Source organism: Watersipora subatra, unplaced genomic scaffold (genome assembly GCF_963576615.1).
Source record: "Watersipora subatra unplaced genomic scaffold, tzWatSuba1.1 SCAFFOLD_90, whole genome shotgun sequence".
Lineage (NCBI taxonomy): Eukaryota > Metazoa > Bryozoa > Gymnolaemata > Cheilostomatida > Watersiporidae > Watersipora > Watersipora subatra.
In genome coordinates, this window is record NW_027045259.1 from 191,528 (window position 1) to 263,616 (window position 72,089).

General features: G+C 36.5%; 1 protein-coding gene across 1 annotated transcript; it reads right to left on the bottom strand.

The window, feature by feature from the left end:
• Nucleotides 1-40,868: 40,868 nt before the first annotated feature.
• LOC137410089 (protein FAM200C-like) lies at nucleotides 40,869-41,303 on the bottom strand. The gene has a single exon (XM_068095671.1). It carries the CDS (start codon nucleotides 41,301-41,303, stop codon nucleotides 40,869-40,871), a length of 435 nt encoding a protein of 144 aa, XP_067951772.1.
• Nucleotides 41,304-72,089: the final 30,786 nt, after the last annotated feature.

The window sequence follows — 72,089 nt, forward strand, 5'->3', positions numbered from 1 at the left end:
ACCCACAGTTGTAATTTTCATTGCAATTGAAGATGCAAGTACAATAGGTATGACATGACCCACAAATGTTACTTACATTGCAGTAGAAGCTAGAAGTACAATAGGTCTCACATGATCCACAGTTGCAGCTTTCATTCCAGTAGAAGCTACAAGTACAATATGTATGACATGACCCACAGTTGTAACTTTCATTGCAATAGAAACAAGGAGTACAATAGGTATGACATGACCAATGGTTGTAACTTTCATCACAAAGGAAGTTACAAAAACAATAGGTATGACATGATCCACAGTTGCAACTTTCAATGCAATGGAAGCTACAAGTACAATAGGTATGACATGACCCACAGTTGTTACTTACATTGCAGTAGAAGCTAGAGGTACATTATGTATGACATGGTCCACAGTTGCAGCTTTCATTGCAGTAGAAGTTACAAGTACAATATGTAGGACATGACCCACAGTTGTAAGTTTCATTGCAATAGAAGCAAGGAGTACAATAGGTATGACATAATCGTCAGTTGTAACTTTCCTTGCAGTGGAAGCTACAAGCACAATAGGTATGACACGACCCACAGTTCTAATTTTCTTGCAAAGGAAGCGACAAGTACAATAGGTATGACATGACCCACATTTGTAACTCTCATTGCAATGGAAGCTACGAGTACAATAGGTATGACATGATCTACAGTTGTAGCCTTCATTGCAATGGAAGCTACGAGTACATTGGGTATGACATGACCGACAGTTGTAGCTTTTTTCGCAATGGAAGCTCCACGTACAATAGGCATGACATGACCCACAGTTGTAGCTTTCATCGCAATGGAAGCTACAAGTAGAATAGGTATGACATAATCCACAGTTGCAGCTTTCATTGCAATGGAAACTACGAATACAATAGGTATGACATGACCTACAGTTGTAACTTTCATTGCAGTGCAAACTACAAGTACAATAGGTATGACATGACCCACAGTTGTAACTTTGATTGCAACGGAACCAACGAGTACAATAGGTATGACATAGTCCACAGTCTCGGAATTCATTGCAATGGAAGGTACTAGTACCATAGGTATGACATGATCTACGGTTATAGCTTTCATTGCGATTGAAGCTACGATTACATTAGGTGTGACACGACCCACAGTTGTAACTTTCATTGCGTTGGAAGCTACAAGTACAATAGGTATCACATGACCCATGGTTGTAACTTTCATCGCAATCGAATTTACAAATACAATAGGTATGACATGACCCACAGTTGTAACTTTCATTGCAGTGCAAACTACCAGTACAATAGGTATCACATGACCCACAGTTGTAACTTTCATTGCAGTGCAAACTACAAGTACAATAAATATCACATGACCCACAGTTGTAACTTTCATTGCAAGGGAACCTACAAGTACAATAGGTATGACATAATCCACAGTTGTAACTTTCATTGAAACGAAAACTACGAGTACAATAGATGCGACATGATCCACAATTGTAGCTTTCAATGAAATACAAACTACAAGTAGAATAGGTATGACATAATCCACAGTTGTAGCTTTCATTGCAATGGAAACTACGAGTACAATAAATATGACATGACCCACAGTTGTAACTTTCATTGCAATGCAAACTACAAGTACAATAGATATCACATGACCCACAGTTGTAACTTTCATTGCAAGGGAAGCTACAAGTACAATAGGTATGACATAATCCACAGTTGTAGAATTCATTGCAATGGAAGCTACAAGTACAATAGGTATGACATAATCCACAGTTGTAACTTTCATTGAAACGAAAACTACGAGTACAATAGATGCGACATGATCCACAATTGTAGCTTTCAATGAAATACAAACTACAAGTAGAATAGGTATGACATAATCCACAGTTGTAGCTTTCATTGCAATGGAAACTACGAGTACAATAAATATGACATGACCCACAGTTGTAACTTTCATTGCAATGCAAACTACAAGTACAATAGATATCACATGACCCACAGTTGTAACTTTCATTGCAAGGGAAGCTACAAGTACAATAGGTATGACATAATCCACAGTTGTAGAATTCATTGCAATGGAAGCTACAAGTACAATAGGTATGACATAATCCACAGTTGTAGCTTTCATCGCAATGGAAGCTACAAGTAGAATAGGTATGACATAATCCACAGTTGCAGCTTTCATTGCAATGGAAACTACGAATACAATAGGTATGACATGACCCACAGTTGTAACTTTCATTGCAGTGCAAACTACAAATACAATAGATATCACAGGACCCACAGTTGTAACTTTCATTGCAAGGGAAGCTACAAGTACAATAGGTATGACATAATCCACAGTTGTAGAATTCATTGCAATGGAAACTACGAATACAATAGGTATGACATGACCCACAGTTGTAACTTTCATTGCAGTGCAAACTACAAGTACAATAGGTATGACATGACCCACAGTTGTAACTTTGATTGCAACGGAACCAACGAGTACAATAGGTATGACATAGTCCACAGTCGTGGAATTCATTGCAATGGAAGGTACTAGTACCATAGGTATGACATGATCTACGGTTATAGCTTTCATTGCGATTGAAGCTACGATTACATTAGGTGTGACACGACCCACAGTTGTAACTTTCATTGCGTTGGAAGCTACAAGTACAATAGGTATCACATGACCCATGGTTGTAACTTTCATCGCAATCGAATTTACAAATACAATAGGTATGACATGACCCACAGTTATAACTTTCATTGCAGTGCAAACTACCAGTACAATAGGTATCACATGACCCACAGTTGTAACTTTCATTGCAGTGCAAACTACAAGTACAATAAATATCACATGACCCACAGTTGTAACTTTCATTGCAAGGGAACCTACAAGTACAATAGGTATGACATAATCCACAGTTGTAACTTTCATGGCAATGGAAGCTACAAGTACAATAGGTATGACATAATACACAGTTGTAACTTTCATTAAAACGAAAACTACGAGTACAATAGGTGCGACATGATCCACAATTGTAGCTTTCAATGAAATACAAACTACAAGTACAATAGGTATGACATGACCACAGTTGTTACTTACATTGCAGTAGAAGCTAGAGGTACATTATGTATGACATGGTCCACAGTTGCAGCTTTCATTGCAGTAGAAGTTACAAGTACAATATGTAGGACATGACCCACAGTTGTAACTTTCATTGCAATAGAAGCAAGGAGTACAATAGGTATGACATAATCGTCAGTTGTAACTTTCCTTGCAGTGGAAGCTACAAGCACAATAGGTATGACACGACCCACAGTTGTTAATTTTCATTGCAAAGGAAGCGACAAGTACAATAGGTATGACATTACCCACATTTGTAACTTTCATTGCAATGGAAGCTACGAGTACAATAGGTATGACATGATGTACAGTTGTAGCCTTCATTGCAATGGAAGCTACGAGTACATTGGGTATGACATGACCGACAGTTGTAGCTTTTTTCGCAATGGAAGCTCCACGTACAATAGGCATGACATGACCCACAGTTGTAGCTTTCATCGCAATGGAAGCTACAAGTAGAATAGGTATGACATAATCCACAGTTGTAGCTTTCATTGCAATGGAAACTACGAGTACAATAGGTATGACATGACCCATAGTTGTAGGATTCATCGCAACGGAAGCTACAAGTACAATAGGTATGACATGACCTACAGTTGTAATTTTCATTGCAATTGAAGCTGCAAGTACAATAGGTATGACATGACCCACAAATGTTACTTACATTGCAGTAGAAGCTAGAAGTACAATAGGTATCACATGATCCACAGTTGCAGCTTTCATTCCAGTAGAAGCTACAAGCACAATATGTATGACATGACCCACAGTTGTAACTTTCATTGCAATAGAAACAAGGAGTACAATAGGTATGACATGACCAATGGTTGTAACTTTCATCACAAAGGAAGTTACAAAAACAATAGGTATGACATAATCCACAGTTGTAGCTTTCATTGCAATGGAAACTTTGAGTACAATAGGTATGACATGACCAACAGTTGTTACTTACATTGCAGTAGAAGCTAGAGGTACATTATGTATGACATGGTCCACAGTTGCAGCTTTCATTGCAGTAGAAGTTACAAGTACAATATGTAGGACATGACCCATAGTTGTAAATTTTAATGCAATAGAAGCAAGGAGTACAATAGGTATGACATAATCGTCAGTTGTAACTTTCCTTGCAGTGGAAGCTACAAGCACAATAGGTATGACACGACCCACAGTTGTAACTTTCATTGCAAAGGAAGCGACAAGTACAATAGGTATGACATGACCCACATTTGTAACTTTCATTGCAATGGAAGCTACGAGTACAATAGGTATGACATGACCCATGGTTGTAACTTTCATCGCAATCGAATTTACAAATACAATAGGTATGACATGACCCACAGTTGTAACTTTCATTGCAGTAGAAGCTAGAAGTACAATAGGTATCACATGATCCACAGTTGCAGCTTTCATTCCAGTAGAAGCTACAAGTACAATATGTATGACATGACCCACAGTTGTAACTTTCATTGCAATAGAAACAAGGAGTACAATAGGTATGACAAGACCAATGGTTGTAACTTTCATCACAAAGGAAGTTACAAAAACAATAGGTATGACATAATCCACAGTTGTAGCTTTCATTGCAATGGAAACTTTGAGTACAATAGGTATGACATGACCCACAGTTGTAACTTTCATTGCAGTGCAAACTACCAGTACAATAGGTATCACATGACCCACAGTTGTAACTTTCATTGCAGTGCAAACTACAAGTACAATAGATATCACATGACCCACAGTTGTAACTTTCATTGCAAGGGAACCTACAAGTACAATAGGTATGACATAATCCACAGTTGTAACTTTCATGGCAATGGAAGCTACAAGTACAATAGGTATGACATAATCCACAGTTGTAACTTTCATTAAAACGAAAACTACGAGTACAATAGGTGCGACATGATCCACAATTGTAGCTTTCAATGAAATACAAACTACAAGTAGAATAGGTATGACATAATCCACAGTTGTAGCTTTCATTGCAATGGAAACTACGAGTACAATAAATATGACATGACCCACAGTTGTAACTTTCATTGCAAGGGAAGCTACAAGTACAATAGGTATGACATAATCCACAGTTGTAACTTTCATTGAAACGAAAACTACGAGTACAATAGGTGCGACATGATCCACAATTGTAGCTTTCAATGAAATACAAACTACAAGTAGAATAGGTATGACATAATCCACAGTTGTAGCTTTCATTGCAATGGAAACTACGAGTACAATAAATATGACAAGACCCACAGTTGTAACTTTCATTGCAGTGCAAACTACAAGTACAATAGATATCACATGACCCACAGTTGTAACTTTCATTGCAAGGGAAGCTACAAGTACAATAGGTATGACATAATCCACATTTGTAGAATTCATTGCAATGGAAGCTACAAGTACAATAGGTATGACATAATCCACAGTTGTAGCTTTCATTGAAACGAAAACTACGAGTACAATAGGTGCGACATGATCCACAGTTGTAGCTTTCAATCAAATGCAAACTACAAGTACAATAGGTATGACATAATCCACAGTTGTAGGATTCATCGCAACGGAAGCTACAAGTACAATAGGTATGACATGACCCACAGTTGTAATTTTCATTGCAATTGAAGCTGCAAATACAATAGGTATGACCTGACCCACAAATGTTACTTACATTGCAGTAGAAGCTAGAAGTACAATACGTCTAACATGATCCACAGTTGCAGCTTTCATTCCAGTAGAAGCTACAAGTACAATATGTATGACATGACCCACAGTTGTAACTTTCATTGCAATAGAAACAAGGAGTACAATAGGTATGACATGACCAATGGTTGTAACTTTCATCACAAAGGAAGTTACAAAAACAATAGGTATGACATGATCCACAGTTGTAACTTTCAATGCAATGGAAGCTACAAGTACAATAGGTATGACATGACCCACAGTTGTTACTTACATTGCAGTAGAAGCTAGAGGTACATTATGTATGACATGGTCCACAGTTGCAGCTTTCATTGCAGTAGAAGTTACAAGTACAATATGTAGGACATGACCCACAGTTGTAACTTTCATTGCAATAGAAGCAAGGAGTACAATAGGTATGACATAATCGTCAGTTGTAACTTTCCTTGCAGTCGAAGCAACAAGCACAATAGGTATGACACGACCCACAGTTCTAATTTTCATTGCAAAGGAAGCGACAAGTACAATAGGTATGACATGACCCACATTTGTAACTTTCATTGCAATGGAAGCTACGAGTACAATAGGTATGACATGATCTACAGTTGTAGCCTTCATTGCAATGAAAGCTACGAGTACATTGGGTATGACATGACCGACAGTTGTAGCTTTTTTCGCAATGGAAGCTCCACGTACAATAGGCATGACATGACCCACAGTTGTAGCTTTCATCGCAATGGAAGCTACAAGTAGAATAGGTATGACATAATCCACAGTTGTAGCTTTCATTGCAATGGAAACTACGAGTACAATAGGTATCACATGACCCACAGTTGTAACTTTCATTGCAGTGCAAACTACAAGTACAATAGGTATGACATGACCCACAGTTGTAACTTTGATTGCAACGGAACCAACGAGTACAATAGGTATGACATAGTCCACAGTCGTGGAATTCATTGCAATGGAAGGTACTAGTACCATAGGTATGACATGATCTACGGTTATAGCTTTCATTGCGATTGAAGCTACGATTACATTAGGTGTGACACGACCCACAGTTGTAACTTTCATTGCGTTGGAAGCTACAAGTACAATAGGTATCACATGACCCATGGTTGTAACTTTCATTGCAATCCAATTTACAAATACAATAGGTATGACATGACCCACAGTTGTAACTTTCATTGCAGTGCAAACTACCAGTACAATAGGTATCACATGACCCACAGTTGTAACTTTCATTGCAGTGCAAACTACAAGTACAATAAATATCACATGACCCACAGTTGTAACTTTCATTGCAAAGGAACCTACAAGTACAATAGGTATGACATAATCCACAGTTGTAACTTTCATGGCAATGGAAGCTACAAGTACAATAGGTGCGACATGATCCACAATTGTAGCTTTCAATGAAATACAAACTACAAGTAGAATAGGTATGACATAATCCACAGTTGTACCTTTCATTGCAATAGAAACTACGAGTACAATAAATATGACATGACCCACAGTTGTAACTTTCATTGCAAGGGAAGCTACAAGTACAATAGGTATGACATAATCCACAGTTGTAACTTTCATTGAAACGAAAACTACGAGTACAATAGGTGCGACATGATCCACAATTGTAGCTTTCAATGAAATACTAACTACAAGTACAATAGGTATGACATAATCCACAGTTGTAGCTTTAATTGCAATGGAAACTACGAGTACAATAAATATGACATGACCCACAGTTGTAACTTTCATTGCAGTGCAATCTACAAGTACAATAGATATCACATGACCCACAGTTGTAACATTCATTGCAAGGGAAGCTACAAGTACAATAGGTATGACATAATCCACAGTTGTAGAATTCATTGCAATGGAAGCTACAAATACAATAGGTATGACATAATCCACAGTTGTAGCTTTCATTGAAACGAAAACTACGAGTACAATAGGTGCGACATGATCCACAGTTGTAGCTTTCAATCAAATGCAAACTACAAGTACAATAGGTATGACATAATCCACAGTTGTAGGATTCATCGCAACGGAAGCTACAAGTACAATAGGTATGAAATGACCCACAGTTGTAATTTTCATTGCAATTGAAGCTGCAAGTACAATAGGTATGGCATGACCAACAGTTGTAACCTTCATTGCATTGAACGCCACGAGTATGATAGGTATGACAAGAACAACAGTTGTAACTTTCATTGCAATGGACGCCACGAGTACTATAGGTATGATATGACCCACAGTTGTTTCATTTTTTGCAATGGAAACTACAAGTACAATAGGTATGACATAATCCACAGTTGTAGCTTTCATTGAAACGAAAACTACGAATACAATAGGTGCGACATGATCCACAGTTGTAGCTTTCAATGAAATGCAAACTACAAGTACAATAGGTATGACATAATCCACAGTTGTAAGATTCATCGCAAAGGAAGCTACAAGTACAATAGGTATGACATGACCCACAGTTGTAATTTTCATTGCAATTGAAGATGCAAGTACAATAGGTATGACATGACCCACAAATGTTACTTACATTGCAGTAGAAGCTAGAAGTACAATAGGTCTCACATGATCCACAGTTGCAGCTTTCATTCCAGTAGAAGCTACAAGTACAATATGTATGACATGACCCACAGTTGTAACTTTCATTGCAATAGAAACAAGGAGTACAATAGGTATGACATGACCAATGGTTGTAACTTTCATCACAAAGGAAGTTACAAAAACAATAGGTATGACATGATCCACAGTTGCAACTTTCAATGCAATGGAAGCTACAAGTACAATAGGTATGACATAATCCACAGTTGTAACTTTCATTGAAACGAAAACTACGAGTACAATAGATGCGACATGAAACACAATTGTAGCTTTCAATGAAATACAAACTACAAGTAGAATAGGTATGACATAATCCACAGTTGTAACTTTCATTGCAATGGAAACTACGAGTACATTAAATATGACATGACCCACAGTTGTAACTTTCATTGCAAGGGAAGCTACAAGTACAATAGGTATGACATAATACACAGTTGTAACTTTCATTGAAACGAAAACTACGAGTACAATAGATGCGACATGAAACACAATTGTAGCTTTCAATGAAATACAAACTACAAGTAGAATAGGTATGACATAATCCAGAGTTGTAACTTTCATTGCAATGGAAACTACGAGTACAATAAATATGACATGACCAACAGTTGTAACTTTCATTGCAGTGCAAACTACAAGTACAATAGATATCACATGACCCACAGTTGTAACTTTCATTGCAAGGGAAGCTACAAGTACAATAGGTATGACATAATCCACAGTTGTAGAATTCATTGCAATGGAAGCTACAAGTACAATAGGTATGACATAATCCACAGTTGTAGCTTTCAATGAAACGAAAACTACGAGTACAATAGGTGCGACATGATCCACAGTTGTAGCTTTCAATCAAATGCAAACTACAAGTACAATAGGTATGACATAATCCACAGTTGTAGGATTCATCGCAACGGAAGCTACAAGTACAATAGGTATGACATGACCCACAGTTGTAATTTTCATTGCAATTGAAGCTGCAAGTACAATAGGTATGACATGACCCACAAATGTTACTTACATTGCAGTAGAAGCTAGAAGTACAATAGGTATCACATGATCCACAGTTGCAGCTTTCATTCCAGTAGAAGCTACAAGTACAATATGTATGACATGACCCACAGTTGTAACTTTCATTGCAATAGAAACAAGGAGTACAATAGGTATGACATGACCAATGGTTGTAACTATCATCACAAAGGAAGTTACAAAAACAATAGGTATGACATGATCCACAGTTGTAACTTTCAATGCAATGGAAGTTACAAGTACAATAGGTATGACATGACCACAGTTGTTACTTACATTGCAGTAGAAGCTAGAGGTACATTATGTATGACATGGTCCACAGTTGCAGCTTTCATTGCAGTAGAAGCTACAAGTACAATATATATGACATGACCCACAGTTGTAACTTTCATTGCAATAGAAACAAGGAGTACAATAGGTATGACATGACCAATGGTTGTAACTTTCATCACAAAGGAAGTTACAAAAACAATAGGTATGACATGAACCGCAGTTGTAACTTTCAATGCAATGGAAGCTACAAGTACAATAGGTATGACATGACCCACAGTTGTTACTTACATTGCAGTAGAAGCTAGAGGTACATTATGTATGACATGGTCCACAGTTGCAGCTTTCATTGCAGTAGAAGTTACAAGTACAATATGTAGGACATGACCCACAGTTGTAACTTTCATTGCAATAGAAGCAAGGAGTACAATAGGTATGACATAATCGTCAGTTGTTACTTTCCTTGCAGTGGAAGCTACAAGCACAATAGGTATGACACGACCCACAGTTGTAATTTTCATTGCAATGGAAGCTACGAGTACAATAGGTATGACATGATCTACAGTTGTAGCCTTCATTGCAATGGAAGCTACGAGTACATTGGGTATGACATGACCCACAGTTGTTGCTTTTTTCGCAATGGAAGCTCCACGTACAATAGGCATGACATGACCGACAGTTGTAGCTTTCATCGCAATGGAAGCTACAAGTAAAATAGGTATGACATGACCCACAGTTGTAACTTTTATTGCAATACAAGCAATGAGTACAATAGGTATGACGTAAATACCAGTTGTGACTTACATTGCAGTAGAAGCTAGAGGTACAATAGGTATGACATGGTCCACAGTTGCAGCTTTCATTGCAGTCGTAGTTACAAGTACAATATGTATGACATGACCCACAGTTGTAACTTTCATTGCAATAGAAGCAAGGAGTACAATAGGTATGACATAATCGTCAGTTGTAGCTTTCATTGCAATGGAAACTACGAGTACAATAGATATGACACGACACACAGTTGTAACCTTCATTGCAGTGCAAGCTACCAGTACAGTAGGTATGACACGATCCACAGTTGTAACTTTCATTGCAATTGAAGCTGCAAGTACAATAGGTATGACATGACCCACAAATGTAACTTACATTGCAGTGGAAGCTAGAAGTACAATAGGTATCACATGATCCACAGTTGCAGCTTTCGTTCAAGTAGAAGCTACAAGTACAATATGTAGGACATGACCAACAGTTGTAACTTTCATTGCAATAGAAGCAAGGAGTACAATAGGTATGACATAATCGTCAGTTGTAACTTTCCTTGCAATGGAAGCTACAAGCACAATAGGTATGACACGACCTACAGTTGTAATTTTCATTGCAAAGGAAGCGACAAGTACAATAGGTATGACATGACCCACATTTTTAACTTTCATTGCAATGGAAGCTACGAGTACCATAGGTATGACATGATCTACAGTTGTAGCCTTCATTGCAATGGAAGCTACGAGTACATTGGGTATGACATGACCCACAGTTGTAGCTTTTTTCGCAATGGAAGCTCCACGTACAATAGGCATGACATGACCCACAGTTGTAGCTTTCATCGCAATGGAAGCTACAAGTAGAATAGGTATGACATAATCCACAGTTGTAGCTTTCATTGCAATGGAAACTACGAGTACGACAGGTATGACATGACCCACAGTTGTAACTTTCATTGCATTGCAAACTACAAGTAAAATAGGTATGACATAATCCACAGTTGTAGAATTCATTGCAATGGAAGCTACAAGTACAATAGGTATGACATAATCCAAAGTTGTAAAATACATTGCAATGGAAGCTACAGGTACGAGTATGATAGGTATGACAAGAACAACAGTTGTAACTTTCATTGCAAGGGAGGCTACAAGTACAATAGGTATGACATAATCCACAGTTGTAGAATTCATTGCAATGGAAGCTACAAGTACAATAGGCATGACATGACCCACAGTTGTAGCTTTCATCGCAATGGAAGCTACAACTAGAATAGGTATGACATAATCCACAGTTGCAGCTTTCATTGCAATGGAAACTATGAATACAATAGGTATGACATGACCCACAGATGTAACTTTCATTGCAGTGCAAACTACAAGTACAATAGGTATGACATGACCCACAGTTGTAACTTTGATTGCAACGGAACCAACGAGTACAATAGGTATGACATAGTCCACAGTCGTGGAATTCATTGCAATGGAAGGTACTAGTACCATAGGTATGACATGATCTACGGTTATAGCTTTCAATGCGATTGAAGCTACGATTACATTAGGTGTGACACGACCCACAGTTGTAACTTTCATTGCGTTGGAAGCTACAAGTACAATAGGTATCACATGACCCATGGTTGTAACTTTCATCGCAATCGAATTTACAAATACAATAGGTATGACATGACCCACAGTTGTAACTTTCATTGCAGTGCAAACTACCAGTACAATAGGTATCACATGACCCACAGTTGTAACTTTCATTGCAGTGCAAACTACAAGTACAATAAATATCACATGACCCACAGTTGTAACTTTCATTGCAAGGGAACCTACAAGTACAATAGGTATGACATAATCCACAGTTGTAACTTTCATGGCAATGGAAGCTACAAGTACAGTAGGTATGACATAAGACACAGTTGTAACTTTCATTAAAACGAAAACTACGAGTACAATAGGTGCGACATGATCCACAATTGTAGCTTTCAATGAAATACAAACTACAAGTAGAATAGGTATGACATAATCCACAGTTGTAGCTTTCAATGCAATAGAAACTACGAGTACAATAAATATGACATGACCCACAGTTGTAACTTTCATTGCAAGGGAACCTACAAGTACAATAGGTATGACATAATCCACAGTTGTAACTTTCATTGAAACGAAAACTACGAGTACAATAGATGCGACATGATCCACAATTGTAGCTTTCAATAAAATACAAACTACAAGTAGAATAGGTATGACATAATCCACAGTTGTAGGATTCATCGCAACGGAAGCTACAAGTACAATAGGTATGACATGGCCCACAGTTGTAATTTTCATTGCAATTGAAGCTGCAAGTACAATAGGTATGACATGACCCACAAATGTTACTTACATTGCAGTAGAAGCTAGAAGTACAATAGGTATCACATGATCCACAGTTGCAGCTTTCATTCCAGTAGAAGCTACAAGTACAATATGTATGACATGACCCACAGTTGTAACTTTCATTGCAATAGAAACAAGGAGTACAATAGGTATGACATGACCATTGGTTGTAACTTTCATCACAAAGGAAGTTACAAAAACAATAGGTATGACATGGTCCACAGTTGTAACTTTCATTGCAGTGCAAACTACCAGTACAATAGGTATCACATGACCCACAGTTGTAACTTTCATTGCAGTGCAAACTACAAGTACAATAAATATCACATGACCCACAGTTGTAACTTTCATTGCAAAGGAACCTACAAGTACAATAGGTATGACATAATCCACAGTTGTAACTTTCATGGCAATGGAAGCTACAAGTACAATAGGTATGACATAATCCACAGTTGTAACTTTCATTAAAACGAAAACTACGAGTACAATAGGTGCGACATGATCCACAATTGTAGCTTTCAATGAAATACAAACTACAAGTAGAATAGGTATGACATAATCCACAGTTGTAGCTTTCATTGCAATAGAAACTACGAGTACAATAAATATGACATGACCCACAGTTGTAACTTTCATTGCAAGGGAAGCTACAAGTACAATAGGTATGACATAATCCACAGTTGTAACTTTCATTGAAACGAAAACTACGAGTACAATAGGTGCGACATGATCCACAATTGTAGCTTTCAAAGAAATACTAACTACAAGTAGAATAGGTAAGACATAATCCACAGTTGTAGCTTTAATTGCAATGGAAACTACGAGTACAATAAATATGACATGACCCACAGTTGTAACTTTCATTGCAGTGCAAACTACAAGTACAATAGATATCACATGACCTACAGTTGTAACTTTCATTGCAAGGGAAGCTACAAGTACAATAGGTATGACATAATCCACAGTTGTAGAATTCATTGCAATGGAAGCTACAAATACAATAGGTATGACATAATCCACAGTTGTAGCTTTCATTGAAACGAAAACTACGAGTACAATAGGTGCGACATGATCCACAGTTGTAGCTTTCAATCAAATGCAAACTACAAGTACAATAGGTATGACATAATCCACAGTTGTAGGATTCATCGCAACGGAAGCTACAAGTACAATAGGTATGAAATGACCCACAGTTGTAATTTTCATTGCAATTGAAGCTGCAAGTACCATAGGTATGGCATGACCAACAGTTGTAACCTTCATTGCATTGAACGCCACGAGTATGATAGGTATGACAAGAACAACAGTTGTAACTTTCATTGCAATGGACGCCACGAGTACTATAGGTATGATATGACCCACAGTTGTTTCATTTTTTGCAATGGAAACTACAAGTACAATAGGTGCGACATGATCCACAGTTGTAGCTTTCAATGAAATGCAAACTACAAGTACAATAGGCATGACATAATCCACAGGCATAACTTTCCTTGCAGTGGAAGCTACAAGCACAATACGTATGACATGACCCGCAGTTGTAACATTCATTGCAATGGAAGCAACAAGTACAATAGGTATGACATGACCCACAGTTGTAACTTTCATGGCAATGGAAGCTACGAGTACAATAGGTATGACATGACCCACAGTTGTAACTTTCATTGCAATGGAAGCTACAAGTACAATAGGTATGACATGACCCACGGTTGTAACTTTCATGGCAATGGAAGCTACGAGTACAATAGGCATGACATAATCCACAGTTGTAGCTTTCATTGCAATGGAAACTACGAGTATGATAGGTATGACATGACCCATAGTTGTAACTTTCATTGCAGTGCAAACTACCAGTACAATAGGTATCACATGACCCACAGTTGTAACTTTCATTGCAAGGGAAGCTACAAGTACAATAGGTATGACATAATCCACAGTTGTAACTTTCATTGAAACGAAAACTACGAGTACAATAGGTGCGACATGATCCACAATTGTAGCTTTCAATGAAATACAAACTACAAGTAGAATAGGTATGACATAATCCACAGTTGTAACTTTCATTGCAAGGGAACCTACAAGTACAATAGGTATGACATAATCCGCAGTTGTAACTTTCATGGCAATGGAAGCTCAAAGTACAATAGGTATGACATGAACCACAGTTGTTACTTACAATCAGTGGAGGCTAGAAGTACAATAGGTATGACATTATCCACGGTTGCAGATCTCGTTGCACTGGAAGCTACAAGTACAATAGGTATGGCATGACCAACAGTTGTAACCTTCATTGCATTGAACGCCACGAGTATGATAGGTATGACAAGAACAACAGTTGTAACTTTCATTGCAATGGACGCCACGAGTACTATAGGCATGATATGACCCACAGTTGTTTCTTTTTTTGCAATGGAAACTACAAGTACAATAGGTATGACATAATCCACAGTTGTAGCTTTCATTGCAATGGAAACTACGATTACAATAGATATGACATGACCCACAGTTGGAACTTTCATTGCAGTGCAAGCTACAAGTACAATAGATATCACATGACCCACAGTTGTAACTTTCATTGCAAGGGAAGCTACAAGTACAATAGGTATGACATAATCCACAGTTGTAACTTTAATTGAAACGAAAACTACGAGTACAATAGGTGCGACATGATCCACAATTGTAGCTTTCAATGAAATACAAACTACAAGTAGAATAGGTAAGACATAATCCACAGTTGTAGCTTTCATTGCAATGGAAACTACAAGTACAATAGGTATGACATAATCCACAGTTGTAGCTTTCATTGCAATGGAAACTACGAGTACAATAGATATGACACGACACACAGTTGTAACCTTCATTGCAGTGCAAGCTACCAGTACAGTAGGTATGACACGATCCACAGTTGTAACTTTCATTGCAATTGAAGCTGCAAGTACAATAGGTATGACATGACCCACAAATGTAACTTACATTGCAGTGGAAGCTAGAAGTACAATAGGTATCACATGATCCACAGTTGCAGCTTTCGTTCAAGTAGAAGCTACAAGTACAATATGTAGGACATGACCAACAGTTGTAACTTTCATTGCAATAGAAGCAAGGAGTACAATAGGTATGACATAATCGTCAGTTGTAACTTTCCTTGCAATGGAAGCTACAAGCACAATAGGTATGACACGACCTACAGTTGTAATTTTCATTGCAAAGGAAGCGACAAGTACAATAGGTATGACATGACCCACATTTTTAACTTTCATTGCAATGGAAGCTACGAGTACCATAGGTATGACATGATCTACAGTTGTAGCCTTCATTGCAATGGAAGCTACGAGTACATTGGGTATGACATGACCCACAGTTGTAGCTTTTTTCGCAATGGAAGCTCCACGTACAATAGGCATGACATGACCCACAGTTGTAGCTTTCATCGCAATGGAAGCTACAAGTAGAATAGGTATGACATAATCCACAGTTGTAGCTTTCATTGCAATGGAAACTACGAGTACGACAGGTATGACATGACCCACAGTTGTAACTTTCATTGCATTGCAAACTACAAGTAAAATAGGTATGACATAATCCACAGTTGTAGAATTCATTGCAATGGAAGCTACAAGTACAATAGGTATGACATAATCCAAAGTTGTAAAATACATTGCAATGGAAGCTACAGGTACGAGTATGATAGGTATGACAAGAACAACAGTTGTAACTTTCATTGCAAGGGAGGCTACAAGTACAATAGGTATGACATAATCCACAGTTGTAGAATTCATTGCAATGGAAGCTACAAGTACAATAGGCATGACATGACCCACAGTTGTAGCTTTCATCGCAATGGAAGCTACAACTAGAATAGGTATGACATAATCCACAGTTGCAGCTTTCATTGCAATGGAAACTATGAATACAATAGGTATGACATGACCCACAGATGTAACTTTCATTGCAGTGCAAACTACAAGTACAATAGGTATGACATGACCCACAGTTGTAACTTTGATTGCAACGGAACCAACGAGTACAATAGGTATGACATAGTCCACAGTCGTGGAATTCATTGCAATGGAAGGTACTAGTACCATAGGTATGACATGATCTACGGTTATAGCTTTCAATGCGATTGAAGCTACGATTACATTAGGTGTGACACGACCCACAGTTGTAACTTTCATTGCGTTGGAAGCTACAAGTACAATAGGTATCACATGACCCATGGTTGTAACTTTCATCGCAATCGAATTTACAAATACAATAGGTATGACATGACCCACAGTTGTAACTTTCATTGCAGTGCAAACTACCAGTACAATAGGTATCACATGACCCACAGTTGTAACTTTCATTGCAGTGCAAACTACAAGTACAATAAATATCACATGACCCACAGTTGTAACTTTCATTGCAAGGGAACCTACAAGTACAATAGGTATGACATAATCCACAGTTGTAACTTTCATGGCAATGGAAGCTACAAGTACAGTAGGTATGACATAAGACACAGTTGTAACTTTCATTAAAACGAAAACTACGAGTACAATAGGTGCGACATGATCCACAATTGTAGCTTTCAATGAAATACAAACTACAAGTAGAATAGGTATGACATAATCCACAGTTGTAGCTTTCAATGCAATAGAAACTACGAGTACAATAAATATGACATGACCCACAGTTGTAACTTTCATTGCAAGGGAACCTACAAGTACAATAGGTATGACATAATCCACAGTTGTAACTTTCATTGAAACGAAAACTACGAGTACAATAGATGCGACATGATCCACAATTGTAGCTTTCAATAAAATACAAACTACAAGTAGAATAGGTATGACATAATCCACAGTTGTAGGATTCATCGCAACGGAAGCTACAAGTACAATAGGTATGACATGGCCCACAGTTGTAATTTTCATTGCAATTGAAGCTGCAAGTACAATAGGTATGACATGACCCACAAATGTTACTTACATTGCAGTAGAAGCTAGAAGTACAATAGGTATCACATGATCCACAGTTGCAGCTTTCATTCCAGTAGAAGCTACAAGTACAATATGTATGACATGACCCACAGTTGTAACTTTCATTGCAATAGAAACAAGGAGTACAATAGGTATGACATGACCATTGGTTGTAACTTTCATCACAAAGGAAGTTACAAAAACAATAGGTATGACATGGTCCACAGTTGTAACTTTCATTGCAGTGCAAACTACCAGTACAATAGGTATCACATGACCCACAGTTGTAACTTTCATTGCAGTGCAAACTACAAGTACAATAAATATCACATGACCCACAGTTGTAACTTTCATTGCAAAGGAACCTACAAGTACAATAGGTATGACATAATCCACAGTTGTAACTTTCATGGCAATGGAAGCTACAAGTACAATAGGTATGACATAATCCACAGTTGTAACTTTCATTAAAACTAAAACTACGAGTACAATAGGTGCGACATGATCCACAATTGTAGCTTTCAATGAAATACAAACTACAAGTAGAATAGGTATGACATAATCCACAGTTGTAGCTTTCATTGCAATAGAAACTACGAGTACAATAAATATGACATGACCCACAGTTGTAACTTTCATTGCAAGGGAAGCTACAAGTACAATAGGTATGACATAATCCACAGTTGTAACTTTCATTGAAACGAAAACTACGAGTACAATAGGTGCGACATGATCCACAATTGTAGCTTTCAAAGAAATACTAACTACAAGTAGAATAGGTAAGACATAATCCACAGTTGTAGCTTTAATTGCAATGGAAACTACGAGTACAATAAATATGACATGACCCACAGTTGTAACTTTCATTGCAGTGCAAACTACAAGTACAATAGATATCACATGACCTACAGTTGTAACTTTCATTGCAAGGGAAGCTACAAGTACAATAGGTATGACATAATCCACAGTTGTAGAATTCATTGCAATGGAAGCTACAAATACAATAGGTATGACATAATCCACAGTTGTAGCTTTCATTGAAACGAAAACTACGAGTACAATAGGTGCGACATGATCCACAGTTGTAGCTTTCAATCAAATGCAAACTACAAGTACAATAGGTATGACATAATCCACAGTTGTAGGATTCATCGCAACGGAAGCTACAAGTACAATAGGTATGAAATGACCCACAGTTGTAATTTTCATTGCAATTGAAGCTGCAAGTACCATAGGTATGGCATGACCAACAGTTGTAACCTTCATTGCATTGAACGCCACGAGTATGATAGGTATGACAAGAACAACAGTTGTAACTTTCATTGCAATGGACGCCACGAGTACTATAGGTATGATATGACCCACAGTTGTTTCATTTTTTGCAATGGAAACTACAAGTACAATAGGTGCGACATGATCCACAGTTGTAGCTTTCAATGAAATGCAAACTACAAGTACAATAGGCATGACATAATCCACAGGCATAACTTTCCTTGCAGTGGAAGCTACAAGCACAATACGTATGACATGACCCGCAGTTGTAACATTCATTGCAATGGAAGCAACAAGTACAATAGGTATGACATGACCCACAGTTGTAACTTTCATGGCAATGGAAGCTACGAGTACAATAGGTATGACATGACCCACAGTTGTAACTTTCATTGCAATGGAAGCTACAAGTACAATAGGTATGACATGACCCACGGTTGTAACTTTCATGGCAATGGAAGCTACGAGTACAATAGGCATGACATAATCCACAGTTGTAGCTTTCATTGCAATGGAAACTACGAGTATGATAGGTATGACATGACCCATAGTTGTAACTTTCATTGCAGTGCAAACTACCAGTACAATAGGTATCACATGACCCACAGTTGTAACTTTCATTGCAAGGGAAGCTACAAGTACAATAGGTATGACATAATCCACAGTTGTAACTTTCATTGAAACGAAAACTACGAGTACAATAGGTGCGACATGATCCACAATTGTAGCTTTCAATGAAATACAAACTACAAGTAGAATAGGTATGACATAATCCACAGTTGTAACTTTCATTGCAAGGGAACCTACAAGTACAATAGGTATGACATAATCCGCAGTTGTAACTTTCATGGCAATGGAAGCTCAAAGTACAATAGGTATGACATGAACCACAGTTGTTACTTACAATCAGTGGAGGCTAGAAGTACAATAGGTATGACATTATCCACGGTTGCAGATCTCGTTGCACTGGAAGCTACAAGTACAATAGGTATGGCATGACCAACAGTTGTAACCTTCATTGCATTGAACGCCACGAGTATGATAGGTATGACAAGAACAACAGTTGTAACTTTCATTGCAATGGACGCCACGAGTACTATAGGCATGATATGACCCACAGTTGTTTCTTTTTTTGCAATGGAAACTACAAGTACAATAGGTATGACATAATCCACAGTTGTAGCTTTCATTGCAATGGAAACTACGATTACAATAGATATGACATGACCCACAGTTGGAACTTTCATTGCAGTGCAAGCTACAAGTACAATAGATATCACATGACCCACAGTTGTAACTTTCATTGCAAGGGAAGCTACAAGTACAATAGGTATGACATAATCCACAGTTGTAACTTTAATTGAAACGAAAACTACGAGTACAATAGGTGCGACATGATCCACAATTGTAGCTTTCAATGAAATACAAACTACAAGTAGAATAGGTAAGACATAATCCACAGTTGTAGCTTTCATTGCAATGGAAACTACAAGTACAATAGGTATGACATAATCCACAGTTGTAGCTTTCATTGCAATGGAAACTACGAGTACAATAAATATGACATGACCCACAGTTGTAACTTTCATTGCAATGGAAACTACGAGTACGATAGGTATGACATGACCCATAGTTGTAACTTTCATTGCAAGGGAACCTACAAGTACAATAGGTATGACATAATCCGCAGTTGTAACTTTCATGGCAATGGAAGCTCAAAGTACAATAGGCATGACATAATCCACAGTTGTAACTTTCCTTGCAATGGAAGCTACAAGTACAATAGGTATGACATGACCCACAGTTGTAACTTTCATGGCAATGGAAGCTACGAGTACAATAGGCATGACATAATCCACAGTTGTAGCTTTCATTGCAATGGAAACTACGAGTACGATAGGTATGACATGACCCATAGTTGTAACTTTCATTGCAGTGCAAACTACCAGTACAATAGGTATCACATGACCCACAGTTGTAACTTTCATTGCAAAGGAAGCTACAAGTACAATAGGTATGACATAATCCACAGTTGTAGAATTCATTGCAATGGAAGCTACAAGTACAATAGGTATGACATAATCCAAAGTTGTAAAATACATTGCAATGGAAGCTACAGGTACAATAGGTATGACATGTCCCACGGTTGTAACTTTCATCGCGATGGAAGCTACAAGTACAATAGGTATGACATGAACCACAGTTGTTACTTACAATCAGTGGAGGCTAGAAGTACAATAGGTATGACATTATCCACTGTTGCAGATCTCGTTGCACTGGGAGCTACAAGTACAATAGGTATGGCATGACCAACAGTTGTAACCTTCATTGCATTGAACGCCACGAGTATGATAGGTATGACAAGAACAACAGTTGTAACTTTCATTGCAATGGACGCCACGAGTACTATAGGTATGATATGACCCACAGTTGTTTCATTTTTTGCAATTGAAACTACAAGTACAATAGGTATGACATAATCCACAGTTGTAGCTTTCATTGCAATGGAAACTACGATTACAATAGATATGACATGACCCACAGTTGGAACTTTCATTGCAGTGCAAGCTACAAGTACAATAGATATCACATGACCCACAGTTGTAACTTTCATTGCAAGGGAAGCTACAAGTACAATAGGTATGACATAATCCACAGTTGTAACTTTAATTGAAACGAAAACTACGAGTACAATAGGTGCGACATGATCCACAATTGTAGCTTTCAATGAAATACAAACTACAAGTAGAATAGGTATGACATAATCCACAGTTGTAGCTTTCATTGCAATGGAAACTACAAGTACAATAGGTATGACATAATCCACAGTTGTAGCTTTCATTGCAATGGAAACTACGAGTACAATAAATATGACATGACCCACAGTTGTAACTTTCATTGCAATGGAAACTACGAGTACGATAGGTATGACATGACCCATAGTTGTAACTTTCATTGCAAGGGAACCTACAAGTACAATAGGTATGACATAATCCGCAGTTGTAACTTTCATGGCAATGGAAGCTCAAAGTACAATAGGCATGACATAATCCACAGTTGTAACTTTCCTTGCAGTGGAAGCTACAAGCACAATAGGTATGACATGACCCACAGTTGTAACTTTCATTGCAATGGAAGCTACAAGTACAATAGGTATGACATGACCCACAGTTGTAACTTTCATGGCAATGGAAGCTACGAGTACAATAGGCATGACATAATCCACAGTTGTAGCTTTCATTGCAATGGAAACTACGAGTACGATAGGTATGACATGACCCATAGTTGTAACTTTCATTGCAGTGCAAACTACCAGTACAATAGGTATCACATGACCCACAGTTGTAACTTTCATTGCAAAGGAAGCTACAAGTACAATAGGTATGACATAATCCACAGTTGTAGAATTCATTGCAATGGAAGCTACAAGTACAATAGGTATGACATAATCCAAAGTTGTAAAATACATTGCAATGGAAGCTACAGGTACAATAGGTATGACATGTCCCACGGTTGTAACTTTCATCGCGATGGAAGCTACAAGTACAATAGGTATGACATGAACCACAGTTGTTACTTACAATCAGTGGAGGCTAGAAGTACAATAGGTATGACATTATCCACTGTTGCAGATCTCGTTGCACTGGGAGCTACAAGTACAATAGGTATGGCATGACCAACAGTTGTAACCTTCATTGCATTGAACGCCACGAGTATGATAGGTATGACAAGAACAACAGTTGTAACTTTCATTGCAATGGACGCCACGAGTACTATAGGTATGATATGACCCACAGTTGTTTCATTTTTTGCAATTGAAACTACAAGTACAATAGGTATGACATAATCCACAGTTGTAGCTTTCATTGAAACGAAAACTACGAGTACAATAGGTGCGACATGATCCACAGTTGTAGCTTTCAATGAAATGCAAACTACAAGTACAATAGGTATGACATAATCCACAGTTGTCAGATTCATCGCAACGGAAGCTACAAGTACAATAGGTATGACATGACCCACAGTTGTAATTTTCATTGCAATTGAAGCTGCAAGTACAATAGGTATGACATGACCCACAAATGTTACTTACATTGCAGTAGAAGCTAGAAGTACAATAGGTCTCACATGATCCACAGTTGCAGCTTTCATTCCAGTAGAAGCTACAAGTACAATATATATGACATGACCCACAGTTGTAACTTTCATTGCAATAGAATAAGGAGTACAATAGGTATGACATGACCAATGGTTGTAACTTTCATCACAAAGGAAGTTACAAAAACAATAGGTATGACATGATCCACAGTTGCAACTTTCAATGCAATGGAAGCTACAAGTACAATATGTATGACATGACCCACAGTTGTAACTTTCATTGCAATGGAAACTACGAGTACGATAGGTATGACATGACCCATAGTTGTAACTTTCATTGCAAGGGAACCTACAAGTACAATAGGTATGACATAATCCGCAGTTGTAACTTTCATGGCAATGGAAGCTCAAAGTACAATAGGCATGACATAATCCACAGTTGTAACTTTCCTTGCAGTGGAAGCTACAAGCACAATAGGTATGACATGACCCACAGTTGTAACTTTCATTGCAATGGAAGCTACAAGTACAATAGGTATGACATGACCCACAGTTGTAACTTTCATGGCAATGGAAGCTACGAGTACAATAGGCATGACATAATCCACAGTTGTAGCTTTCATTGCAATGGAAACTACGAGTACGATAGGTATGACATGACCCATAGTTGTAACTTTCATTGCAGTGCAAACTACCAGTACAATAGGTATCACATGACCCACAGTTGTAACTTTCATTGCAAAGGAAGCTACAAGTACAATAGGTATGACATAATCCACAGTTGTAGAATTCATTGCAATGGAAGCTACAAGTACAATAGGTATGACATAATCCAAAGTTGTAAAATACATTGCAATGGAAGCTACAGGTACAATAGGTATGACATGTCCCACGGTTGTAACTTTCATCGCGATGGAAGCTACAAGTACAATAGGTATGACATGAACCACAGTTGTTACTTACAATCAGTGGAGGCTAGAAGTACAATAGGTATGACATTATCCACGGTTGCAGATCTCGTTGCACTGGAAGCTACAAGTACAATAGGTATGGCATGACCAACAGTTGTAACCTTCATTGCATTGAACGCCACGAGTATGATAGGTATGACAAGAACAACAGTTGTAACTTTCATTGCAATGGACGCCACGAGTACTATAGGTATGATATGACCCACAGTTGTTTCATTTTTTGCAATGGAAACTACAAGTACAATAGGTATGACATAATCCACAGTTGTAGCTTTCATTGAAACGAAAACTACGAGTACAATAGGTGCGACATGATCCACAGTTGTAGCTTTCAATGAAATGCAAACTACAAGTACAATAGGTATGACATAATCCACAGTTGTAGGATTCATCGCAACGGAAGCTACAAGTACAATACGTACGACATGACCCACAGTTGTAATTTTCATTGCAATTGAAGCTGCAAGTACAATAGGTATGACATGACCCACAAATGTTACTTACATTGCAGTAAAAGCTAGAAGTACAATAGGTCTCACATGATCCACAGTTGCAGCTTTCATTCCAGTAGAAGCTACAAGTACAATATGTATGACATGACCCACAGTTGTAACTTTCATTGCAATAGAAACAAGGAGTACAATAGGTATGACATGACCAATGGTTGTAACTTTCATCACAAAGGAAGTTACAAAAACAATAGGTATGACATGATCCACAGTTGCAACTTTCAATGCAATGGAAGCTACAAGTACAATAGGTATGCCATGACCCACAGTTGTTACTTACATTGCAGTAGAAGCTAGAGGTACATTATGTATGACATGGTCCACAGTTGCAGCTTTCATTGCAGTAGAAGTTACAAGTACAATATGTAGGACATGACCCACAGTTGTAACTTTCATTGCAATAGAAGCAAGGAGTACAATAGGTATGACATAATCGTCAGTTGTAACTTTCCTTGCAGTGGAAGCTACAAGCACAATAGGTATGACACGACCCACAGTTCTAATTTTCATTGCAAAGGAAGCGACAAGTACAATAGGTATGACATGACCCACATTTGTAACTTTCATTGCAATGGAAGCTACGAGTACAATAGGTATGACATGATCTACAGTTGTAGCCTTCATTGCAATGGAAGCTACGAGTACAATAGGTATGACATGACCCACGGTTGTAACTTTCATGGCAATGGAAGCTACGAGTACAATAGGCATGACATAATCCACAGTTGTAGCTTTCATTGCAATGGAAACTTGGAGTATGATAGGTTTGACATGACCCATAGTTGTAACTTTCATTGCAGCGCAAACTACCAGTACAATAGGTATCACATGACCCACAGTTGTAACTTTCATTGCAAGGGAAGCTACAAGTACAATAGGTATGACATAATCCACAGTTGTAACTTTCATTGAAACGAAAACTACGAGTACAATAGGTGCGACATGATCCACAATTGTAGCTTTCAATGAAATACAAACTACAAGTAGAATAGGTATGACATAATCCACAGTTGTAGCTTTCATTGCAATGGAAACTACGATTACAATAGATATGACATGACCCACAGTTGGAACTTTCATTGCAGTGCAAGCTACAAGTACAATAGATATCACATGACCCACAGTTGTAACTTTCATTGCAAGGGAAGCTACAAGTACAATAGGTATGACATAATCTACAGTTGTAACTTTAATTGAAACGAAAACTACGAGTACAATAGGTGCGACATGATCCACAATTGTAGCTTTCAATGAAATACAAACTACAAGTAGAATAGGTATGACATAATCCACAGTTGTAGCTTTCATTGCAAAGGAAACTACGAGTACAATAAATATGACATGACCCACAGTTGTAACTTTCATTGCAATGGAAACTACGAGTACGATAGGTATGACATGACCCATAGTTGTAACTTTCATTGCAAGGGAACCTACAAGTACAATAGGTATGACATAATCCGCAGTTGTAACTTTCATGGCAATGGAAGCTCAAAGTACAATAGGTATGACATGAACCACAGTTGTTACTTACAATCAGTGGAGGCTAGAAGTACAATAGGTATGACATTATCCACGGTTGCAGATCTCGTTGCACTGGAAGCTACAAGTACAATAGGTATGGCATGACCAACAGTTGTAACCTTCATTGCATTGAACGCCACGAGTATGATAGGTATGACAAGAACAACAGTTGTAACTTTCACTGCAATGGACGCCACGAGTACTATAGGTATGATATGACCCACAGTTGTTTCATTTTTTGCAATGGAAACTACAAGTACAATAGGTATGACATAATCCACATTTGTAGCTTTCATTGAAACGAAAACTACGAGTACTATAGGTGCGACATGATCCACAGTTGTAGCTTTCAATGAAATGCAAACTACAAGTACAATAGGTATGACATAATCCACAGTTGTAGGATTCATCGCAACGGAAGCTACAAGTACAATAGGTATGACATAATCCACAGTTGTAACTTTCATTGAAACGAAAACTACGAGTACAATAGGTGCGACATGATCCACAATTGTAGCTTTCAATGAAATACAAACTACAAGTAGAATAGGTATGACATGTCCCACAGTTGTAGCTTTCATTGCAATGGAAACTACGAGTACAATAAATATGACATGACCCACAGTTGGAACTTTCATTGCAGTGCAAGCTACAAGTACAATAGATATCACATGACCCACAGTTGTAACTTTCATTGCAAGGGAAGCTACAAGTACAATAGGTATGGCATAATCCACAGTTGTAACTTTAATTGAAACGAAAACTACGAGTACAATAGGTGCGACATGATCCACAATTGTAGCTTTCAATGAAATACAAACTACAAGTAGAATAGGTATGACATAATCCACAGTTGTAGCTTTCATTGCAATGGAAACTACAAGTACAATAGGTATGACATAATCCACAGTTGTAGCTTTCATTGAAACGAAAACTACGAGTACAATAGGTGCGACATGATCCACAGTTGTAGCTTTCAATGAAATGCAAACTACAAGTACAATAGGTATGACACAATCCACAGTTGTAGGATTCATCGCAACGGAAGCTACAAGTACAATAGGTATGACATAATCCACAGTTGTAACTTTCATTGAAACGAAAACTACGAGTACAATAGGTGCGACATGATCCACAGTTGTAGCTTTCATTGCAGTGCAAACTACAAGTACAATAGATATCACATGACCCACAGTTGTAACTTTCATTGCAAGGGAACCTACAAGTACAATAGGTATGACATAATCCACAGTTGTAACTTTCATGGCAATGGAAGCTACAAGTACAATAGGTATGACATAATCCACAGTTGTAACTTTCATTGAAACGAAAACTACGAGTACAATAGGTGCGACATGATCCACAATTGTAGCTTTCAATGAAATACAAACTACAAGTAGAATAGGTATGACATAATCCACAGTTGTAGCTTTCATTGCAATGGAAACTACGAGTACAATAGATATGACATGACCCACAGTTGGAACTTTCATTGCAGTGCAAGCTACAAGTACAATAGATATCACATGACCCACAGTTGTAACTTTCATTGCAAGGGAAGCTACAAGTACAATAGGTATGACATAATCCACAGTTGTAACTTTCATTGAAACGAAAACTACGAGTACAATAGGTGCGACATGATCCACAATTGTAGCTTTCAATGAAATACAAACTACAAGTAGAATAGGTATGACATAATCCACAGTTGTAGCTTTCATTGCAATGGAAACTACGAGTACAATAAATATGACATGACCCACAGTTGTAACTTTCATTGCAATGGAAACTACGAGTACGATAGGTATGACATGACCCATAGTTGTAACTTTCATTGCAAGGGAACCTACAAGTACAATAGGTATGACATAATCCGCAGTTGTAACTTTCATGGCAATGGAAGCTCAAAGTACAATAGGCATGACATAATCCACAGTTGTAACTTTCTTTGCAGTGGAAGCTACAAGCACAATAGGTATGACATGACCCACAGTTGTAACTTTCATTGCAATGGAAGCTACAAGTACAATAGGTATGACATGACCCACAGTTGTAACTTTCATGGCAATGGAAGCTACGAGTACAATAGGCATGACATAATCCACAGTTGTAGCTTTCATTGCAATGGAAACTACGAGTACGATAGGTATGACATGACCCATAGTTGTAACTTTCATTGCAGTGCAAACTACCAGTACAATAGGTATCACATGACCCACAGTTGTAACTTTCATTGCAAAGGAAGCTACAAGTACAATAGGTATGACATAATCCACAGTTGTAGAATTCATTGCAATGGAAGCTACAAGTACAATAGGTATGACATAATCCAAAGTTGTAAAATACATTGCAATGGAAGCTACAGGTACAATAGGTATGACATGTCCCACGGTTGTAACTTTCATCGCGATGGAAGCTACAAGTACAATAGGTATGACATGAACCACAGTTGTTACTTACAATCAGTGGAGGCTAGAAGTACAATAGGTATGACATTATCCACGGTTGCAGATTTCGTTGCACTGGAAGCTACAAGTACAATAGGTATGGCATGACCAACAGTTGTAACCTTCATTGCATTGAACGCCACGAGTATGATAGGTATGACAAGAACAACAGTTGTAACTTTCATTGCAATGGACGCCACGAGTACTATAGGTATGATATGACCCACAGTTGTTTCATTTTTTGCAATTGAAACTACAAGTACAATAGGTATGACATAATCCACAGTTGTAGCTTTCATTGAAACGAAAACTACGAGTACATTAGGTGCGACATGATCCACAGTTGTAGCTTTCAATGAAATGCAAACTACAAGTACAATAGGTATGACATAATCCACAGTTGTCAGATTCATCGCAACGGAAGCTACAAGTACAATAGGTATGACATGACCCACAGTTGTAATTTTCATTGCAATTGAAGCTGCAAGTACAATAGGTATGACATGACCCACAAATGTTACTTACATTGCAGTAGAAGCTAGAAGTACAATAGGTCTCACGTGATCCACAGTTGCAGCTTTCATTCCAGTAGAAGCTACAAGTACAATATATATGACATGACCCACAGTTGTAACTTTCATTGCAATAGAATAAGGAGTACAATAGGTATGACATGACCAATGGTTGTAACTTTCATCACAAAGGAAGTTACAAAAACAATAGGTATGACATGATCCACAGTTGCAACTTTCAATGCAATGGAAGCTACAAGTACAATATGTATGACATGACCCACAGTTGTAACTTTCATTGCAATGGAAACTACGAGTACGATAGGTATGACATGACCCATAGTTGTAACTTTCATTGCAAGGGAACCTACAAGTACAATAGGTATGACATAATCCGCAGTTGTAACTTTCATGGCAATGGAAGCTCAAAGTACAATAGGCATGACATAATCCACAGTTGTAACTTTCCTTGTAGTGGAAGCTACAAGCACAATAGGTATGACATGACCCACAGTTGTAACTTTCATTGCAATGGAAGCTACAAGTACAATAGGTATGACATGACCCACAGTTGTAACTTTCATGGCAATGGAAGCTACGAGTACAATAGGCATGACATAATCCACAGTTGTAGCTTTCATTGCAATGGAAACTACGAGTACGATAGGTATGACATGACCCATAGTTGTAACTTTCATTGCAGTGCAAACTACCAGTACAATAGGTATCACATGACCCACAGTTGTAACTTTCATTGCAAAGGAAGCTACAAGTACAATAGGTATGACATAATCCGCAGTTGTAACTTTCATGGCAATGGAAGCTCAAAGTACAATAGGTATGACATGAACCACAGTTGTTACTTACAATCAGTGGAGGCTAGAAGTACAATAGGTATGACATTATCCACGGTTGCAGATCTCGTTGCACTGGAAGCTACAAGTACAATAGGTATGGCATGACCAACAGTTGTAACCTTCATTGCATTGAACGCCACGAGTATGATAGGTATGACAAGAACAACAGTTGTAACTTTCATTGCAATGGACGCCACGAGTACTATAGGTATGATATGACCCACAGTTGATTCTTTTTTTGCAATGGAAACTACAAGTACAATAGGTATGACATAATCCACAGTTGTAGCTTTCATTGCAACGGAAACTACGATTACAATAGATATGACATGACCCACAGTTGGAACTTTCATTGCAGTGCAAGCTACAAGTACAATAGATATCACATGACCCACAGTTGTAACTTTCATTGCAAGGGAAGCTACAAGTACAATAGGTATGACATAATCCACAGTTGTAACTTTAATTGAAACGAAAACTACGAGTACAATAGGTGCGACATGATCCACAATTGTAGCTTTCAATGAAATACAAACTACAAGTAGAATAGGTATGACATAATCCACAGTTGTAGCTTTCATTGCAATGGAAACTACAAGTACAATAGGTATGACATAATCCACAGTTGTAGCTTTCATTGAAACGAAAACTACGAGTACAATAGGTGCGACATGATCCACAGTTGTAGCTTTCAATGAAATGCAAACTACAAGTACAATAGGTATGACACAATCCACAGTTGTAGGATTCATCGCAACGGAAGCTACAAGTACAATAGGTATGACATAATCCACAGCTGTAGCTTTCATTGAAACGAAAACTACGAGTACAATAGGTGCGACATGATCCACAGTTGTAGCTTTCATTGCAGTGCAAACTACAAGTACAATAGATATCACATGACCCACAGTTGTAACTTTCATTGCAAGGGAACCTACAAGTACAATAGGTATGACATAATCCACAGTTGTAACTTTCATGGCAATGGAAGCTACAAGTACAATAGGTATGACATAATCCACAGTTGTAACTTTCATTGAAACGAAAACTACGAGTACAATAGGTGCGACATGATCCACAATTGTAGCTTTCAATGAAATACAAACTACAAGTAGAATAGGTATGACATATTCCACAGTTGTAGCTTTCATTGCAATGGAAACTACGAGTACAATAAATATGACATGACCCACAGTTGTAACTTTCATTGCAATGGAAACTACGAGTACGATAGGTATGACATGACCCATAGTTGTAACTTTCATTGCAAGGGAACCTACAAGTACAATAGGTATGACATAATCCGCAGTTGTAACTTTCATGGCAATGGAAGCTCAAAGTACAATAGGCATGACATAATCCACAGTTGTAACTTTCCTTGCAGTGGAAGCTGCAAGTACAATAGGTATGACATGACCCACAGTTCTAATTTTCATTGCAAAGGAAGCGACAAGTACAATAGGTATGACATGACCCACATTTGTAACTTTCATTGCAATGGAGCTCTTGAGAGCTCAAAAACAAACGGTTAATTGCGGCCATTACGAAAACGCTGTGGATTAAAATCCCTTTGCAAAACGGCTCAAATGGGACGTAGTTGAACGAGATGGCTCCCGGTTACACTTTCATGCAACCTTATTCGTCAAAAAATTTTCACAAATATACTTCAAGCATTCAATAGAACCATGCATATTGTCATTACGCGTCAATTACATAATCATTGTAATGCTGTCATTTTGAGCATCGATATTTCAAAACCTAACGTAAAAATTTGCTTAATCTTTTAACCTTAGCTCCTAGGAGTGCATATCATCCTCTGATAAACATGACGAGCCTGTTGATTACCTGTGATAGTCGAAAAATGCTGCATAAAATTATTTGCGCTGCTTGGCAGGAAGTATGGGTCACATGATCAGATTACGACTAGACGATTAGACCAATCCGAAACAGAACTGCAAAGTAGCGAGCATCTAGATTTGACACGGGCTTTTCGGTAGAACCCCCGAAGTGTTTGTCATAAACTAGTGTTACAAAACGTTTTATATTGAACTTTTTATTAGCCGTTCAATTAACGTGATAACATCACATGTCAAAACAATAATCAAATTGTTTGAATACGTCAGAGAAATAAACTAATTCCAACTTACAGCGTTTTGTGATGACGGCGATTAACTGTTCGTTTTTGAGCTTATAAGAGCTTGTAATCAGATTTCCCCATATTTTGCACCTACAACACAGCAGAGTAAGACATGGTGAATCTTTTGATACCAAATAACTGTAATGTGAACTTTGTTGCGAGTCAACCTTTAAAGTTTATTTAAAGGTGTAAACCTTTTAATGTATTCCGATATACTGTACAGTTAATCAGCATAAATTGGTTTTACCAACCACAAAAATGTCCGAAATGTTTTGCAGGAATTGCTTGGACATTTTCAAAGCCAGTTTAGCTTCTACCGCAAGCACGTTCATCTCAGACGAGCAATTAATATTATTACAGCGTGCAACATTATTATTACTAAAAAAGTAAAATAATAACTCTCAGTAGAATGATTGTACAACTTATATTAATCTGTGAATGATTTGGTCAATCGATACAAATATATACAATTATGCCTATTCATAAGGCTTATGGTCTGAGATGATTATATTTCTTTTAATGTATGTTCATTCATTTTTGGAAATTGAAATATATTTACTGACTATCTCAATAAAAACAATTTAATATGGTAACCTGCCAGGCTGTTCTAGAAGGAATTGAACTTACCACAATAATGTGGTACAGATCATTCAATACCAGAGGACGTGTGAAGCCACAAAAGTAAGTTGTTCCATGAGCAAATACTCTGTACTATAATTTATCAAGGTAAGTATATTAATACTATAAACTAGGACTAAAGAACTGAAGCTTTGTAGACAGTTGTAGATAGGTACTGACACTTAGTGTTCAGTACTAGCTTATGATTGGCTTAGCAAAATGACTAAAATCTCGTTCTTTAGACTTATTTTGTCTTAACTTGTCCAAGTTTTGGACAAACACAAATCTGGTATTCACATGTTACAGATGAGGTTGGACCAACTATTTTGTTGGAAATACATATCATAATCATTATGAATAATATTGATTGTGTATAAAGCAATAGAAGACAATTTTAACAACCAAACTCAACCTTGGTTAGGAATATATATAAATTAAAAAGCAACTAACTTACATCTATTATTAACAGTAATTCTCAAGACAGTTTGTGAATTTTCAGTAGAAGTAAATCATAGGGTTTAAAAACATACTTGGCAAATTATTAAAATTTGTCGTTTAATTATTCGATTAATAATCCATAATTAATTAAACATATGACTATATGAGTACCTAATGTGAAAATAATTGAATGCTAAAAAAAGTGCATTTCCTCTAGTATCAGTTCTGTCACAAAAAATCCCAAAGAGATACTATTTGTACATCACCTGGCTTTTTAAAAAAAAATTTTTTATCATACCTTTTTTTAAATAACTACACACTGACATATAGACAACGATTTTAATGGATATTATTTTACAAATTTGATTCGATGTGGGAAAGGAAATTGTTATCTTATCTCAAACATTCATTACCTTTATTGACACTAAAGTTATAATTATCTGATTTTAGCTTGATATTCTTTATTCTGTTTGATACTTATAGAAAACGTCTGTGCAAATAGGAAAGACAGGCATTGCCATATAACTCATTGGCTTATGGTGGTAAAAGGTTTAGAAGATGTGTTCTTTAAACTGAAACCAGATGTTTCGTGTGATAATGGACTCAGCTTTGCTGTAACAATGAACTAGCCAGATGGAGAGCATCAAAAATACAGCTAACTCGTTGTTTTATTGCTTTAAACTTCCTTTTCGATTGGTTAATTCTACACAGCAAAAGTGCTTCGTGATTATGAAACGACCTTCAACAAAACCTTGAATGTTAAATGACAGCATTTTAAAATGATTTTAATTTCTCCAATTATAATAATGATATATCCTTGTTCACCAAAGATTTTGAACTTGAAAAATCAAAACAGTTTGGAAAACACAAAATAATTATGATGGAAGCTCTATGCTGTGACACAAGGTCACTTGTTTGGTAAAACACAGACATATTATATGTGATGTCAATACCGAGGATGAGCAATGTATGATTGCAATATATTTTTACACATTTTCTATCATCTAGACGTCAAACTGAAGGCTTTGATTGCCAAAAATGGCAAATAATCATAATGTGAGGTGAAAACATATTCCACAAAGTTCGAAAAAGGTTGCTTCGTATTTATACGCCCAGCATTAACTTTTAAGTGGAGGTTATAGAATTATACTAACCAGCTTGTGAGCTAGCAAAATGTTCTTTTACACAAACGGGTCCATTAGAAAACTCGAATTCATCAAAGTCGTAGGGTTCGTAGAATTAGCTATTCTCAAATTGTTTGTTCAAAACACAAGTTTTAAACAATAAGCTTAGAAGATGTGTCAGTTTTAATGCTTGAGAATTGCTTCCATCTTATAAACACTTGCTCTGCCTTCATGCTCAAAGATAGTCAAGTTTAAAAATAAACGTTTTAATATGATTATATAATATTGCAACTATTTCTAGTCAAAGTTTCCCAAAGCTCTGTCTACTTTTACAATTTAAAAAAGTTGATAAAAACCAGTACATGTTTAAAGTTACACAACAATATTACTCAACCACTAATCTGTAATGTTATCTCTGATTATTAATGCAGTAACAGTTTGTGTCATCACTGTACTTTTAAACAGGCCATGATAAGTGAGTGTTGTGTCTTGTTACCATATTAGCTGTTGTGAGTGTGTTTTATCAGAGCAGCTAATCCGCACTTGAATATGATAGATTATTCATTGTATAAAATAAACATGTACATGGTAATATTTTTATAGCAGCCTCCTTAATGGGCTTAAAATAGGCAATAAACCTATAGAGTTGCATTTCACCAGATATTATCTACTAAGAAGTTCTTGTTTTACCACCACACTTCAATTTTACACAACATCTGAATTCTCAGTAGTGATTAGCCCATTTCTCACAGCACAAACTACTGCTTCCAATTAAAAGGCGCCCAAACTTTTTCATAGCTTAGCAATGCTGGTTCTTTTGTAATTAGTATTAAATGCTTGTCTTTATTACTATTACTACTATTTTCTTCTGGCAGTTAATGTTTTCATGTTAAAATATAGAAGGTTGTGATCAGACACTCAAATATTAAGTTTGTAGTTACAGTGTTTTCATGTACTAGGTCATACTTTAAAATTATTAACAAAGACAAATCCTTACAACTAAACAGTCTGCACCCTAAAATATTTTACATGTTACTATCAAATTGTATACTTCTTTATACCCCTAATTGTCTGTTTGTTTGTTTCATCTGACATCCAATAGCAACCCAGAGCGGATGTTTAAACAGTGACAGCAATTATTTCACCAACATCTATGGGAAATGGTTAAACAATGATTATAGTTTAACCTGAATCTGCCCGTTATAAAGGCACAAACAAGCATACTTTTATCTATGACAGGAAATCATAGCATAAACTAATAATAAAATATGATTCTGTAAAAAATTCAGAACAAATTCTTAACAATTAACTTGTTACATACACTTAAATCATTTCAATTTGTCTCAAGGCAGAATTCATATTAGTGCAATCAAGCTAAGAAGTTTCATCTTTCTGAAAAGCTCTTATCACAGCTTTTCTTATCAACTTAAACCATAACTGCCACGAACAACTTTTATCGTATTTACTAGGTAAATCAGACATGCTGATTCCGATTTTGTAATCAAAATAAAGATTAGGCCACTAACTTTCAGAGTAATAAAGGATTTTTTATAGCGTTTTAATATCGGTCTCGAAAACAACACGATCGGCATAACAAGCTCCGCCCATGAATACTTGACGTAACCTAGCTTTTTAGGAACAGAAGTTACGTAAAGATGTTTAGACCGATTTAGAATAATAGAGATGGGTGTTTTAAAATCTATTAATATCTAAATCCAGCTTTAAAAATAATATCAGTTTTTTCTGAAAGATAGATAAGCTATTCAGCATTGCGTATTTAAAAAGCGCGATAACAACGCTAGCTCGTGATAAAACCGCGCTTTTTGAGCTCCTTTTTCTCGGCGTCCAGCCCATTTAAACGTCAAGTAACAAGCTGCGAGCAATTTTAAATAGTTTATATCCCTTTCATAAAAAACTGAAATTATTTTACATGCTGGATTTAGACAATAATGGGTTTTAAGACACCCATCTCTATTATTTTAAATCGGACTAAACTTTCCTAACTTCCGTTTCTGAAAAAGCTAGGTTTCGTCACATATTTATGGGCGGAGCTTGTAATGCCGATTGTGTTGTTTTCGAAACGGATATTGAAACGCTTTAAAAAAGCCTAAATGACTTTGAAGGTTAGTGGACTAATCTTTATTTTGAGTACAAAATCGGAATCAGCATGTCTGATTTACCTAGTAGGCCTAAATACAATAAAAGTTGTTCGTGACAGTTATGTTTTAATAGATGATACAGTTTTATCAGCTTATGTATTTACATTAACTGATATCACAATCTACGGTATCTTTTACAGGAACTAAAATTTCCGTTACAAACATTTGCGCACATAATTTTATTCTGTAAGCAAACTGAGCAAAGCAATGAATTTAAACAAACTACAAGACTTAAAACTATCCCAATGACTAGAAATGTTTCAATTAATAATACAAAAATCAGCTTGCATAAAAAATCAAATGACAGAAAACAAGACTTTCTATAAAAAAACAATGGCAACCCAAAATGCTGGTAGAGATAAAAGAGAGAATGAAAAACCTGTGAACAATGAAGCAAAGAGTAGCGAAATTGACAACTACAAAGAAAGGTACTTTTTAAGTCACCTAAAAGACCACACTGTGGTAACAATGATAGACCTCTGCACAGCGGGGTTCGAATATACACCATGTACATGTTTGCATTTGCTTGTGTAACTATTTGGGTACTTACTAATGTACACCCATTTCAGTATTATGTTTGATATTATCCAGATGTATTTGATTGCTATCTACCTTTTCATCCTTACTGTGAAATATGAAGAATGCGGAGCCATACTGAGCAACCGGTGGTGTTGCTTGCAGCGATTGAGGTTGTGCATGAAAGCTCTTACTTATCCCTTGTAAGACAACTCGGACGCCGAACAAACTCACAAGTGGCTGGTCGACACCGACTTTCTCAACACTTTTTATACAAACTAACCATCTGATCTCTTGAAATCTTCTGGTTTTTCGAAATGATATAATGCATAAAAAGCTATTGAAAATTCACTATTTACTATTTTTGATTATAGCCGTGTGATCAAATTTTAAACGAACAAAATGATCCATGAAATTACTATTGAACTTATTGTTTGTTAGTCGTTAGTATGACTAAATTTTCAAGTAAAAGATCAATGAGAATAACGAAAGCAAATTTAATTTTCCTTATCTGTAGAAAAAGTCAGATCAATATTGTAAATCAAGTCTTTTAGGTTAATTCATGTAGCCGTTGTCGCCAGTAAGGCTTACCAAACAACTGAAAAAATAGCACACCTGAAGCAAATGTCATCTGTGACATACAAACAATCCCTCGCATTACACAGCCTCCCGTTATTACGATGACCGACTGGATTCAAACAGCTTCGTTACTAAGCTCCGCCTACTTAATTAGTTAATGACATAGAGCGTGTATGTGATTGCACTTGCGAGCTTATGTGTCAAAAAATAATTAGCGTAACGTAAATGTCAAGGAACTCTGCCGTCATAACGTATCCATTGTTGTACGTTTATACAAAAACAAATCGCTTATAATAACCGTGGCCAGGCTATCAGCAAACCATTCACAGCTAGTATTATGAACGGTTTCCACTGTGCAATAAACTTTTCCATAGTGTAAGTAAAACAAAGGTCAAGTAGCCCTACAACTTTGTATTAAGTCATTATATCTTGTTTTGTTGCTCGCGTGTCAATGGCGTACGTGTCATTTAAACCTCGCCTTGTTACATATGAGCAATCTTTATTGTGGTAATCAATAGTCATATTTTACAATATGTTTTCCACAAGGTACCACGGCAAGTAAACTAACTAAAAAGCGGTGTACGACAAAAAAAAATAAAAACACTTTACTGAAAATTTTAAATCAAGACCTTATGGTCGATTTTAAAAAGTTTACACTGTGCAACTCTGCCTATTTTACTCGTGGGTCTAATATTAGGCACACTATTAATACAGATGCCATAAAGTTCTCATTTTTTAACCTAGTCATGAAGTTTTGATATATATATGGAACAAGCTCAATGGCAGATTTTATTTAACTCTCGATTTTATAAGAATATCTGATCTCTTTTATCGTTATAGTCGCATCTTATCTCTAAAGGCTTATCGGGCCACAAGAGATATTTTATCGAGATAGATAGATAGGACTGTAAAGAAACTATAGTCTAACTAAAAAACTAGTGAATAGTCTAACTAATATAATAATATTAGAACTGAATGCATAAAATATGTAGAACACAAGCTTGAAGATTGATATGAGTATTGTTTAAACAAAAAGTGGACAAATAATAGCTCAGTGAAAATAGTATACAAATATATGACAAGTTTTCTAGTCATAAAAACAAAGTGTAATATGAAATGGTTAAAATAGGTAAGGCTATATGGTGAATGGTATTATTGGTCAGAGGAAAGTAGATGTAGTTTGAGTTTTGTTTTAAAAGATTGCAGAGGAAGAGTTCTTAAATGAGTGCAGAGATTATTAAATGAATTTTGCAGGTTGCTGTTGAGTTTGTTGTGGCTTATGGCACTAGGTAATTTGAATCTGTTTCTGGTTTTGTGACTATGGTTTACGGTTTGAAAGCTATAGCTGAGATATTTAGGGCAGTTATCGTGGAGTATTGAATGAGCAGCGAGGCAGGTGAAGTAATGTGATAGCTTACGTAAGGGAAGAACACCGGTAGTGCTTGTTATTAAGTTGGTAGATGGTAAGTGCTGGTTTTTATGGGGTATGTTTAGGTCTTTGCATATAAGTCGTAAAGTTTTTTTTGTAAAATAAATAGTGTGTTGGTATATTTTACAGGTGTTGTAGGGTAAAACACATGCAGGCCATATATAAGATAGGAATGGATAAAATTATAGTGATATAGTCTGGCAGTATCAAAGTTCATAAGATGACGAATGTTATAAAATAAACGTAGGTTAGATGATATTTTATTTGAAATGAATGAGATGTGGTCTAGCCATGATAAAACGTCGTTGATGATGAAGCCAAGTAGTTTAGAAGTAGATTGTCTTGTTAGGGTACTGTCAAATATAGAAATTGTCAGAGGGAAATTCAATGGTGGATTTACTAAGATATTGTGAGATTTTGAAATTGTTGCTGTACCTTTTCATCACATTTGCTTGCAGTGCTGGACCATCGTTGTCATTGTTTGCTTATCGTTCATGCGGTGTTATTTTTGGTATATTTTTGTAAGGTATATTGTTATATTGCTCGGGGGAGCGATTAAGCACTCACCGTTGACTCAAGATCACAAGAGGCCTTTGTCAGCTTTGTCTCCAGTCACTATATATCCATGGGGGTCACGTGTCTCCTAGGCGTTTAAGCCGCAGCCTAATAGCCGACTAAGCCGTAGATTCTAGTAGCTATAACTTCTAGTAGTCTATTTAGCCCAGGGGTTCCCAACCTTTTTTACTATGTTCCCCCTCAGACATGTTCAGAAATTTGAATTCCTCCACACATACTTCATGGCTAAAAACAAAGACTAATACAAATTATAATGAGACTTTATTGTACATTTGCAAACACATAACAAAATATTTTTATACAACATGTAACTATGTAATTATTGAGAATTCTGTTGCCGCTCATTCGCGCACAGTACTTCAACGTGAGGCTTTGTTTTGGACAGAGCACAGCGCTGATCATTTTGTACGATCAATTGATCACAAGTTTTAGACTGAATGGGAAGTACGTGTAATGTTGAGAAGCCTGACTCGCACAGTTATGTAGTCACAAATGGCAGCAGTTTGTGGAGTTCAATTTTCACTACCTTGGGATAACATGCGGTCATTGTTGGCTAAAAGTCAGCAATGGACGTTATTCCAAATGAAAGTTTTGCAGCCGACTCAAGTTTCAACTCTAGAAACTTTTTCTGACAGTCATCTGGTACCATGTTGACTTCACACTGAAATGGATGGTCAGATCCAAGTCTTCGCTAGGTATTTTAGGGAAATATCTTTTGGACTCTGTGTGAAGGTGTTCTAGATGTTCTGCAATCTCGTCCTGCATTTCAGGAGGAAGATCCAAGTTGCCACTGTCCAGCAAGTTGTCTAAGCTTTAAACATTGCAAAGTTTCCACAGCAGACTTTCCTCTTCTAGCTCATCAGCTTTGCTTGAAAAGCATTCAGCTGGTTGATAAATATGATCATGTCAGTATTAGGACCCTGCATCTTCAGATTTAGTTAATTAAACTGCTCAAAAATATCTACTAGATATGCAATCTGAATAATCCAGTTGTTGTCTGTGAGATGCTTATGGAAACTCTCTTTTCCCTGTTGCTCGGTAAACAATATCAGTTCATTTCGGAGGCTGTAAACTCGAGCTGTGACATTACCTCGTGATAACCAATGAACATGTGTGTGATACAAAAGTGTTTGGTGCTCAACATCCATGTCTTTGCAAAGTACCTTAAATAGCCTTGTGTGCAGTGCATTGCTCTTCATGTAGTTAATTAATTCGATTACCTCCTGTAAGACAATGGAAAGAGATGAAGGAAGGGTTCTAACTGCCAATGCATGCCGGTGCAGCATACAGTGAGTGCCCTCTACATTAAGTGAAACTTTTTTACAAGAGCTTGAAAGCCTGATTTTGTGCCTAGCATAGCTGGTGCCCCATCTGTACAACAGCTAATAACATTTTCCCATTTTAGATCTACTTCATCAAAAAAGTTGGAGACAACATTAAAAATGTCTTTAGCTTTGGTTGTGGTTTCCAGAGGTACACGAAACAGAAATTCCTTTTTTATTTCTTCGTTGTGTACATAGCGGGCATACACCATTAACTGTGAGCATGAAGCTACATCAGTTGACTCATCCAACTGAATAGCAAAGAGCCCAAATGGAGATAACATTATCTGCTGGACAACCTGATCTTTAATGTCATCGACCATGCTGCAATTTCTTCTCTGCACTGTGTTATTAGACAATGACACTGCAGCCAGCTTCTTCTCAGCCTCCTTTCCCAATATAGGTTTAGCCATCATCAGTGTACATGGCTTTAATAAATCTTCTCCAATGGTATGGGGTTTTTTCTGATTAGCGATTTCATATGCTACCTTGTACGGAGGCTTCCAGTAGTTTGGAGTTTCATTCATGAAAAGCCCCAATTGTGTCTAGCCTCATCTGCTTGAGCGGTTTTCCATGTCGCTCAAAGAAGTTTTGTTCCTTTGCTGAGGAGAGATGATGCTTCAATTTGTTAGGTCGTATTGAATCATTGCCCAATACTTTTATGCATCACATACATTTGGCTTTTCTTCACCCTTGCTAACTAGACATTGAAATAAATATTGCATGTAGCTTGCATCATATTTTTGTTTCTTGCTAGTACTCATTCTGTAATGAAAGATATTATTAGTTCAATATTTAAGCCGCATTTTAACATGAAATCTGTAGTAAGAACAATATTACACACTGTATTACATCCCAAATACACAAATGCAAATTATATAATATATACCGTAAGTTCTCGTGCTCAAGTCGCGTGGCTAAGGCCATTCTTTTAAAACCTATGTGGAGCTCAGGGCGGCTTCTCGATAAATGCGGTCTCTGCTCAGTTGCCGCACTATAACCATAGAAGCGCATTCATAATAAACTTTTATGTATGGGGTCTTGGCAACCTACTTGTTTATTTTCAAGAACATGTTTAAGGAATACTTTACACTAAAGAAGAATGTATCGCCCAAGTCGAGATGAATTATTAGTGAATTATCAATGAAGATTTTGTTTAGTTTGAATTCATGACACTCAAATTCTTGGGTGTTTTTTCGGTATTTTTTAAAAGTAAATTTAAATTCCAAACGAAATTTTTATCTATGAAGATGATGAGGTATGTTTAGCTCACCACAGTCATAGATTATTAACACCTTTTCATTCTTGACCGGCATCTTTTCATAAAGATGAAGCCCTCTAACAGTGCAATAATGATCTAGCTGAGACATGGCAAGTGAGTTCTTGATGCAAGGGTTCAGGAATTTTAATTTGAACATGGAAGTGAACGAAAATTCTTTTCACATGCACTGATGTAGCCTGTTTTCTTATTCAAAAGGACACAAGTATAGCGAAACCCGTCTCAACACTCGCTCCCGAAGGAGTCATGATGACAAAACTTCAGTCGTTAGCCGCGTGTTCTGTGAGCATATGGGGCTTGTTGGTAAGGGCGGCTAGATACCACTGACAGCTTATTTGAGAGTTATTTTTCCGTCATGAGTCATCTGTTTGTGAGCATAAGCCCACGGCTTGAGCATGAGGACTTATGGTACTGACCTGATGAAAATCAGAATGTACTGTACTGCAGCTTCCCTGTTGACTGTAGAGTAATTACTGTTATTAACATCCACTATTACTTGGTACAAGCAGCCAATAAAAATGCAGCACTACTAAACATCATACTACAGGAGTTCCCAACCATAGGGGAATTCCCCTGGTTGCCTTATCGTACTACAGTGCACCCTCGAGATACGATGTTAATCCGTTCCAAGATTGGCATCGTATGGTGAAAAAATTGTATGTCCGGGTATAGAAACCATTGTAATTATACAAAGAAAAAAAAGAAGGTAAAAATCGTCCAAATTTTTATAAAAATGCGGTACATATTGAAATTTAGTAACAAAATGGTATGTTAACTTTAGTAACTATAGTTACATACAGTAGCTACATTATATTAAGAGCACCTAGTGATTATAATCTGCAATACTGTAAAACGCAAAATTACGTATAATCTGTTTACCAAATGCAGATTGTACAGTAAGAAGTTCTTACCTTCAAAATGTACACATAACATAAGCATTGAATTCACTTCGAATAAGTTTGGCTTGCAAAACTTACACTTTAAACTGAGTTTTAGTATGTATTTTGAACTATTTTACTGAATTTCAACTGTTTATCACAAAGTTTTATCATTCATAAGTTTCTGCCTTCACTTTCATTATAAAATTTAGCATGTTTGGTTGAGACATTTTTTTTAACCAAAATTAATAAGAAAGGCCGAGCGATGCAGTTATCGAAAGCGGCCTCTCACACGCCTGACCATTTAATGGTTACCGACAAAAATGAGATTTTATTTACTATGCAGGACATACATACCTTTGGAGTAACTTGACTCTAGCTGGCACATACAGCAAATGAAGCAGAAATGAGGGAAAAACGTATCAATGCTAATTATGTTGCTGTACACTTGAAGATTAATTTAATATTTAATGAAATGGAATTTTTAGCAGTCTAAAGAAGTTGTCTAGTCCTGTCCAATTTTTCTCCTAGTTTAAAAAAAAACTGCTAACTAGCTAACTCTTGTAGAAGGATCCAGAGAGAGTGCTACAGTATTTTTTTTGTATGAAATGTGCACAAGAATCAATGTAGCCATACGTACAAAGTTTGTACGTATTTATACCGTAGAGGACAGGGCTTTAACAAGTTTCAGAAAGTAAAGTGGATGCGTCAACTATCTTGAGTAGTTAGATATATGAGTTACATACATATGATGAATTGTATTCACGTAGGAGATAACAAGCCTACCTGCAAAGACATGGTTAAACAAGGAAATAAAACATAAAATCAGAAGTAAACAAATAAAATGAATAAAATATGAAAAACCTGTCACACAAGAGATAAAATATTATACATGCATTGTTTTAATATACCAGTCCATATAACTAAATTAATCACTTGAAATATTTCTGCCGATGTGGGGTTTGCTGTATCTTCTACTTCCTCGTCCTTGCTAAATGTTTGCTCATTTAGAATGCTGGTCGAGTGCATGGCCTTCTAACTCCTTTGAATCTTCAGTCGTAAGCTCCTTCCTGTGCTTGCTTTAATGGAGTTCTTGTTTTGATAATAATTGCAAATGCTGATTGGCTACGATCATATTTATAGTTTATAGTTCATATATCATAGTTTATAGTAAAATATATTATAACGCTGCAAATGAATATTTGCCCACGCGGAATGATGCCGTGAGAGAAGACGATCATCGTGTCTCTTCTAAACGTTCTGAAAATGTATTCGGCAAACTATATTTTGGTGTCTTTTTTATTTCGCCATGCGTTATGAGCACACCGACCGCCAAATTTTAACACGGGCAAAACTTCTTTCAAAATCGTATGGTGAAATAAAACTCGTATAGCGAGGTAAAGATCTCACAATATTCGACTTCGTAAGGTGAAAGAATCGTATATCAGGGTAATCATATCTCGAGGGTACACTGTATAAGCAAAGCATTCATGCCTGGATGTAGCTGAACATGTCAGCATGGCAGTTGTAACTGCCCTCCCAAAATTAGGAATGAAGTTCCGAACAGATGTATAGATGCATTTGTTGTGGTATATTTACATCTTAAGACCGTGAAATTAGGTTTTTTAAACTTGATTAACATATGACATTTAGCTAATAAAACATAATGTTAAATGTTGACAAGAATTGCAGAAACTAAAGACATAGATAAACAGCATTAATCTAAAAAATAAAGGAATACGTATAGATAGACATACCTTTTCACTCCTTTCCAGGAGAGAGTTAGGTATACAATCAGTTTTATTTCTTTTTAGTTATTAAGAAGTCTACACTTTCTGAGAGTATAATATGAAATGAATGAGACAACGGTTGCTTGAAATTTATATAAAATTGGAGGGAAATAATCGTATAGCAAATAGTGACAACATAAGAGCAGCAGTGATTTCATTTATTTCTATTACTTTGTGGGGCAAAACTAAAAACAGCTATTTTTAAAGGTAGGAGGATGCTGAAGAGTGGTGAATCTTACCAAGGTAAACAATTAGAGCAGCTTGTGGTTGTCCATTTGAATAAGAATCGGCAGCGATAAGACTTTGGACTTGATTGCAGACTGGTTTGCACTTGTGGTTATATCATTACGTTTATGGATTGGCAGCTAGCTGATAATAAACAAGTTGACCAGAATTTACGTTATAAAATTTCACAATTATTATTCAAAAACATTACAGCAGTTGATTAGTCTTACTTATGGTGGAAAGTGGAAATGGTTAGAGGAAGGCACTCGAGCTTACACTAAAGGGTACCAACAAAACTCTAAAAAGTCAAACACCTCTTTGTTCCACCCTGTATGTTCAAAATTCCCCCCAGGGGGCAATTCCCTCTTGGTTGGGAACCCCTGATTTAGCTGTGGCTCTTTATTGCTGAACATGTTACGGTATGAATATATAACATGCTCTTTTTTTCTCAAGACTACACTGCCTAATCCAAAATACAAACTTTGATTCCAATACACTCAAATTCACCCAAGTGCAACCACAATCAGCAGAACAAATAATCTCTCAAGAAGAGAGTTAAATTCAATGACGCGGGGTTATCAAGCCAAGCAGGTTAGTTAGTCACAAAAGCTTCAAATCATAGTTACCGTATCGAAGATGAGATAAAAATCTTTCTACTCACCCAATATTCTGTTTAATTACTCGTCTTTCCTTCAGTTATCGCAAATTTAACAGTTTTACTCGCAACCCAGTCCGTCTCAATCTATCTCATCTTCATTTACCCAAATCACCTTCATACTGACAATATCCCCATACCAATTGGCCTTCTCAGGTTTCGCCTCCATTACCACCGGGTTATCTGAAACTTTTGGCTCGGAACCAGCAAGCTGGTCGTCATTTCCACTCTAAACTTTTGACTCAGAACCAGCGAACTGGTCGTTGTTGCCACTCTGAACTTCTAGCTCGGAACCAGCGAGCTGGTCGTCATTGCCACTCTTTCCAGAGCTTTCAGGTTGGACCTCCTTTTTGGGTTCCTCAACCTTACTCTTCTCAAAACTAGCATCTCTGCTAGGGACTACTCTCACAACGGAGGTTTCAGATTGGATCTCCTCTTTGGATTCCTCAACCTTACTCTCCTTTCCGGTAATCGTTACAGAACTCGCGTCCCTTGCACCCCTCCTTTGAGCCCTCTTTTGCTTTACAGCAGACAAGTGCAACAGAGCCTCTCTATACTCCTCACTCTTAATCTCCTCCTCCAACTCTCTTATGTCTTTCTTTATAGCAGACAATGCGTGCTTGTACTGCTCCTCTACTTGCCTCCTCTTATGCAACATCATAGCTTTCCTCTGCCTGATGGTAGTCTCAGTCGAAACATACTCTGTCTCCATCTGTTCTGCAAAACTATCCATCTTAGCAACAAAGGGTAAACTCGAACTAGGCTTCTTCAACTTAGAGTCCGGTCCCCTATTGTTACCCTCCTCCACCCTACGCTTAATACCCGCTGCAATATCTCTATAGGAAGACCCACAAAAATTACAACCTTCAAGTCCATGGTCTAACTTCCCACGAAATCTACACAATGTCTTTTTGAAACCTACAGCCTAATGTCCTTGAACTTTACATTTATAACAAATGAATCCAGGACACTGAGCAGCCTAATGGTCTTTAATGCTTTTGCAGACAACACACTTAATGTTACCTGGCTTACCGTACACTTCTTTCTTACCTTCGCCCTCATTCTTACCCGACTCGCTCACCTTCTGCTTACTAAACACCGTGTTACCCTCCGAATCCTTCGTCACCTTCACACCCCACCCCTGCCTCTACTTACACGGCTGCTCTCGGCACCACCACCTCCCGGCGAATCGCCAGCACTATTCATAAGTGATAGTCCAGTGAGAAGTAAGATTTGTCAGATATCAATCTGAAACTATAACAAAAACATTTATAATATTCCATATCGTATTTCTTAGGTGGTTTACTAACTCGACCTGAGATAGTGACGGCAGGTCTTCTACTAAGAGGCACAATTCCATTTCTAGAATTTCTTCTAGGCAAACATTACTATTTTCTAGAACAAGTCTATTCTCAACAACAGAAGTCTCCTCCTCGTGTTCACCGATGTCGGGAGTTTCCTCCACGTGCTCAGCCACACCAGGTGTTTCCTGCCCTTGTTCAAGAAGCTCTAAATCAGGGATCATGTTCTCCTGACTTTCAGATAAACCGTTGGCATTTTCTACTACTTCAGAGTTGTCATTTTTTTAGGAGTAGCTACCCAAGGGAAGACAATATCATCAGAAGAGTCAGACGATTTATTTTCGTCATCAGATTTCAACAAAAACAAATGTTTTCTATTTCTGCGTATTTCACTCATGCCTACATTGACCCAGTAACTTTCAGGAGATTTATCCTTTCTCAAAACTATACCTTTTGAACCTACATCAGTAGAGGCTTTTGCATAAACCATTTGGCCAGCTTTTAACTGGTCTAACTTAGAAACTATATTTTTTATCCCAATGTTTCCTAATTTTGTTTTTGCGGCTAACTTCATTTTCTTCAAACAGTTCATAGTCTTCATCACTTTCTAATGGGAAGCTCAAGTTTGATCTAATAGCTTGACTAAAAATCAGATCACTTGGCGTATATCCTGAAGCCAAATGTGTAGTCCTATATGCAGACAAAGCCACATCTTTATCTCGAATTTTCTCCCATAATCCTTTAACAATTTTACGGCACTTTTTGCTAAACCATTAGAACAAGGATACCGTGGGCTACTAGTAGTTAGAATGAAACCCATTTTCTCTCAAAAGTTTTTAAATTGTTTACTAGCATGACAAGTTCCATTATCAAACCTGATAACGTTGGGTATACCAAATCGAGAAAACAGATACTTGAGTACTCGAATTATCTCTCTAGCAGTTTGAGATTCTATATGCAGACATTCTATCCACTTTGAATAATAGTCTATAGCTATCAGATAATATTCGTTATCAAACATAAGTATATCCGAACCTATCACCATAGGCTGGTGTTTGACTTTACTATGCATAATGCAAACATTACATCTATTTATATAATCTGCAATTTCCTTACTATAACCAGACAACCAAAAATGGCACTGAGCTCGTCTACGACGTTTCATTATGCCCTGATGACTTTCATGACAAATTTCTAAATACTTTAGTCCTAATGACTTAGGAATATACAGCCTAGAGTCATATAACAATATATTATTATAACTACTTAATCTCTCTCGATCCATATAAACCTATCAGTTCTTTATGAAAATCATCCAATTCAGATTGCCAACCAGATTAAAAATACTCTATACACTTGAGAGCGTCTGAATCTTTACTAACCTCTTCTCTTAGTTTCTCTTCTTTAACATCCCCATATTCAGAAGAGCAAACTATCAAGTTGACATAAGCTTCTAGCTTATTACAAACAGTTTTACTTACCTCATCACAAACAGCCCCACTGTTCGGACGGCTAAGCAAATCAGCAATAAACATATATTTTCCAGGAGTGTGAAAAATGTCATAATCATATTTCATTAGTCTTAACTTAAAACGTTGTCCTCTTACAGGTAGCTTAGACAAATCCTTTTCACCTAAAATTGCAATTAAAGGCTTGTAGTCAGTTTCTATTTCAAATTTTCTACCAACTAAATATTAATCAAACTTCTCACATGCCCATACCGTAGCTAAAGCTTCCTTTTCAACTATGGCATATCTACTGTCAGTTTCAGTCAGTTTCCTAGAAGCATATTCTACAGGTTGCCACGCATCTTCTTCGTTATACTGTAACAAAACTGTGCCTAGTGCATTTCTACTAGCATCGGCAGAAACTCTATGTTTAGCATTTATTTCAAAAGTACATAATACTGGACTATTAGAAATTTCTTTTTTAACAGTTTATAAAGCTTCTTGTTGGTCAGGACCCCAACACCATTTCGATTTACTACCCGCTACTCCATAAATAGCAGTACATTAACCAGCTAACCTTTTATTAAACTTCATCAAATAATTAACCATTCCAGTAAATCTCCTGGCCTCTTTGCTCCTTGGAGGCTTCACTTCAACTATAGCTTTTATTTTACTTGGGTCTGGTTTAATACCAGAACTGCTAACCAAATGTCTTAAAAACTTTACCTCGGTACATCCAAATTCGCATTTTTCTTTTCTCAAAGTCATTCCAGACTTCTCAATTCTATTTAAAACTTTATGTAACTGTTGCCAATGTTTGGTTACAGTTTTTTGTAAACTATAATGTCATCCATCAAACGTACAATTCCATCTAAACCTTTCAATATATTTTCCATTTCTTTCTGAAAAAATTCAGGGGATGAAGACATTCCAAAAGGCATACTCTTAAAGCAAAATCTACCCCATGGGGTTACAAAAATCGCCAATTCCTTGCATTTCTTATCAAGTCTAACTTGCCAAAATCCAGAGTTAGCATCTAGTTTGGAAAACATAACTCCTTTTGCCAATTTACTCAACATATCTGATATCCTAGGTAAAGGATATACTTCCCTCCTAACACATTTATTCAAATTGGTCAAATTTACACACATTCTAATCTTACCACCTTGTTTTAGAGCAATGGTAAGACCAGAACATCAATCAGTTGCTTTTTCTATAGGTTTTATAACTTTACTTTCAAACATTTTATCAATTTCTCGTATAGCTTTTTCACGCAAGCCTGCTGCAATAGGCCTAGGTGCATACAATCTGACAGGTTCAGCATTCCTATTTAAGTCAATACTGAAAATACCAGGCATTGTTCCTAGTCCCTCGAAAGTCTTAGGAAATTCCTTCAAGAGGTCAAATTTGTTAGCACAAAAAGCATTAATAACTGCTAACAAATTCAACCTCTTGATCTTAGGCATACCTAAAAGATTTCTTCTAGAACCTTCAAGTATGTAAACAGAAATATCAATAGCTCTGTAAGTACTTTTAATAGCTACATCAGCTACTCCTAAAACATTCAATCTATTTCCATCAGCTCCTTTCAAAATTTGCTATGGTTCTTTTAAATTCAAGCCAAGTATTCTACTAGCTTTTTCAGTCAGAGTAGACTCATCAGCTCCTGTGTCAAAAGTAAAATCCATATCTTTACCATTTACAGATGAATTTCTGACAAATTTCTCGTCTAGTCAGCTGCTATTACTAGACTCAGAAGACCTTACTCTGGGAGTAGGACTTCTTCTTCTCTACCTTCACTACTTTCACTACTTTTGTACCTATCTCTCCTTTGACTCTTACGTACCTTGCAGTCCTTAATTGTGTGCCTTTTGGTAGCACAAAAAATCACTTTACCTCGGGAAAAAATCTGATTTCATGTTCTCTCACTCCACAACCATAGCATTTATCTGCCCCTAGAGATGGATACCGTCTAGAACTTTTGCCAGATCTATCATCATATCTCTTCGGGGAATACCTGTCTCTACTTCTCTTATGCCATTCAAGTGGTATTTTTCTAACAGAGTCCCTAGATGAACTACTATAGTCTCTAGAGCTTCTATCTTTACTATAGTCTTTATTGTATTTGCTTGATTTCCTATCCTTACCATACCCTCTAGATTTATATTTATCTCTAGAAGATACTCTATTCACTTCTTTTTCAATCTCCGAATCAGAGTCAAATTCAAATTGATTATCCTTGCCTTCTGATTTGTTTTCTACTGCATATACTTTCAACTTCACATTTAAATTGCCTGCTTCAAGTTTCCATAGCTCTTTCTGAATCTCTAGCTATTTTTTCAGCTCTCAATATACTTGAAAACTTAGTCCAATTCGAGTCATTTTGTTGCATCAGCTGACATCGAAGAGAAGATTCTCTCATCTCATATACTGCAATAGCTAAAGCAAATTCTTGTCTCAAAGCATCATGTTCAGTTCCAAAAGTCATTTTTCTTCTTAAATCTTCAATTCGTAATAAATAATCATTTTTATTTTCTCCTATAGCCTGACTAGCGGTTACCAATATCATCGTTGTAACATAAACAGTTTCTTAAGATTCATAAACAGTTTTCAAAAGTTCCATGGCTCCCTCGTATGTAGAAGTTGCAATCTTTTGATCAAAACCTAAAGATGTCAAAGCTGCTCTACCTGCCTTACCTATGGCATTCAACAAAGATACTAATTTCATTCTATCTCTAAATACATCAGCAGTTTCTTTCTCACCATCCATTGTAACTTGTTCTTTACCTATTCTCGGTGTGATCATTTCAACGCTTAAATCAAACCATTTAACCAATTTTTCCATGATCCACTAACATCGTCGCTACTAATTACTAGTTTCGGAAAATCTTTAAAATTCAAATTTTTAGCCATACTCAAAATAACTTAAACTTACCTCCGAACACCCTGCGGAACCTCTATAACACGGGGTAATTACCACTCACCTTGTATAGTATCACCCACTTATCACAGAAAATACACCATGGAAAATCACTAACCACTGTATCACCACTATCGATCGCCGATATCACTAGTTATTCCCCACTACACCACTATATAAAAAAGTATTACCGATCACAATTCTCCCCAAACAAGACTGCCTACGACGACATGTTATATTGCTCGGGGGAGCAATTAAGCAGTCACTGTGAACTCAAGATCACAAGAGGCCGTCAGCTTTGTCTCCAGTCACTATATATCGATGGGGGTCACGTGTCTCCTAGACTTGTAAACCGTAGCCTAATAGCAGTCCAAGCCATAGTTTCCAGTAGCTATAACTTCTAGTAGTCTATTTAGCCTGTGTTTCTTTATTCCTGAACGTGTTACAGCATGAAAATATAACAATATTTATAGCACATTATTACTAGCTCCCTGTGGTCTACTTTTCAATAACGTTAAAACCTTTGCATCCGATGCTTTGTTTAGGTGTAACCTAGTGAACACACTTGTTCACTTAGCTAACTGAGCAAAGCTAATTGTACTTAATTTGTACAAGGCTGGCCCATTGATGAGGTTTTTATATTCTACTGATTATATATAAATGGTGTGCTATGCAAACACCAAGCAAGTAGCTTAATTGCTAACTTAGTTAATTCTTATAATGGTCAGTTGTCCTAAACAATAGCATACAATTCTCTTTTATATTATCAAATCACTGGCCGTGAATGTAGTGGGTGTTTGAGACTTTATCCAATATGTTTGTACATTTTGACCAGTTACTGGAGAACTGATGCAAGTTTCTATTAACCTGCAATTTGGGGTTTCTATGTGAGATCCTTTGTATTAACATGGTGCTACCTAATTGAGATCCTTTGTATCAACATGGTGCTACCTAATTGAGATCCTTTGTATTAACATGGTGCTACCTAATTGAGATCCTTTGTATCAACATGGTGCTACCTAATTGAGATTCTTTGTTTCAACATGGTGCTACCCAATTGAGATCCTTTGTATCAACATGGTGCTACCTAAATGTTTCACTTGAAAAATTGTTCATCGTGATATTTAATAGACAATTGTAACTTTATTATTTAAAAACAAAAGGGCTACATTCGTGCTTTGCTATGACTACAGAGCTATGCTATGAATTAGTCTGTTGTTACTCAGTATTATTAACAAAGCCTTTTCATTTGTAGACGAGACTCCAAAATAACAATTTAATCTATATTATCTCTGAAATATCTGTACTAATGAGGAAAGGAGGAGTCGGTCAATCTGGCATCCTTTCTAAAGAGTGATACTTTAGAATACAGTAATATTGTATGTGACGATGGTCCTGGTTTGTACATATTGTTCATGTACGGTATTCAGTGTGTTATCTAATGTATGTGACAATATATACTCCCAGCTCACTTATCTATCCTCATGCTGCTTCATCTTTTTAGGTTTCTCTGTGTCCACTAGAGATGCCTTGATCCTGGCATCAATATTCAAACTAACTATGCAACACAAGGGGTCTTGGTTGAGTTTGCTTTTAGTAAGCAGAGATATGTGGATAGGCTATTGAATTTTGACTCTGACATACATTATCTAGCATAAACACTAGTTCTGTCTACAACTTCATCATGTCACATGTTAAGGTGGCTCGTTCACATTTGTTCACACGGTTATTCTGGTGGTACCAACTCATGCCAGCTAGATGTGTAGGCAAATTTGAATAGAGTGAAATTCTCTGTAAGAAGTTTGTTAGCAGTTGATGTCAACCCTGACTGTCTCATAAGATCTCCAGCTAATCATTCACAAAGGATGATACTTTTGTAGATCTTGTTCAAAGAGCTGTAGGAGTCCATAGTATTAAGTTCATTTATTACATATTCACGTATTGAATGAGAATGGTGTATTACTGTTAACATAATCAACTGGTCATCTGGCTTTCATAGCATATTTTACTTGTAGATTTCACTGCAAGTTTATGCTATTGTTTTGTCAGCGGATCTGCACATAATGGCCCTAAAGTGAATATGCAATTAATGGCTTGGTATATTGTGAGTGTTTATAGATGTATGTGCAGCAATAAAGTTCTTAGCAAACTTTGACATAGCAAAATAATCTGTTCCTATCTTTGGTACTTATGTGTAAACCAGCAGATATTCTTATAAGGTAAGATTAAAGTTTAATGGATTAGTATATCTGCTCAACAAACTTGATAACAGTAGTAGCATTAAAACTAGCGCATCATATTAACATATGAAAGTATCTAAGTGATACGTTGCTACTAAAAGAGTAACTTATATAAATAGTGCTATGTTTATGTAGCCTTAGAGACATAAATCAAAATGTAGACTTAGCTATGTGCAGGTTCAGAGATGAAGTGAGTTATAGAAATCTCAATCAAAGCTCACCCTAGATATGTTTTTAAGTAGTTTGAATTAATTTATTGTTATAATTAAATTATTGTTGAGAGTTTTACTTCTTAATTTCTGCTAGCTATTTTGTGACCTGAATGGGTTTTGATGCCTCAAACCGGGCTTATCAAGTGCTCTCTTCCATTCAGTAGAAATCATGGTGAGTTGTTAGATACCTTCACTCCATTGGCAGGATAATCACTGTTTGCTTGTTAATATGTTTTACTCTGGTTATATGTATTTATAAAGTGATATTTAGTTGTTTTCTTACATAGTGTTACCAAGTTTAGTGCAGAGCTACATGTGATGGTTCAGTTACCTTTCCAGGTACTTTTGTGACGGGATCTGAATGGGCTTTGATGCCTCAGACCAGGCTTATCAAGGAGTGCTCTCTTCGATTTAGTAGAGATCATGGTGAGTGGTTAGATACCTTCACATAGGCAGTAGGATAATCACTGTTTGCTTGTTAATCTGTTTCACTCTGGTTATATGTATTTACAAAGTGATATTTAGTTGTTTTCTTACATAGTGTTACCATGTTCAGTGCACCGCTACATGTGATGGTTCAGTTACCTTTCCAGGTACTTTTGTGATGCGATCTGAATGGGTTTTGATTCCTCACACCAGACTTATCAAACAGTGCTCTCTTCCATTTAGTAGAGATCATAGTGGGTGGTTACATACGTTCACACATTTTGCTGGAAAATCACCGTTTGCTTGTTAATATGTTTCACTCTGGCCATAGGGATTTATAAAGTGATATGTAGTTGTTTTCTTACATAGTGTTACCAAGTTTATTGTAGTGCTACATGTGATGGTTCTGTTATCATTCCAGGTACTTTTGTGACGTGAGCTGAATGGGTTTTGATGCCTCAGACCAGGCTTATCAAGGAGTGCTCTCTTCTATTTAGTAGAGATCATGGTGAGTGGTTAGATACCTTCACATAGGCAGTAGGATAATCACTGTTTGCTTGTTAATCTGTTTTACTCTGGTTATATGTATTTACAAAGTAATATTTAGTTGTTTTCTTACATAGTGTTACCATGTTTAGCGCAGTGCAACATGTAATGGTTCAGTTACTTTTCCAGGCACTTTTGTGACGTGATCTGAGTGGGTTTGATATGTCACACCAGGCTTCTCAAGGAGTGCTCTCTTCTATTCAGTAGAGATCATGGTGAGTGGTTAGATACCTTCACATAAGGAGTAGGGTAATCACTGTTTGCTTGTTATATTGTTTCACTCTGGCCATAGGGATTTATAAAGTGATATTTAGTTGTTTTCTTACATAGTGTTACCATGTTTAGTGCACCGCTACATGTGATGGCTCAGTTAGTGAGCGGTTAGTTACCTTAACATAATCAGTAAGATAATCACTGTTTGCTTGTTAATATGTTTTACTCTAGTTATATGGATCTATAAAGTGATATTTAGTTGTTTTCTTACATATTGTTACCATGTTTAGTGCACCGCTCCATGTTATGGCTCAGTTACCTTTCCAGATACTTTTGTGACGTTATCCGAATAGGTTTTGATGCCTCATACCAGTCTTATCAAACAGTGCTCTTATCCATTTAGTAGAGGTTTTGGTGAGTGGTTAGATACATTCACATATTCATTCGGACAGTCACTGTTTGCTTGTTAATATATTACACTCTGGCCATGGAGATTTATAAAGTTATATTTAGTTGTTTTCTTATTCAGTGTTACCATGTTTAGTGCAGTGCAACATGTGATAGTTCAGTTAATTTTCCAGGTACATTCGTGACGTGATCTGAATCGGTTTTGATATCTCACACCAGGCTTTTCAAGCAGTGCTTTCTTCTATTCAGTAGAGATCATGGTGAGTGGATAGATACCTTCACATAAGGAGTAGGATAATCACTGTTTGCTTGTTATATTGTTTCACTCTGGCCATAGGGATTTATAAAGTGATATTTAGTTGTTTTCTTACACAGTGTTACCATGTTTAGTGCAGTGCTACATGTGATGGTTCAGTTACCTTTCCAGGTACTTTTGTGACGTGATATGAGTGGGTATTGATGCCTCACACTGGGCTTATCAAGTGCCCTCTTCCATTCTGTAGAGATCATGGTGAGTTGTTAGATACCTTCACTCAATTAGCAGGATAATCACGGTTTGCTTGTTAATATGTTTTACTCTGGTTGTATGTAATTGCGAAGTGACATTTAGTTGTTTTCTTACTCACTGTTACCAAGTTTAGTGCAGTGCTACATGTGATGGTTCAGTTACCTTTCCAGGTACTTTTGTGAAGTGATCTGAATGGGTTTTGATGCCTCAGACCAGGCATATCAAGGAGTGCTCTCTTCTATTTAGTAGAGATCATGGTGAGTGGTTAGATGCCTTCACATAGGCAGTAGGATAATCACTGTTTGCTTGTTAATCTGTTTCACTCTGGTTATATGTGTTTACAAAGTGATATTAAGTTGTTTTCTCACATAGTGTTACCATGTTTAGTGCAGTGCAACATGTGATGGTTTAGTTTCTTTTCCAGGTACTTTTGTGATGCGATCTGAGTGGGTTTTGATTCCTCACGCCAGACTTATCAAACAGTGCTCTCTTCCATTTAGTAGAGATCATAGTGGGTGGTTACATACCTTCACACAATTTGCAGGAAAATCACCGTTTGTTTGTTAATATGTTTCACTCTGGCCGTAGGGATTTATAAAGTGATATGTAGTTGTTTTCTTACTTAGTGTTACCAAGTTTTGTGTAGTGCTACATGTGATGGTTCTTTTATCATTCCAGGTACTTTTGTGACGTGATCTGAATGGGTTTTGATGCCTCAGACCAGGCTTATTAAGGAGTGCTCTCTTCTATTTAGTAGAGGTCTTGGTGAGTGGTTAGATACATTCACATATTCAGTCAAAGAGTCACTGATTGCTTGTTAATATGTTTCACTCTGGCCATAGAGATTTATAAAGTGATATTTAGTTGCTTTCTTACGTAGTGTTACCATGTTTAGTGCACCGCTACATGTGATGGCTCAGTTACCTTTAAAGATACTTTTGTGACGTGATCTGAATCGGTTCTGATGCCTCATACCAGTCTTATCAAACAGTGCTCTTATCCATTTAGTAGAGGTCTTGGTGAGTGGTTAGATACATTCACATATTCAGTCGGATAGTCACTGTTTGCTTGTTAATATATTTCACTCTGGCCATAGAGATTTATAAAGTTATATTTAGTTGTTTTCTTACATAGTGTTACTATGTTTAGTGCAGTGCAACATGTGATGGTTTAGTTACTTTTCCAGGTGCTTTTGTGACGTGATCTGAATGGGATTTGATATCTCACAACAGGCTTCTCAAGGAGTGCTATCTTCTACTTAGTAGAGATCATGGTGAGTGGTTAGATACCTTCACATAAGGAGTAGGATAATCACTGTTTGCTTGTTAATTTGTTTCACTCTGGCCATACGAATTTATAAAGTGATATTTAGTTGTTTTCTTACATAGTGTTACCATGTTTAATGCACCGCTACATGTGATGGTTCAGTTACCTTTCCAGGTACTTTTGTGACATGATATGAGTGGGTTTTGATGCCTCACACTGGATTATCAAGTGCCCTCTTCCATTCAGTAGAGATCATGGTGAGTTGTTAGATACCTTCACTCCATTAGCAGGATAATCACGATTTGCTTGTTAATATGTTTTACTCTGGTTGTATGTAATTATGAAGTGATATTTAGTTGTTTTCTTATATAGTGTTACCAAGTTTATTGCAGTGCTGCATGTGATGGTTCAGTTACCTTTCCAGGTACTTTTGTGACGGGATCTGAATGGGTTTTGATGCCTCAGACCAAGCTTATCAAGGAGTGCTCTCTTCTATTTAGCAGAAATCATGGTGAGTTGTTAGATAGCTTCACATAGGCAGTAGGATAATCACTGTTTGCTTGTTAATCTGTTTCACTCTGGTTATTTGTATTTACAAAGTGATATTTAGTTGTTTTCTTACATAGTGTTACCATGTTTAGTGCACCGCTACATGTGATGGTTCAGTTACCTTTCTAGGTACTTTTGTGATGCGATCTGAATGGGTTTTAATTCCTCACGCCAGACTTATCAAACAGTGCTCTCTTCCATTTAGTAGAGGTCATAGTGGGTGGTTACATACATTCACACATTTTGCTGGAAAATCACCGTTTGCTTGTTAACATGTTTCACTCTGGCCATAGGGATTTATAAAGTGATATGTAGTTGTTTTCTTACATAGTGTTACCAAGTTTAGTGTAGTGCTACATGTGATGGTTCTGTTATCATTCCAGGTACTTTTGTGACGTGAGCTGAATGGGTTTTGATGCCTCAGACCAGGCTTATCAAGGAGTGCTCTCTTCTATTTAGTAGAGATCATGGTGAGTGGTTAGATACCTTCACATAGGCAGTAGGATAATCACTGTTTGCTTGTTAATCTGTTTTACTCTGTTTATATGTATTTACAAAGTAATATTTAGTTGTTTTCTTACATAGTGTTACCATGTTTAGCGCAGTGCAACTGTATATTGTAAAGCTCTGTAATACCTGAGCTATTGTAAGGTTTTTGGTATTTGATCAATTGTAAGGCTCTATGGTACCTGATCAATTGCCAAGTTCTATGGTAACTGAGCTATTGTCAGGTTCGCCCTTCATACAGTTAGAGTACAGCAAAGGTTGTATCGATAACTAACCATTAGATTTAGAAGGTTGAAGTAGAGTAATAAAACTATGATGGTAAAATCTTATTGGTAAAGACAGTGACGGCGGTATTTATACTTTAATACATTTTTTGTGCTATGCTAGGTAACTCTATGTTTACACATAGAGTTCGCTAGCGTAGCACAAAAATACAGCTCAAGTTGATAGGCTATTACTTACTGCTGTGACAAAACATCTATTACTAGTAGTTAGTAACACAAGAGATCTGTTATATTTTTTTTCAGGTGGTAAACTGATGAGCTGCTATACACTGTTGCACTATGGAACTGTCACATTTCCCTGTTTTCTTTAGTGCTCACCGTGGAGGAATGTCAGTTATACCTAAACTTTCATGTCAAGTTCTATACCTGCACCATCTACAGCTATCGCCACACGATAGATTGTGACCATTTTGAAGGCAGTTCTGATCAGCAAGAGTATAAATTCATGAATTGCGAAATAATGATTCAGCTTGAGGTACGTTCCTAGAGTTCGTTTCATTTTTCCTGACTAAAGGGAATTTTTATTTTGCGTTTAAACATAAAAAAGTGACTAGCAATGATAGAAAGCTATGTATTTTCTCGATTGTAAGGTTCTATGGTACCTGATCAATTGTAAAGTTTTATGATATATATTATATTATAAGGTTCAATGGTATCTGATATATTGTAAGGTTCTATGGTATCTAATCTATTTGGGTGTAGTGGATTGAAGGGTGCAAATTCAAATCCTAAGCAATGTAATATTTTTCCAAACATTTAATTGTGGTTTCAGACAGACAAAAAGACACGACTCTTGTGATAGCATAGATTGCACATGTTGCATATTATTCATTGAGTATGCTCACTTTATTATTTACTGAAAAAGAAACTGTTTAATTGCTTCACATCTGGTTGAAGTTGAGAATACTTTTGAAACTAGTTGACATATGATTGGTTTTTATGACATGGTTATTTTTTCTTTAATTCAGAGTAGCAGAGGACATCCGGAACCTTATGCTTCTGCATGCCTTTGACAGCGAGGACAAGCTGTTATCAACCTTAATGAGGTCACACGCTTACCATACCAGTTACCATACACCCGCTTACTGTCATACCAGTAACACCTACTGGTAAAAAGCTCAACTTCCCACAAGATCTGATAAATCCAACAAGTCAGCTCGCTGTTCTCTACTGCAAAGGTACCAGCCAACCTGACAATGCAGAATTGACACCACAAGACAGTTTTAAAACAGTTGTTTTCAAATACACAAGACTGTTGAATTTGCTTTCCATATTATTCTATTTTGACTATGTTTAGTTTGTGCACTTTTACTTAACTTGTAGGTGCTAATTCAAATATTATTGGTTCATATATAGTGAAAGTGTTAAGCTCTTGTAAGTAATGCTGATATTTACCAGTACAAGTTACTTCTTTATTCTATAAGTTGAACAATCATCTATTGTACCTGATATATTGTTAGGTTCTATGGTATCTTATCTATTATGAAGCTTTATGGTTTCTGATATATTGTAAGGCTCTGTGGTACTATTTTCTCGATTGTAAGGTTCTATGGTACCTGATCAATTGTAAAGTTTTATGATATCTGATATATTATAAGGTTCAATGGTATCTGATATATTGTAAGGTTCTATGGTAGCTAATCTGTTTCGGTGTAGCGGATTTAAGGTTGCAAATTCGAATCCTACGCAATGTAATGTTTTTCTAAACCTGTAATTGTGGTTTCAGACAGACAAAAAGACACGACTCTTATGATAGCATAGAATGCACATGTTGCATATTATTCATTGAGTATGCTCACTAAATTATTCACTGAAAAAGAAACTGTTCAATTGCTTCACATCTGGTTAAAGTTGAGAATTCTTTTGAAACTAGTTAACATATGATTGGTTTTTATGACATGGTTATTTTTTCTTTAATTCAGAGTAGCAGAGGACATTTGGAACCTTATGCTTCTGCATGCCTTTGACAGCGAGGACAAGCTGTTATCAACCTTAATGAGGTCACACGCTTGCATACCAGTAACACCTACTGGTAAATCTCAACTTCCCAAAAGATCTGATAAATCCAACAAGTCAGCTCGCTGTTCTCTACTGCAAAGGTACCAGCCAACCTGACAATGCAGAATTGACATCACAAGATAGTTTTAAACAGTTGTTTTTAAATAAACATCAGTGTCGAATTTACTTGTCATATTATTCTATTTTGACTATGTTTAGTTTGTGCACTTTACTTAACTTGTAAGTGCTAAATTAAATATTAATGGTTCAGATATAGTGAAAGTGTTAAGCTATTGTATGTAATGCTGATATTTACCAGTACAAGTTACTTCTTTATTCTATAAGTTGAACAATCATCTACTGTACCTGATATATTGTTAGGTTCTATGGTATCTTATCTATTATAAAGCTTTTTGGTACCTGATATATTGTAAGGCTCTGTAGTACCTGATGTACTGTAAGGTTTTTGGTACTTGATCAATTGTAAGGCTCAATGGTACCTGATCAATCGCGAAATTCTATGGTAACTGAGCTATTGTCAGGTTCGCCCTTCATACAGTTAGAGTACAGCAAAGGTTGTATCGATAACTAACCATTAGATTTGGAAGGTTGAAGTAGAGTAATAAAACTATGATGGTAAAAATCTTATTGGTGAAGACAGTGACGGCTGTATTTATACTTTAATACATTTTTTGTGCTGCGCTAGGTAACTCTATGTTTACACATAGAGTTTGCTAGCGTAGCACAAAAATACAGCTCAAGTTGATAGGCTATTACTTACTGCTGTGACAAAACATCTAATACTAGTAGTTAGTAACACAAGAGATCTGTTATATTTTTTTTCAGGTGGTAAACTGATGAGCTGCTATACACTGTTGCACTATGGAACTGTCACATTTCCCTTTTTTCCTTAGTGCTCGCCGTGGAGGAATGTCAGTTATACCTAAACTTTCATGCCAAGTTCTATACCTGCACCATCTACAGTTATCGCCACACGGTAGGTTGTGACAATTTTGAAGGCAGTTCTGATCAGCAAGAGTGTAAATTCATGAATTGCGAAATAATGATTAGGCTTGAGGTACGTTTCTAAAGTTTTTCCATTTTTCCTGACTAAAGGTGATTTTTATTTTGCGTGTAAACATATAAAAGTGACTAGCATTGATAGAAAGCTATGTATTTTCTCTATTGTAAGGTGCTATGGTACCTGATCAATTGCAAAGTTCTATGGTAAATGAGCTAATGTCAGGTTTGCCCTACATACAGTTAGAGTACAGCAAATGTTGTATCGATAACTAACCATTAGATTTGGAAGGTTGAAGTAGAGTAATAAAACTATGATGGTAAAATCTTATTGGTAAAGACAGTGACGGCGGTATTTATACTTTAATACATTTTTTTGTGCTACGCTAGGTAACTCTATGTTTACACATAGAATTACCTAGCGTAGCACAAAAATACAGTTCAAGTTGATATTATTTACTGCTGTGACAAAACCTCTTTTACTAGTAGTTAGTAACACAAGATATCTGTTATATTTTTTTGAGGTGGTAAACTGATGAGCCGCTATACACTGTTGCACTATGGAACTGTCACATTTCCCTGTTTTCTTTAGTGCTCGCCGAGGAGGAATGTCAGTTATACCTAAACTTTCATGCCAAGTTCTATACCTGCACCATCTACAGTTATCGCCACCCGATAGATTGTGACAATTTTGCAGGCAGTTTCGATCAGCAAGAGTATAAATTCATGAATTGCGAAATAATGATTCAGCTTGAGGTACGTTCCTAGAGTTGTTCCATTTTTCCTGACTTAAAGTAATTTTTATTTTGCGTGTAAATTTTAATAAGTGGCTAGCATTGATAGAAAGATATGTATTTTCTCTATTTTAAAGTTTTATGGTACCTGACCGATTGTAAAGTTTTATGATATCTGATATATTATCAGGTTCAATGGTATCTGATATATTGTAAGGTTCTATGGTATCTATTCTATTTGGGTGTAGTGGATTGAAGGTTGCAAATTCGAATCCTACGCATTGTAATATTTTTCCCAACTTTTAATTGTGGCTTCAGACAGAAAAAAGGACACTACACTTATGATAGCATAGAATGCGCATGTTGCATATTATTCATTGAGTATGCTCACTTTATTATTCACTGAAAAAGAAACTGTTTAATTGCTTCACATCTGGTTGAAGTTGAGAATACTTTTGAAACTAGTTGACATGTGATTGGTTTTTATGACATGGTTATTTTTTCTTTAATTCAGCGTAGCAGAGGACATCCGGAACCTTATGCTTCTGCATGCCTTTGACAGCGAGGACAAGCTGTTATCAACCTTAATGAGGTCACACGCTTACCATACCAGTTACCATACACCCGCTTACTGTCATACCAGTAACACCTACTGGTAAAAAGCTCAACTTCCCACAAGATCTGATAAATCCAACAAGTCAGCTCGCTGTTCTCTACTGCAAAGGTACCAGCCAACCTGACAATGCAGAATTGACACCACAAGACAGTTTTAAAACAGTTGTTTTCAAATACACAAGACTGTTGAATTTGCTTTCCATATTATTCTATTTTGACTATGTTTAGTTTGTGCACTTTTACTTAACTTGTAGGTGCTAATTCAAATATTATTGGTTCAGATATAGTGAAAGTGTTAAGCTCTTGTAAGTAATGCTGATATTTACCAGTACAAGTTACTTCTTTATTCTATAAGTTGAACAATCATCTATTGTACCTGATATATTGTTAGGTTCTATGGTATCTTATCTATTATGAAGCTTTATGGTATCTGATATATTGTAAAGCTCTGTGGTACTATTTTCTCGATTGTAAGGTTCTATGGTACCTGATCAATTGTAAAGTTTTATGATATCTGATATATTATAAGGTTCAATGGTATCTGATATATTGTAAGGTTCTATGGTAGCTAATCTGTTTCGGTGTAGCGGATTTAAGGTTGCAAATTCGAATCCTACGCAATGTAATGTTTTTCTAAACCTGTAATTGTGGTTTCAGACAGACAAAAAGACACGACTCTTATGATAGCATAGAATGCACATGTTGCATATTATTCATTGAGTATGCTCACTAAATTATTCACTGATAAAGAAACTGTTCAATTGCTTCACATCTGGTTAAAGTTGAGAATTCTTTTGAAACTAGTTAACATATGATTGGTTTTTATGACATGGTTATTTTTTCTTTAATTCAGAGTAGCAGAGGACATTTGGAACCTTATGCTTCTGCATGCCTTTGACAGCGAGGACAAGCTGTTATCAACCTTAATGAGGTCACACGCTTGCATACCAGTAACACCTACTGGTAAATCTCAACTTCCCAAAAGATCTCATAAATCCAACAAGTCAGCTCGCTGTTCTCTACTGCAAAGGTACCAGCCAACCTGACAATGCAGAATGGACATCACAAGATAGTTTTAAACAGTTGTTTTTAAATAAACATCAGTGTCGAATTTACTTGTCATATTATTCTATTTTGACTATGTTTAGTTTGTGCACTTTACTTAACTTGTAAGTGCTAAATTAAATATTAATGGTTCAGATATAGTGAAAGTGTTAAGCTATTGTATGTAATGCTGATATTTACCAGTACAAGTTATTTCTTTATTCTATAAGTTGAACAATCATCTACTGTACCTGATATATTGTTAGGTTCTATGGTATCTTATCTATTATAAAGCTTTTTGGTACCTGATATATTGTAAGGCTCTGTAGTACCTGATGTATTGTAAGGTTTTTGGTACTTGATCAATTGTAAGGCTCAATGGTACCTGATCAATCGCGAAATTCTATGGTAACTGAGCTATTGTCAGGTTCGCCCTTCATACAGTTAGAGTACAGCAAAGGTTGTATCGATAACTAACCATTAGATTTGGAAGGTTGAAGTAGAGTAATAAAACTATGATGGTAAAAATCTTATTGGTGAAGACAGTGACGGCTGTATTTATACTTTAATACATTTTTTGTGCTGCGCTAGGTAACTCTATGTTTACACATAGAGTTTGCTAGCGTAGCACAAAAATACAGCTCAAGTTGATAGGCTATTACTTACTGCTGTGACAAAACATCTAATACTAGTAGTTAGTAACACAAGAGATCTGTTATATTTTTTTTCAGGTGGTAAACTGATGAGCTGCTATACACTGTTGCACTATGGAACTGTCACATTTCCCTGTTTTCTTTAGTGCTCGCCGTGGAGGAATGTCAGTTATACCTAAACTTTCATGCCAAGTTCTACACCTGCACCATCTACAGTTATCGCCACACGATAGGTTGTGACAATTTTGAAGGCAGTTCTGATCAGCAAGAGTGTAAATTCATGAATTGCGAAATAATGATTAGGCTTGAGGTACGTTTCTAAAGTTTTTCCATTTTTCCTGACTAAAGGTGATTTTTATTTTGCGTGTAAACATATAAAAGTGACTAGCATTGATAGAAAGCTATGTATTTTTTCTATTGTAAGGTGCTATGGTACCTGATCAATTGCAAAGTTCTATGGTAAATGAGCTAATGTCAGGTTTGCCCTACATACAGTTAGAGTACAGCAAATGTTGTATCGATAACTAACCATTAGATTTGGAAGGTTGAAGTAGAGTAATAAAACTATGATGGTAAAATCTTATTGGTAAAGACAGTGACGGCGGTATTTATACTTTAATACATTTTTTGTGCTACGCTAGGTAACTCTATGTTTACACATAGAATTACCTAGCGTAGCACAAAAATACAGTTCAAGTTGATATTATTTACTGCTGTGACAAAACCTCTTTTACTAGTAGTTAGTAACACAAGAGATCTGTTATATTTTTTTGAGGTGGTAAACTGATGAGCCGCTATACACTGTTGCACTATGGAACTGTCACATTTCCCTGTTTTCTTTAGTGCTCGCCGAGGAGGAATGTCAGTTGTACCTAAACTTTCATGCCAAGTTCTATACCTGCACCATCTACAGTTATCGCCACCCGATAGATTGTGACAATTTTGCAGGCAGTTTCGATCAGCAAGAGTATAAATTCATGAATTGCGAAATAATGATTCAGCTTGAGGTACGTTCCTAGAGTTGTTCCATTTTTCCTGACTAAAAGTAATTTTTATTTTGCGTGTAAATTTTAATAAGTGGCTAGCATTGATAGAAAGATATGTATTTTCTCTATTTTAAAGTTTTATGGTACCTGACCGATTGTAAAGTTTTATGATATCTGATATATTATCAGGTTCAATGGTATCTGATATATTGTAAGGTTCTATGGTATCTATTCTATTTGGGTGTAGTGGATTGAAGGTTGCAAATTCGAATCCTACGCATTGTAATATTTTTCCCAACTTTTAATTGTGGCTTCAGACAGAAAAAAGGACACTACACTTATGATAGCATAGAATGCGCATGTTGCATATTATTCATTGAGTATGCTCACTTTATTATTCACTGAAAAAGAAACTGTTTAATTGCTTCACATCTGGTTGAAGTTGAGAATACTTTTGAAACTAGTTGACATGTGATTGGTTTTTATGACATGGTTATTTTTTCTTTAATTCAGCGTAGCAGAGGACATCCGGAACCTTATGCTTCTGCATGCCTTTGACAGCGAGGACAAGCTGTTATCAACCTTAATGAGGTCACACGCTTACCATACCAGTTACCATACACCCGCTTACTGTCATACCAGTAACACCTACTGGTAAAAAGCTCAACTTCCCACAAGATCTGATAAATCCAACAAGTCAGCTCGCTGTTCTCTACTGCAAAGGTACCAGCCAACCTGACAATGCAGAATTGACACCACAAGACAGTTTTAAAACAGTTGTTTTCAAATACACAAGACTGTTGAATTTGCTTTCCATATTATTCTATTTTGACTATGTTTAGTTTGTGCACTTTTACTTAACTTGTAGGTGCTAATTCAAATATTATTGGTTCAGATATAGTGAAAGTGTTAAGCTCTTGTAAGTAATGCTGATATTTACCAGTACAAGTTACTTCTTTATTCTATAAGTTGAACAATCATCTATTGTACCTGATATATTGTTAGGTTCTATGGTATCTTATCTATTATGAAGCTTTATGGTATCTGATATATTGTAAAGCTCTGTGGTACTATTTTCTCGATTGTAAGGTTCTATGGTACCTGATCAATTGTAAAGTTTTATGATATCTGATATATTATAAGGTTCAATGGTATCTGATATATTGTAAGGTTCTATGGTAGCTAATCTGTTTCGGTGTAGCGGATTTAAGGTTGCAAATTCGAATCCTACGCATTGTAATGTTTTTCTAAACCTGTAATTGTGGTTTCAGACAGACAAAAAGACACGACTCTTATGATAGCATAGAATGCACATGTTGCATATTATTCATTGAGTATGCTCACTAAATTATTCACTGATAAAGAAACTGTTCAATTGCTTCACATCTGGTTAAAGTTGAGAATTCTTTTGAAACTAGTTAACATATGATTGGTTTTTATGACATGGTTATTTTTTCTTTAATTCAGAGTAGCAGAGGACATTTGGAACCTTATGCTTCTGCATGCCTTTGACAGCGAGGACAAGCTGTTATCAACCTTAATGAGGTCACACGCTTGCATACCAGTAACACCTACTGGTAAATCTCAACTTCCCAAAAGATCTCATAAATCCAACAAGTCAGCTCGCTGTTCTCTACTGCAAAGGTACCAGCCAACCTGACAATGCAGAATGGACATCACAAGATAGTTTTAAACAGTTGTTTTTAAATAAACATCAGTGTCGAATTTACTTGTCATATTATTCTATTTTGACTATGTTTAGTTTGTGCACTTTACTTAACTTGTAAGTGCTAAATTAAATATTAATGGTTCAGATATAGTGAAAGTGTTAAGCTATTGTATGTAATGCTGATATTTACCAGTACAAGTTATTTCTTTATTCTATAAGTTGAACAATCATCTACTGTACCTGATATATTGTTAGGTTCTATGGTATCTTATCTATTATAAAGCTTTTTGGTACCTGATATATTGTAAGGCTCTGTAGTACCTGATGTATTGTAAGGTTTTTGGTACTTGATCAATTGTAAGGCTCAATGGTACCTGATCAATTGCGAAATTCTATGGTAACTGAGCTATTGTCAGGTTCGCCCTTCATACAGTTAGAGTACAGCAAAGGTTGTATCGATAACTAACCATTAGATTTGGAAGGTTGAAGTAGAGTAATAAAACTATGATGGTAAAAATCTTATTGGTGAAGACAGTGACGGCTGTATTTATACTTTAATACATTTTTTGTGCTGCGCTAGGTAACTCTATGTTTACACATAGAGTTTGCTAGCGTAGCACAAAAATACAGCTCAAGTTGATAGGCTATTACTTACTGCTGTGACAAAACATCTAATACTAGTAGTTAGTAACACAAGAGATCTGTTATATTTTTTTTCAGGTGGTAAACTGATGAGCTGCTATACACTGTTGCACTATGGAACTGTCACATTTCCCTGTTTTCTTTAGTGCTCGCCGTGGAGGAATGTCAGTTATACCTAAACTTTCATGCCAAGTTCTACACCTGCACCATCTACAGTTATCGCCACACGATAGGTTGTGACAATTTTGAAGGCAGTTCTGATCAGCAAGAGTGTAAATTCATGAATTGCGAAATAATGATTAGGCTTGAGGTACGTTTCTAAAGTTTTTCCATTTTTCCTGACTAAAGGTGATTTTTATTTTGCGTGTAAACATATAAAAGTGACTAGCATTGATAGAAAGCTATGTATTTTCTCTATTGTAAGGTGCTATGGTACCTGATCAATTGCAAAGTTCTATGGTAAATGAGCTAATGTCAGGTTTGCCCTACATACAGTTAGAGTACAGCAAATGTTGTATCGATAACTAACCATTAGATTTGGAAGGTTGAAGTAGAGTAATAAAACTATGATGGTAAAATCTTATTGGTAAAGACAGTGACGGCGGTATTTATACTTTAATACATTTTTTGTGCTACGCTAGGTAACTCTATGTTTACACATAGAATTACCTAGCGTAGCACAAAAATACAGTTCAAGTTGATATTATTTACTGCTGTGACAAAACCTCTTTTACTAGTAGTTAGTAACACAAGAGATCTGTTATATTTTTTTGAGGTGGTAAACTGATGAGCCGCTATACACTGTTGCACTATGGAACTGTCACATTTCCCTGTTTTCTTTAGTGCTCGCCGAGGAGGAATGTCAGTTGTACCTAAACTTTCATGCCAAGTTCTATACCTGCACCATCTACAGTTATCGCCACCCGATAGATTGTGACAATTTTGCAGGCAGTTTCGATCAGCAAGAGTATAAATTCATGAATTGCGAAATAATGATTCAGCTTGAGGTACGTTCCTAGAGTTGTTCCATTTTTCCTGACTAAAAGTAATTTTTATTTTGCGTGTAAATTTTAATAAGTGGCTAGCATTGATAGAAAGATATGTATTTTCTCTATTTTAAAGTTTTATGGTACCTGACCGATTGTAAAGTTTTATGATATCTGATATATTATCAGGTTCAATGGTATCTGATATATTGTAAGGTTCTATGGTATCTATTCTATTTGGGTGTAGTGGATTGAAGGTTGCAAATTCGAATCCTACGCATTGTAATATTTTTCCCAACTTTTAATTGTGGCTTCAGACAGAAAAAAGGACACTACACTTATGATAGCATAGAATGCGCATGTTGCATATTATTCATTGAGTATGCTCACTTTATTATTCACTGAAAAAGAAACTGTTTAATTGCTTCACATCTGGTTGAAGTTGAGAATACTTTTGAAACTAGTTGACATGTGATTGGTTTTTATGACATGGTTATTTTTTCTTTAATTCAGCGTAGCAGAGGACATCCGGAACCTTATGCTTCTGCATGCCTTTGACAGCGAGGACAAGCTGTTATCAACCTTAATGAGGTCACACGCTTACCATACCAGTTACCATACACCCGCTTACTGTCATACCAGTAACACCTACTGGTAAAAAGCTCAACTTCCCACAAGATCTGATAAATCCAACAAGTCAGCTCGCTGTTCTCTACTGCAAAGGTACCAGCCAACCTGACAATGCAGAATTGACACCACAAGACAGTTTTAAAACAGTTGTTTTCAAATACACAAGACTGTTGAATTTGCTTTCCATATTATTCTATTTTGACTATGTTTAGTTTGTGCACTTTTACTTAACTTGTAGGTGCTAATTCAAATATTATTGGTTCAGATATAGTGAAAGTGTTAAGCTCTTGTAAGTAATGCTGATATTTACCAGTACAAGTTACTTCTTTATTCTATAAGTTGAACAATCATCTATTGTACCTGATATATTGTTAGGTTCTATGGTATCTTATCTATTATGAAGCTTTATGGTATCTGATATATTGTAAAGCTCTGTGGTACTATTTTCTCGATTGTAAGGTTCTATGGTACCTGATCAATTGTAAAGTTTTATGATATCTGATATATTATAAGGTTCAATGGTATCTGATATATTGTAAGGTTCTATGGTAGCTAATCTGTTTCGGTGTAGCGGATTTAAGGTTGCAAATTCGAATCCTACGCATTGTAATGTTTTTCTAAACCTGTAATTGTGGTTTCAGACAGACAAAAAGACACGACTCTTATGATAGCATAGAATGCACATGTTGCATATTATTCATTGAGTATGCTCACTAAATTATTCACTGATAAAGAAACTGTTCAATTGCTTCACATCTGGTTAAAGTTGAGAATTCTTTTGAAACTAGTTAACATATGATTGGTTTTTATGACATGGTTATTTTTTCTTTAATTCAGAGTAGCAGAGGACATTTGGAACCTTATGCTTCTGCATGCCTTTGACAGCGAGGACAAGCTGTTATCAACCTTAATGAGGTCACACGCTTGCATACCAGTAACACCTACTGGTAAATCTCAACTTCCCAAAAGATCTCATAAATCCAACAAGTCAGCTCGCTGTTCTCTACTGCAAAGGTACCAGCCAACCTGACAATGCAGAATGGACATCACAAGATAGTTTTAAACAGTTGTTTTTAAATAAACATCAGTGTCGAATTTACTTGTCATATTATTCTATTTTGACTATGTTTAGTTTGTGCACTTTACTTAACTTGTAAGTGCTAAATTAAATATTAATGGTTCAGATATAGTGAAAGTGTTAAGCTATTGTATGTAATGCTGATATTTACCAGTACAAGTTATTTCTTTATTCTATAAGTTGAACAATCATCTACTGTACCTGATATATTGTTAGGTTCTATGGTATCTTATCTATTATAAAGCTTTTTGGTACCTGATATATTGTAAGGCTCTGTAGTACCTGATGTATTGTAAGGTTTTTGGTACTTGATCAATTGTAAGGCTCAATGGTACCTGATCAATTGCGAAATTCTATGGTAACTGAGCTATTGTCAGGTTCGCCCTTCATACAGTTAGAGTACAGCAAAGGTTGTATCGATAACTAACCATTAGATTTGGAAGGTTGAAGTAGAGTAATAAAACTATGATGGTAAAAATCTTATTGGTGAAGACAGTGACGGCTGTATTTATACTTTAATACATTTTTTGTGCTGCGCTAGGTAACTCTATGTTTACACATAGAGTTTGCTAGCGTAGCACAAAAATACAGCTCAAGTTGATAGGCTATTACTTACTGCTGTGACAAAACATCTAATACTAGTAGTTAGTAACACAAGAGATCTGTTATATTTTTTTTCAGGTGGTAAACTGATGAGCTGCTATACACTGTTGCACTATGGAACTGTCACATTTCCCTGTTTTCTTTAGTGCTCGCCGTGGAGGAATGTCAGTTATACCTAAACTTTCATGCCAAGTTCTACACCTGCACCATCTACAGTTATCGCCACACGATAGGTTGTGACAATTTTGAAGGCAGTTCTGATCAGCAAGAGTGTAAATTCATGAATTGCGAAATAATGATTAGGCTTGAGGTACGTTTCTAAAGTTTTTCCATTTTTCCTGACTAAAGGTGATTTTTATTTTGCGTGTAAACATATAAAAGTGACTAGCATTGATAGAAAGCTATGTATTTTCTCTATTGTAAGGTGCTATGGTACCTGATCAATTGCAAAGTTCTATGGTAAATGAGCTAATGTCAGGTTTGCCCTACATACAGTTAGAGTACAGCAAATGTTGTATCGATAACTAACCATTAGATTTGGAAGGTTGAAGTAGAGTAATAAAACTATGATGGTAAAATCTTATTGGTAAAGACAGTGACGGCGGTATTTATACTTTAATACATTTTTTGTGCTACGCTAGGTAACTCTATGTTTACACATAGAATTACCTAGCGTAGCACAAAAATACAGTTCAAGTTGATATTATTTACTGCTGTGACAAAACCTCTTTTACTAGTAGTTAGTAACACAAGAGATCTGTTATATTTTTTTGAGGTGGTAAACTGATGAGCCGCTATACACTGTTGCACTATGGAACTGTCACATTTCCCTGTTTTCTTTAGTGCTCGCCGAGGAGGAATGTCAGTTGTACCTAAACTTTCATGC

Bases quoted from the DNA above. Each gene is read 5' to 3' on its own strand.
- LOC137410089 (XM_068095671.1), bottom strand. From the start codon at position 41,303: ATGGCTAAACCTATATTGGGAAAGGAGGCTGAGAAGAAGCTGGCTGCA.